General features: G+C 42.0%; 1 long non-coding RNA gene and 1 pseudogene across 1 annotated transcript; both read right to left on the minus strand.

Annotated features, from left to right (window-relative positions):
* Nucleotides 1-21269: 21269 nt before the first annotated feature.
* On the minus strand, nt 21270-52597 carry LOC144377877 (uncharacterized). Its single transcript, XR_013439111.1, has 3 exons — nt 51312-52597; nt 30702-31669; nt 21270-22505 (listed from the first exon to the last, which is right to left on the minus strand). It is a non-coding gene; the product is annotated as an uncharacterized LOC144377877 (long non-coding RNA).
* Nucleotides 34223-40428, minus strand: LOC144366038 (uncharacterized; annotated as a pseudogene).
* Nucleotides 52598-72089: the final 19492 nt, after the last annotated feature.

The following is a 72089-nucleotide window of genomic DNA, read 5'->3' on the forward strand; positions in this document are numbered from 1 at the left end:
ATCCCAGGACACCCACGTGGGAGGCGTCTCCCAACTGGAGGGATGAGTCCCTTCTACCCTAGCTACTATGGTATATGAGTTCCCTTAGACACCCAGTGGGGAGAGGTCTTCGCCAGGAGTAGCGAGTCCCTTATAATCTGGCTGCGGTGGTATACAAGATCTCCCAGACACCTAGGTAGGAGGGGTCTCCCGCCTGGTGGCATGAGTACCCTCTACCCTGGTTGGAGCGGTGTACTAGCTCCTCTGAAACCCAGTTGGGAGACGTCTCCTACCTGGAGGGGCGAGTCCCCTCTACCCTGCCTGTGGAGGTATAGGAGTTCCCCCAGAAACCCAGGAGGGAGGGCTCTCCCGTCTGGAGGGGTGAGTCCACTCCACCCTGCATGTGGAGGTATATGAATTCTCTCAGACATCCGAGAGAAAGGGGTCTCCCGTTACCCTGGCTGCAGCTGTATAGGAGACCCCTCTACAAACCAAGGTGTGAGGGGTCTCTTGCCTGGAGGGGCAAGTCCCCTCTACAAAGGCTGAGGCAGAATACAAGCTAGCCTGGACACCAAGGCAGGAGGAGTCTGTCGCCTGGAGGAGCCAGTCAGCTCTACCCAGGCTGCGAGGGATAAGAGCTCCTACAGGGCTGGGGATGTGGCTCAAGCGGTAAAGCACTCGCCTGGCATGTGCAGGGCACTGGTTCGATCCTCAGCACCACATAAAATAAAGATGTTCTGTCCACCAAAACTGAAAAAAAATATTTTTAAAAAATCTCTCTCTCCTACAAACAACCATGTCCCTTTTCATCCACCCAGACTCAGGTGCTAGCACTTGGCAATCCATTACTTGGCCCAGCTCCTTGCTTGAGCCCCTGGCCACCCTTCTCGAGGACTCAGTACATGTCCCTTGGTTTCAGGCCCCTTTTACCTGCTCCCTCCTGTGACTCCTCTGTGTTCTCCTTATGCTGAGGTACCCTGGCACTGCCCAGACCCTCTGCTCCACCCATTTCTTTCTAGCCTGGGCTCCTCAAATGGGTACTGGCTGCCCACTGACCCCACCCTATCTTTGGCACCACAAGTATCACCTCACAGTGCCCACTTTTGCCCCTCCTTTGGTCCCTCTTTGAGGATCTACTCACCTGGGGAAGAGGAGCGTAATTGGCTGGCCTCTGCAGCCTGAATGCTCCCAGTGGGAAACACAGCGCTGCCACTTGCCTGTGTCCCCTTCACTGCCTGAACCATGATGCTTTGCAGTAAACATGTGACTTGCTCCAACGGAGCCCTGAGAAATCCCCGCCCTTCTCTCCAGTGCCCTCTCGCCTTGCGTGATGCCCCAATCCCAACCCAACCTTCCCTATCCTTGGTCTGTAGCGCTCTAGTCCCAGAGCCTGGCTGCTCGCCTGAACCCCTGACCCCTTTCCTAATGTCCTTTAGTGTAACATGGAGTCTCTTTGTGTTGGGTCTGACTTGGGTGCTTCTTGCTTGTGCCCCCCAGCGGGCTCCACTAGGTACCCCTTGTGCTTTTGTCTGTCTTGTCCTGGTTCAACCCATTCCTCGCCTTCCCCTTGCAAATTCCTCTGGCATTTGTGGGTCTCCTTCTCTTTGGGTCACTCATCTAAGAATGGTCAGGTGGGTCCCTTTGCTGGGCTGCTGCCTTGGGTCCTGTATTTCACCCCTCTGAGCACCCACCAGGACTGCCTGCCATGCCCTGCCGTCACCCTCCTCCTGTCCCTCTTCCCTCGCCAGGCCTCCTATACCAGGTCCCTGGCCCTGGATTCTAATCTGGGCCAGAGCGTCTTATGGGCTACAGAGCCCTGCTTCTTGCCTGGGCCCCTTTCTCTTTCTGGGTGCTTGGTTCTTCTCCCAGAACCCTAATACCTGGCAGTGGCCCTGGGCCTGTACCTGCCTACCCCTGTTGGATTCACTGCCTTCCCACCCAAGTCTTGTCCACTGTCCTGAGCCCCCTGCCGCAGCCCCAGCCCTTGACTCTTCATTCCCTGTCCTGCTTCCTGTTTGAACATCTGATGGCCCTTGTTGCCTTGAGCATGCCTAGCCGTTGGCTGTGGGTCCCTTGCTTGGGCTCCTTCCCTGCTCCCCTTGGTGTTCCTGCACAGCAGTCCACTAGTGCCACCTGCCTGCACAGCCCTGCCCTTCCCTGTTCTCTCCTGGCATGGGCCCTCCTCTAGGTCCCTAATCTGGGCTCCGTGTTGGGGTCCAGACCCTACCCCACCAATACCTGTCCTTCGGCCCTTCCCGCTGTGCCCTGCTTTGGCCCTCCTTTCATTCTAATCCTGCCAAGCCCCATTTCTGATCCCTTTCCCAGGATTCACACCCCATGCCAGGGGAGTGGACCTCACCTATTGGCCCTACTGGCTCCCTAAATAATAACAGCCCTGCCCCTTGCCTGGGTCCTTTGGCTTTCTTCAGCCTGGGTCCTGCTCCCCAACCCTATCTGTGGACCTGGGCCTTGAGCCTTTCTCCCTGTGCACCACCAGCTTCCCTATCTCCTCTCTCTACCCTCCCCAGCCATGCTCTGGTCCAGGTGCCTCCCTGAGGTTCTACTTACCTGGAGCAGAGGAGTGGATTTCACTGGCCTCTGTGCCCTGAAGGTTCCTATGGGAAACAGCCCAGCCTCTCGCCTGGGCCCCTTTGGCTGCCGGAACCCTGACACCTGGCAGTGGATGTGGGTCTGGTATGAACTTTGCTCTGCTCAATCCCCTCCCTTCCCTCCCCTGTCCTCTCCCATTGCATGCTACCCCTACCCAAACCTAGCCCTCCAGAATCCTGACCCATTATGCCCCAGTCTTCGGGCCTGGCTCTTTGTCTGGGCCCCTGACTGCATTGTTTGTCGTGTTAGGTAGTGTCACATGGCTTCCTGTCGCACCTCTTCATGTGGGGTCGGACACAGGGGCCCCTTTCTTATGCCACCTACCTCCTTCCCCTCAATGTCCCTTGTGCCACCCTCCCATCAGCTGTCTCCTCATCCTCGCATCACCCCTTCCTCCCCTTCCCTGCTTTCCCCTTCTGCAGTCCATTGCTTCTTGTGTCTCTCATCATCTTGGGTCAGGTCAGTACCTTGCCTGGATTACTTGCTTGGTTACTGGCTCTCCCCCCTCTCCACACCCACTGTGACCTTGCATCCAGCCCTCCCCTTGCCTTCCTCCTGGCCCTCTTACCTTGCCAGCCACCTTGGCTCAGGCCCTGGATCTGGATTCTTATCTGGGCCAGTGTGTCTTATAGGAAACAGAGCCCTGCCCCTGGTCTGGGCCCTTTTCTCTCCCTGGGCCCTTGATCCTGTCCCCAGAACCCTAAAACCTGGCAGTGGCCCTGGGCTTGGACTCTGCTTGCACCCTGATGGATCCCCTGCCTTCTCTCCCCACCCTTGTCCACTTACCTGAGGCCCCTGCCCCGGCCCTTGGCTCTTGGTTCCCTGGCCTGGCTCCCCAATTGAGCCTCTGGCGGCCCTTCTTGCTCAGTGTTTTCCTGGGTTTTGTGTGGGCCTCTCTCTAGGGCTGCTTCCCTGCTCTCCTTGTATGCACTGTACTATAGTACCCTAGTGCAGCCCGACCATACTGGCCCCACGCTTCCTTGCTCTCCCCTGACCTGGGCCCTCCTTTAGGTCCTTAACCTGGGATTCTTGCTTGTATTCTGGCCCACATTCTACCCACAACAGTCCTCTGGCCCTTCAGGATGTGCCCTCCTTTGGCCCTCCTGTCATCCCAGTCACTGTCATGCCTCTTTTCCTGATCCCTTCCCAGCATACTCACCCAGGCCAGGAGACTGGACCTGGCTTCTTGGCCCCACAGGCTCCATTGTGTTAAACTAGCCCTTCCCCTTGCATAGGCCATTTGGCTTCCCTCAGCCTGGGGCCCTGCTCCTAGACACTGACACCCTGCAGTGGGCCTGGGCCTTGAACCTCCCTCCTTTGTGCCACCAGCTACCTCCCTTGCCTCTCTCCCCTCACTAGCCCTGTCCCTTTTCATGCACCACTAGCCCCAGCCCTTGCACTTGGCTCTCTGTTCCTAAGCCTGGCTCCTTGCTTGAGACCCTGGCTGCCCTGCTCGAGGACCTTGCTCATGCACCTTGATTTAAGGCCCCTTACTTGGGGCCCTGGTATGCCTGTCCTCTGTTTTCCTTGTGCTGTGGTATCCTGGAACTGCCTGGACCCTTCCCTCCACTGCTTCTGCCTAGACTGGGCTCCTTGATTGGGTCCTTGCTCCCCACCAACTCCCTCCCACATGTCCAGAGGAATGGAATTTCCTCACAATCCTCTCCTGTGGCCCTCCTTTGAATCGGTCCCTCTCTGAGGATCTACTCACCCAGGGCAGACTATTGGCCTCTACATCCTGAAATCTCCTTATGGAAACACAGCCCTGCCCCTTGCCTGATTTCCCTTGCTGCCAGAAACCTGAAACCTGGCAGGGAAAGTGTCTTTTGTGCCAGACATGCCCTGTACCATTCCCTCCCTTCCCTCACCTGCCCTTTGGCCTTCAATGCTGCTACAAACCCAACCCAGTCTCCCTGACTCTGAACCTTCAACTGAGCCCCTGACTGCATGCCTGAGTGGTGTGGCATTGTGTGGTTTTGCCTGGTGTCATTCTGTTTTGGGCCCCCTAGCCTACTTCTCTTGGTTTGCCCTGTGATTTTAGCTGACTCGTCCTTCTTGTGTTGCCTCTTTCTTCCCATCCCCTTGTGTTTTAATTGGGTGCACCCGGGAGCCTCCTGCTCTTTGGGTCCCTCATTTTTGGCTGGTCAGGTGAGACCCTTGCCTGGGCTCCTTGCTTGTGTCCTGGCTATGGGCCCTCTCCGCACCCACCGTGACCCTGCACCATGCCCTCCCATTGCCCTCTTCATGGGCACCGTCCCTTGCCAGGACCCTTTGCCAATTCAATGGCCCTAGATTCTCATCTGGGCCAAGGCACCTTATGGGAACAGAATCCTGCCCCTTGCCTGGGCCCTATGCTCTCCTTTGGGCCTTCATCCTAAACACAGAACTAGGAAACCTGGCAGTGGCCCTGGGCCTTGATCCTGCCTGTCGCCTCTCGATCCCCTGCCTTCCCTCCCCGGCCCTGTAAACTGTTCTGAATCCCCAGCCACAGCATTGGCCTTCCACTCTGAATTCCCTGGCCTGGCTGCTCCCTGGAGCCTCCAGTGCCCCTTCTTGCTCCCAGCATCCCTGGGCTTTGACTTTGTGCCCCTTGGTAGGATTGATATTCTGCTTCCCTTGGTTTCCCTTCCTTGCAGAATCCTAGTGCTGCCCACCTACCCAGTCCTGCCCTCTCTGCTCTGCCCTGTCATGGGACCACATCTAGGTCCCTAGTCTGGTCTCCTTGCTGGGGTCCTGGCCCCCAACCCAACCCTGGAGGCTCCCTTTGGAAAACATAGCCCTGCCTCTTGCCTAGACCATTTGGCCTCCCTTAGCTGGGGCACTGCTCCCAATACCTGACACCCTACAGTGGTGCTGGGCCTGACCCGTTCTTTCCCTGTGCCACTGACTCCACTTTCTCCCCTCCCACTGCTCCCCCTCCACGTTTTGTTTCATTCACCTAGGTCCAGGTGCTGGAACTTGGGTCTCCCTTAATGGGCCCAGCTCCTAGCTTGAGACTCTGAGCCATTCTCCCCCTTCTTGAGGACCCTTTCCCTGTCCCTTGATTTCAGTGTCCTGTTGCCTGCACCCTCCTGTGCCTCTCCTCGGATCCCCTCATGCTGTGGTATGCTGGCACTGCCCAGACCCTCTGTACCCCCTGCTTCTCCCTACACTCTGCTGCTGGAATGGGTCTTGCAGCCCACTGCCCCCCACTTCCACACACCAGGTATACCCTCAGTACTCTCTTTGACCCCTTCTTCTTTGGTCCATGTCCTTCTCTGAGGATCTACTCACTTGGGACAAAGGAATGGAATTGGCTTGCCTCTGCACCCCAAATGCTCCCTATGGGAAACACAGCCCTGCCACTATGCTGAGTCCCCTTCACTGCTTGGCAGGTAACATGGACTTCCTCCCGCTCAGCCCTGAGTGATCCCCTTTCTTCCCTCTCCTGCCCTCTGGAATTGCATGCTGTCCCTACTGCAACCAAGCCCTCCCTAACCCTGACCCTTTATGCTCCAGTCTCTGGGCCTGGGTGCTCTTCTGAGGCCCTGATTGCATTCCTCGTGTCCCTTGGCATAGCATGGAGTCACTTCATATTGGGGGCCTCTGACTTGGCCTCGCGAGTGGGCTGCTTTAGGAGTCCATTGGCATCTCCTGGGCCTCACACAGCCCCTTCCTGCCCTTCCCCTCACACTTTTTTCTGGTTCTCGCAGGTCTCTTGCTTTTTGGGTCCCCTACCACACCATTGATCGGGAGGGTCCCTTGCCTGGGTGCCTGGCTTGGGCCCTGCATCTTGCCCCTATGTGCATCCAAACCGACCCCATCCAAGCCGTGCCCTCTCATTGCACTCTATCTGGCCCCCCTTTCTTTTCCTGGCCTTTTTTGCCAGGACCATGGCCCTGGATTCTCATCTGATACAGGGCGCCTTAAGGGAAACAATACCCTGCACCATGCCTGGGCCCCTTTCTCTCCCTGGGTGCTTGTTCTGGCTCCAGGAACCCTGAAATCCAGAGGTAGCCCCAGGCCTGGAGCCTGACAGCCTCTGCTGGATCCCCTGCCTTCCTTCCCAAATTTTATCCACTGTCCTGAGTCACCTGCCCAAGCCCTGTGCCTTGGCTCTCAGGTCCCTGGCCTGGCCCTTCCCTTGAGCCTCTGGTGGCTCTTCTTGCTCACTGCTTTTCTGGGTATTGTCTGAGGGCTCCTTGGGGCCACTTCCCTGCTCCCCTTTGTTTTCCTGTACTGAAGTACCCTAGTGCAGCTCTGCTTTCCTGGCCTGCATTACCCGCTCTCCCCTGGCCTTGTCCCTCTTCTAGGTCCTTTGCCTGGGCTCCTTGCTGGGGTTCTGGCCCCCACCCAACCACACCCATCCTGAGGCCCTTCAGGCTGTGCCCTGCTTTGGTCCTCCTGTCCTTTCTGACTCTGCCAAGCCCGCTTTCCTGAACCCCTTCTCAGGATTCTCACCTGGGCCAGGTGACTTGATTTGGCTTCTTGGCCCAGGGGCTCCCTTTGGAAAACGTAGCCCTGCCCATTGAAAGGAAAATGACCACAACACTCAGAGCGACCAAGAGATCTTTATTGCAACAGTGCATCAAGGAGAAAAGAGTGAAAGAAAAGTGGGGTGGCCCAGCTGGGGAAGGCTTTTATAGCCTTTCTGCTGTGCTGCCTAAATCCAACAGGGTCTCTGGGTTTGCAAGCCACGTTATTGGTTCACAAGGGGGTTATGTGTTCAGCCTTGAGTGGGGGCTTGGGCATTTGGGCTTGAAGCAAACATGTGATAAAGAACCAGACAGAGGTTTTGAGAAGCCAGGTTATCCTGCAGCTAACTTTGTTTGGCATGCCCTGCAGACAACTTATTCAGCTTGTTCTGCACCTAACATTCCTCCCTTTTTGTTTTTCTAAGTGACATGGGGATGGAGTAAAGTCCTCTAACTACTTTCTGCTTAATGGTAGGTGGCATGGGACCTAGAAGGGAAAGTGGAGGAATGTTTGGGGGACAGGTCTGAGAACACCAGGGCAGCCAAAAATAACACCCAGTGGCTATAGACATATATATATTCAGTAGGGTAAAAATCCATAAAAGTTCCTTGAAGCCACAAGTTATGGATGGCAACAAACCAGTCCTGGACATAGGGGATTTTTGGTATCAGCCACTGGTCCTATAGCAGGGACTCTAGGAAGTATTGAAAGCATTGTTTTGACATGGCGTCACCAGCACCTGAAGAGAATCCATCAGAGTGAGCAGAAATAGGATTAGCATTAAAGCAAAGGTCAGTTTTTGGCAGAAGTTCCACACTGGGAGACTAACAGAGAAGAGGCCAAGGGCCATGAGGAGGCTTAAAAGGACATAAAGGCTTAAAAATCCAGGATGGCAGCCTAAGAAGTTCTCTGGGCTCATTGTCTCTCGCTGTCCAATGGCCATTGTTTTTGCATTGTCAGCATCAGGTGGGAGCTTTGCAAGAGGAGTTGGAGTCATCTAGTTTGTGAAGCAGTCGGTAGTTCCTGAAAAGAAGCTAGTTAAAGGTACGGTTAGAAATTGTGTTCATTTGGTTTTGGAGGAACTGTATTATGCATGGGAGGAAAGTGCAGAAGAGTATTATGCCTGTAAGAGGGCCTAAGAAGGGCATGAGCCAAGTGACAAAGGGATTTTGAAAAAGTCCAGAAAAGAAGTTTGGAAAGTAGCTTTAGTCAGTTGGGTTGCAAGGTCAGTGAGTTTGTTAACATTCTATTCTACCAAGCCTGATTCATTTACATAATAGCAGCACTCTTCCCTGAGAAATAGGCAAGTATCTCCCTTTTTGGCTGTCAATAAGTCGAATGCTCGTTAGTTTTGGAGCACCACCTGAGCTAGAGAGGTGACCTGTCTCTGGAGGGAGGAGAGTGACTCTGCTGTAGCATCAAGAGCTGATTGAAGCTTTTTGTGAAGGTCATCTTTAGTCCAAATAGAGTACCCTAAAGCTCCTCTGATTACTCCAGCTGCTGCTACAGTTTCAGCTGTAGCAGGATAGGCAGGAAGGTTACACGCTTGCTGCATGAAAAAGTAGAATGAGAGAATAAGTGTTCAAATTCTGTGGTGCTATATAAAGTAAGCTGAGGGGTTACTTGGACAGCAAAACAGGGAGTGGTTATATTGTCAGGGATATAGGTCATTAAGGTTCCATTACACCAAAGAAAGTCTCCAGGATTTGTGTATTTGTTTGTAGAAGCAATTGTGTAATGTCAGCATCTGTCGTGTTGGATGTGTGGCGAGGGGCTGATGCAGAGCCATCGAGGCAAGGCAGTGAAATTGGTGTTACTGGGTGTGAGTTCCCACAAAGGGATGTTCAAGGCAGGTTGCATTTTACTGCCAGTGGGGGAGAGATAGTATGAGGAGAAGTTGAGAGGGACTCAGGCCAGGAGGGGCCTTTCCAGGGAGGCACAAAGAATACAGTTTTGGGGATTTAGGGTGGGGACTTAAGTGTTTAGAAATGGCAGTGTGGTTTGGATGATTTTGATCCAAGTATGGATCTGAGAACTGGATTTGGAGGGTTCTGAGGAGGAGAGACCTTGGAGTTTCTCTATCTGCTTATTTATGACTTTTTCAAAGTGCTGTATGTCTCAGATAAGGATTGTTGACTCAGATGAGGTTTGTGTTACTATGCTTCTCCCTATCCATAAATATCCAGAGGGTTTGGTCTGGTAGTTAGACCAAAAGATTGCACCTGTGACTCCAAAAGTCCATCTTAGGTGGGCTGGGTCATAGATTTTTAGTGCAAAATGGTATTTTCTCCATTGTCCCTGTGCTCTGGCCTCATTCCAAGTATCCTAAGGTATCAAATGGAACATACTGGTGTCTAGTTTTCTGTCATAATGATGGATTCTACATGACCAGTATGGACAGCCTTTATAAGCGTCTGGCCACCATTTACAATAATCTCGGGTCTGATTAAATAGAAAGCAGAGATAGGGTCCCATTGAGGCTGTTTTGTAGAATCGAAAAATTTCAAGGGAAATGATAATGGGGGCAGTTGAGTTGAGGGGCATGTCAAAAGTGCTAACTTGTTCAGTTTTTAATATGGATCCATCCTTCCATTGATCAACTACCGTGAATCTCCATATGTAGGATCCAGAGGAGATATGGAAAAGAGAGGTGTAGGCTAAGAGGAGATAAGGGAGATGGACCCAGATCTGGAGGTTATTCATTGTTTTTGGGAAACCTGGTGAAGCAAAGTTTCAGTGGGTTGATGGGAGAAGGGCTGCAGGCATATGCCAGTGTGGAAGAGGAGATATCCACAGACTCAGGCTCAGGATCTGATGCAGATTTTAACCTGAGAATGTGAATCCAGGGAGTTAGCTATGTTGGAGACTCCTGAAGCCATGCTGCGGAGGGGATACAGAGGGTAACTTGTAAGGGACCTTCCCATTTTTGTAACAAGGAACAATCTTGTTGATTTGGGAGAGGGAAGAATGCTCAGGCTCCTGGTGTTAGGAGAAAGAAGCATGAGACCTCTGGGGGTCTGGGAGTAGGGTTTCTTGGTTTTTCCAGAGCTGAGAGTGTATAAAGGAAAGAAGAGGGAAAGAGAGACTTTCTGGTAGAGTCCACGGAGAAGCTGAGACACCAGGGGAAGGGCAGGATGGCCATACATGACCTCAAATGGGGAGAGAGGGGGGTTTTCTTGGTAATACTCTAAGTCAGAATAAGGCAAGGGGAAGGAGTTTGGTCCAATCTAGGTGAATCTCAAGTAAGTTTGGTTAAAATTTCTTTTATTGTTCGGTTGGTATGCTCCACCTTTCCAGATGACTGTGGACGATAGGGAATGTGCAGGTGCCATGGGATGTTAAGGGCTTTAGCAACATGCTGTGTAATCTGAGAAATGAAGTCAGGTCCATTGTCAGATTGAAAAGAGGTGGATATTCCAAATCTGGGTATAATCTCAGAGGCAACTGTGGTAACCCGCTTGTTGGCAGTTGGGAAGGCTTCAACCCATCCTGAGAAAGTGTCCACTAGAACTATTAGGTATTTAAGTTTGGGGGCAGGTGGCATGTTGGTAAAATCTAGCTGCCAGTCAGCTGCTGGAGTGTAGCCCTGTGCTTGATGTGTGGGAAAGGTTCCGGGTTTCAAAGGGTTTGAGGATTTGTTCTTTTACAGAGGGAGCAGTTAGAAATTAGCTGTTGCAGAAAGTGAACATCCTCAGGGCTGAGTGTGAGAAGTGAGCTTATAAAAGCTTTGAGGCTTTGGGAGTTAGTGTGAAAGATGGAGTGGAGATATGAATTCATGGATCTGGATGACTCTGGAGATTTGGGTTGGGGGATAATGGGTGCTAGGGTACAATATGGGGCAAGGGCTGCTAGTTGAGCTTCCTGATAAGCCCTTGAATTGCCTCTTGTGACAGGTGAAGAGCCATGTTGGTGTGAGCAACAGTGTGTGATCCTGATTTTAGTGGGAAGGAGTGAGACTCTAAGGAGATCAGTGATGAGCTTAGCATTGGTGACTGCAGAGCCCCTAGTTGTAAGGAGTCCTCTGTCTTTCCATATGGCAGAATGGGAGAGGATTATGTGATAAACGTATTTAGAGTCTGTGTATAAATTTAGAGAATGGTCAGCTGCCAGGTGGAATGCCCTAGTGATGGCTATTAATTCAGCTTGCTGGTTGGTGGTGTGTGGAGGTAGGGATTTTGCCTCTACCGTAGAAAATTTTATAGCAAGTGGATCAGCCAGGGAGATAACAGCATAGCCTGCATAATGATGACCATCTAGTGTAAAGGTGCTACCATGAGTCAACCAAGTTTAAGTGGCATCAGGCAAAGGCCCTTCATAGATATGAGTAGGGCAGGGCATAAGGATTTCTAGTACTTCAAGGCAGTGATGGGAGGGAGGTGTTTCAATTTTGGGAATAAGAGCCACTACGTTTAGGGCTGAGCAAGCCCTCAAAGTAAAAGAAGGATCATGTAGGAATGAGACCAGAAGGGAAAGGATGCAGCAGGAGGAAGGGTCTTTAAGCTTTTGTAAGTGAGAAGATCCTCCAGAGTGTGAGGGGAAATGATAATAGTTTGTGCTCTGAAAGTCAGTTTCTTTGTCTTCTGTAATAAAATGTCTGCTGCAGCTAGAGTACACAGGCATGGGGCCTATCCCCTAACAGTTGGATCTAGTTGTTTGGAAAGGTAAGTGACAGGAGCAAAGGTGGGTCCTTTATTTTGACCTAACACCCCAAGGGCTAAGCCTGTTTTTTCATGAACATAGAGAAGATAGGTTTGTTGGATGTCTGAGAGATGTAGGGCTGGTGCTTGGAGGAGGGCTTGTTGTATAGAGAGAAAATAAGATTTAGGTGACAAGGGAAGGGGCTCCTGTTTGACTCCTTGGCCATTTCATATAGTGGTTTGGCCAGGAGTGAGATGTTGGGTATCCAGGCCCTAAAATATCCTGATAGACGCAGGAAGGATAAAATTTCCTCCTTAGTTATTGAGTTGGGGTAGTCACGAATTAAAGCTTTTCTATCTAGGGTGATTGCCTTGGAATCTTGATAGAGTTGGAATCTTGAGTAGGTGACCAGGGGTTGTAATAATTATACTTTTGGGGGAGACCACCCAGTAACCCTTGTCAGCCAGAATGTTAAGAAGCATGTTGGTGTCAGTTTTGGCAATATTTAGGGTGGGACTGCAGAGGAGTAAGTCATCTAAATATTGGAGGAGAGTTGAAAGAGGGAGGTTGAGGCCCTTTAGATTGGCGGATAATGTCTGACCAAAGATGTGTGGGCTGTCTCTAAAGCCTTGAGGGTGGACAGTTCATGTTAATTGCTGAGATTGTTGAGTATCTGGATCTGTCCAGGTAAAGGCAAAGAGGTCTTGGGAAGGTGAGGCCAAAGGAATGGTTAAAAAAGCATCCTTTAAATGTATAACAGAAAAATAGGAAATTGTGGCCAGAATAAGGGACAGGAGAGTATATGGGTTTGGAACTAGTGGGTGGATAGGTTTGACTGCCTCATTCATAAGACAAAGGTCCTGAACCAAGCGGTAAGTCCCATTAGGTTTTTTTGCCTGCAAGAATGGGAGTGTTATAAGGTGAACGTGTGGGCCTAAGAAAGCCCTTTTTGAGAAGACTGAAAATGAGGGTTGTTGCCCCTTTTGACTGGACCATGGGAGAGGATAACTGAGTCTTATTTGGAATGTGATAGGTATTTTTTAAGTGAACCTCCCCTGGGGGATATTGAGCCAGGGATGGAGTCTCTGTGTCCCAGGGTAATTGGTTTACTTGATCTTGTGGAAGTGGAAGGGCATGATCTGGTATAGACTGTAGGGCAGCCATGGCTATAATTGAGGGGAGGGAGGATGGTGAAAACCATAGAAAGGAAATAATAGCCTAAAATTTAGATAGAAAATTTGTGCCCAAAAGGGGAATGGGACATTGGTACATCAAACGGAAGGAGTGTGAGAATGGGTGGCCTGAAAATAAGCAGGGTAGGAGTGGGGTAGGTTTGGGATACATTGTTTGTCCACCTACCACAACAATAGGGGACTGAGAAGGAAGAAAGGATCTTCAAAACTCCTGTTAAGTCTGAGAATGTTGCTCCAGTGTCTATTAAAAAGAAAATTTTGTGACATCAACCATCACTTGGACCCTGGGTTCCTGCATGGTGATTGGACTTGTTGGGACAGGAGTCTTGAGGCCCAATCAATCTGGGTTCCTGTGACATCAACCATCACTTGGACCCTGGGTTCCTGCATGGTGATTGGACTTGTTGGGACAGGAGTCTTGAGGCCCAATCAATCATCAGTGGCCAGTCCCATGAGGTTATGGGGGCAGCTAGGGCCTGGCCGTGCACCCCTTTGGGTACAAGGACAGCCCGAAGTCCAGTGGCCCATCATGGAACATTTTGGGCAAGGTCTGGTAGGCGACCTTGGATTGGGGCAGACTCTGCTCCAATGTCCTTTTTGTCCACACTTAAAGCAAGCCCCAGGGGGTGCTGGTTTCAGGGGATGGTCTTTCCACATGGGAGATGAGTTTTGAGAGGGCCCACAAAGGGCCTGAGCCAGCATTTGGCACTTTAGGCCTTTAGCCTTTTCATCTCGGTTATGATAGACCTTAAAAGCAGTAGCAAGAATCTTGGTCTGGGGAGTGAGGGGGCCTTGTTCTAATTTTTTAAGTTTGATCTGAATATCAGGAAAACTATGGGCAAAGAAATAAGTGATTAGTAACTGTTGGCCATCAGGGGTTTCTGGATCCAAATTAGTGTATTGCAGGAGAGCCTTAGTTAGGCGGTCCAGAAAAGCTGATGGGTTCTCATGTTTATCTTGGATGATTTCCTGAAGTTTCTCAAAGTTAACTGCTTTTTGGGCTGCCCTTTTTAGGCCTGCCAGAATAAAAGTGGTGAAATAATCTCGGTTTGTGATGCCGTTATTGGTGTTGTAGTCCCAGAGGGGATTTTGGTCTGGGACTGCTTGGGGCCCAATGGGGTGTGCCGGTATTGGAGAGGATCATATAGACATCATGGGAGGTGAGGCTATAGGCCTGTGTTAAATATTGGAATTCTTTGGTATATACAACTGGATTGGTAGTATATGAGCCTAGTTGGTTTTCAATTTGGGAGAGGTCAGCCATAGAAAAGGGGACATGTACTTGGATAATGCCTTCAGCACCTGCTACCTCATGCATGGGGGCAATTATTTGAGGAAGGGCATTGGTTTCGGTTTTTGATCTAGTGAGTGGAGGGGAGAAGTCAGTTTGCTGAGGTGAGGGTGACGGTGGAAAGTCTGGAGCAGAAGGTTGAGGGTGAGAATCTATTGGAGCTGGGCGATAGGGTGGAGGTTCATCAGCAGGGTCAAAAGTAGTGGATGAGTCCAGAGAAGGAGAAAGTTGGGGATCAGTGGTGGGAGGGTTGGTTTGTAGGCTAGAAGAATTTGTATAGGTTTGCAAGAGGTGCAGAGAGCAGGATTGGAAAGGAGCAAGAAGAAAGCCTGGACATAAGCGATCTTTACCCATTTTTTTGAATGCTCACAGTAATTGTAGAGATACCTTAGAATGGAGGGATCCAAGGATCCAAAAGGGGGCCATCTGCTTTGGTTGTCTAAGGGATAAGTGAGCCAGGCTTGGGTGCTATATTTGATCAATTTTCTGGGTTTGATGTCTGGTGTCAAGGAGAGGGTTTTGAGGTTATCCAAGAGGCATTGTAGGGGAGAGTCGACTGGCAGAGAGGACACATTATCCATGTCACAAACATTGTGTTGGGGGGGGGAAGAGGACACAAACATAATATAGGGGAGAAGGAAGGAGACGCAAAGATAGTATAAGAGAGAAGGAGGAAACTGATTTATTGGCAAAAGGGGCGTCCCCGCTAGAGCCAAAAACCAGGAGTGCCTTAGTGGCAGGTTCAAGATGCAGAGATTGGTCGTCACTGATTCCTGACAGTCGAAGCTCTCATTTTAGCCAGAGCTGGAGCCATGGGAGACCTTGGCCAAGGCTTTTCGGGACCCCTCCTGGAGAGGCCAGATACTCCCAGGGCTGGAAAGAGGGGAAAGAGAGAGACAGGGGAAGAGGGAGGAAGAGGAGGTTAAGGTTTTCTCTGGTGGCTGAGTCTTAAAGGTGAGTACTAGGACTTTAGAAGAGCCACCACACCGTGAAGGTATGGGTGGGGTGTTATGTTCAGTTCTCTGTTGTGTGTCCCTGGAGGTTACACAGTTCTTTGAGGGATACCTACAAAGCCTATGCTGGTAAATTACCAGCTGGGAAGGGAAGGGAATAATTTTGAACCCAGGAGTCTATTCTGTCCTATGAAAGCATCCCTGAGGGCCACCGTAGCCTTACAGGCTGTGGTAGAGTGTTTTACTCCCCGCTGGTGGGCAAAGAGGTTTGCCGGACAATCAAAGGTCAAATCCTCCTGACACCACCATTGGGTTTAGGACTCCAGGAAGGGGAAACTCACCAATCAAAGGTCGTGGTGGATGTAGTTCTGGCCATCGAGAAAATGGGCTCAGGTCATCTGGTGAGTGGCACTTCTGAAGGAAGAGGGACCTAAAAGTGGGTTTTAACCCTCTCCCGGGTTTCAGCACCAAATGAAAGAAAAGTGACCACAACACTAGGAGCAACCAAGAGATCTTTATTGCAGCTGTGCAACAAAGAGGAAAGAAAGAAGAAAAGAAGTGGGAGGTGGGCAGCTGGGGAAGGCTTTTATAGCCCTTCTACTATGCTGCCTAAATCTAACAGGGTCTCTGGGTTTGCAAGCTGCCTTGTTGGCACACAAGGCTGGTAAGTGCTCAGCCTTGAGCAGCAGGCTATGTGCTCAGCCTTGAGCAGGGGGCCCAAGCGCTCAGCCTTGAGCAAGGACTTGGGCATTTGGGCTTGAAGCAAACAGGTGATAAAGAATCAGACAAAGGGTTTGAGTGGCCAGGTCATCCTGCAGCTAACTTTGTTAGGCATGCCCTGCAGACAGCTTACTCAGCCTGTCCTGCACCTAACATAAATAAAATATTAAAAATGGCTGGGGTGTGGCTCAGTGGCTGAGCACCCCTGGTTCAATGCCTGGTGCAAAAAATAATAATTAAAAATTAAATTATTATTATATGAGGCTTATTTTTTGAAATGATAATGACATTGGTGTAGAATACTGGGGAGAAAAATAGTGGGAGTAATGAAAGTGTAAGGTGATACTGATATTCTGATGCCAAAGAAGATCTCTACAGGTTAGAAATAAGTGGGTGAGCCAGAGGTAGTTGCCAACAAAGTATTTTATTTGCAAATAAAAGTGTAGTCTTTTGAGGTTCCCCAGTGACAAAAGGAAAATAAATTTAAGAGAAACTAAATATTATGTAACAAAGGAGATTGGAACAAATAAGAAAGAAATGTTGGGAGAGACTCCATGATTTCTCTTACCTAAGTGGTGCCAGGAGAATCTGAAATAGCAGGTAAGAGGCTGGAGAGAATCATCAAGGAGACAAAAGCACACAGCAATTCCCTCCACACAGACAAGGCTGACCCTTACCATGCTGAAGGCGAGGGACAGAGGAGACACATTCCATGAGGACATCATGTTCTGATCTCTGAATTTTGGCCTTATTGGAGAGGCTGTGTCCACTCTGCATAAGGCCAGGACAAGGTCCCTCAGGGCCACTATTTTGTCTCTCAGTTATAAGGAGCAAGAAGAGTCATGGGGCACATTCATATGTCACCTCTGTGGTGCTGATGTGCAGAGGGAACCTAAGAACAAGGGTCTGCATAATTTAAAGGGTCAGACTTTCTAAAGACATCTTCTAACAGCTTTGAACTAGAATACTAAAGAACCTAAGGAGATATGGTTCTACCAGTGATAGCTTAGGGATCTCTCATTGCTGTCCCTCTCTGAAGGCGGGGCCAAGTCTGTTGTTTTCAAGCCCAATGGTGCAATATAAGTCTGTAAAGGAGAGTGGATTTCATCATGTTTTAGAGCAGCTTGTATTTTCAAGATTATGAGAGGAAACATCTTTGTTTGCAGGGGGTGGGGGGGTTGGGGGGACAGTGCTGGGGATTGAACCCAGGGCCTGTGACTGCTAGGCAAGCACTCTACCACTGAGGTATGCTCCCAGCCTTAGAAGAAACTTAAACAGATAGAAAAATCACCATTTTTTTTTAAAAAATATTTAATTTATTTTAATTATTTATTTTCTTTTAAACAGCAACAAATAATATTCATTAAATCTATGCAACCAAAATTCTGGAATTTAAGATCTGGATGGAGAGAAAACTAGAAAAAAGTAATTGAGGATTAATGGGTGTCACAACCAAAATGCTTGTGTCCTCCCCAAATTTATACATTGAAGCCTTGCCCACTAATGTGATGGTAGTAGGAGGTAAATCCTTTGGGACTAATCAAGACTAGGTAAGAACTGGGTGCTGTGGCACATGCCTGTAATTCCATCTTCTGGGCAGAGGTCGGGTAGGGGTAGTGATATTTGTAAGTTCAAGGCCAGTCTCAGCAAGTTAGTGAGACCCTATCTCAAAATATAGGCTGCCCCTGGGTTTAATCCCCAGTCCTTAGGGGAAAAAAAGACTACAGAAGATCATTTCAGTCATTTATAGTTTTGAAGTAATGGGATTAACATTCTTGTTTGAGTCCAAACAGCTTGCCCTGTGATCTTGGGTACATCCTTTGTTATCTCTCAGTACTGGTATCATCCCCTACAAAGAAAGAGAATTTAAATAAAATCCACCTGATTGAATCAGACCCACTCCGGATATACACTTGGGTGTTGATTGACATAAGAATTTGAGACTTTAATTGCTTCTACTGAATCATTTTGGGTAGAAACAAAACCAGATTTTTGTTGTTGTTGTTATTTTTTGGAACTGGGATTGGACCCAGGGGTGCTGAATCAATGAGCAACATCCCAAGCCTTTTTTACTTTTAATTTTGAGAGGTCTTGGTAAATTGATTAGGGCCTATCTAAATTGCTGAGGCTGCCCTTGAATTTGCAGTCCTCCTGCCTCAGCCTCAAGAGTCACTGAGGTTTCAGGCATGTACCATCACACCCAGCTAAATTAATGTTGATTGGATATCTGAAATAAGGTGAGTCTGATCTCAGCTACAGCAGGCATTCTTTTTTTTTCTTTCTTTTTAAAATTTATTTCTTGACACATGACAATAGTGGAGTGCATTACATTCATAATTATCTATTCACAGCACATTTTTTGTAACTTTGTTATACAAAGTATGTTCACACCAAATTATGCCATTATTCATGAGCTCTCATTTTTTTTAAATTTTTTGCGTACAATTCTTGCAGGCATGCTAAAGGACTCTTTGTCCCATGTGTCCAACAGTGATACTGATAAACCCACCCTAATTCCCTCTTATGATTAGGAGCCATCTCATCCCAAAGGCATGAAAAGTTAATTTTGACTGTACTATAAATTACTGTGATTTCTGAACTTGCTTGGAATGCCTGCCCATGCCTTGAACTCACCCATGCCTGGCTTTCCCTGACCAGATAGCAACTCTCTCTGAAACTTTAGTGGTGCCTCATAAATTCTGGCTTTCCCTGGCCAGATAAAGACCTTCTCTGAAACTCCAGTGGTGCCTCATAAATTCTGATGTTGGGATCTAAATTTACTCCCTAATTGCTGGATCACTAACCAATTACCTGTCTTTGTGTAATGCTTGTCAAAATCCTATTATCTGTAAGTTCTCAAGACACCTGCTCTTTTTGCAACTTTCTGTGCTATAAAGCTGCACTACTAGAGAGCTGCAGTGCTCTTCTCTTCCCATGGGTTTCAGGAGAGACAGCCCCGGCTGGTCGTAATTACAAGCTTGCTTTAATTTGATTTAAATTGGAGTCAATGGTCTTGTCTTTGTGTCATAGTTTAACAATACCCCACTACCCTCTTAAGAGAAGTGTTAATCAAAGTTCAAATTGTCTTTAAGTCTAGGACCTGGTTTAGAGTCCGGAGAAGTCAACCACTGCTGCTTCAGACACATAGGGAGTGGGGTCAGTAAGAAGGACAGGAAACAAGTGTGGGGATGACTATGGAAGACCCAAGATTCCCAGGACCCCTCCTAGTCTTCGGCATCCTCAATATGGTTCATCTGTGGCAGAGGGTGGAAGGGCCTGACCTACATGGTGTTGGGAAGTGGGGGCTTCTGGGTGCACAGGGAAGAGACGACAAGAACAGACAACTTCAAAACTGGGTTAGGTCACCTGGAATCTCTCATTGCACCTCTGCCTCAGGGCTTGCCCTTCTCAAGGGCCAAATTTGCCCCAAACAGGGTCAGTAGCTTAGTCCCTCAAGACCATTGGTCTGCACTTGAGCAGTGGAGGAGCAGTGTCCAGTTCTTTCCATTCTTGTGAAGTAGGGACCATGGGTCTGTCCCCAATTTTCTAACCTATTCAGGGCACAGTGTGCAGGGCCATCTGATATAGTTACTTGAGGACCATGAAGGAAGACATGGAAGAGACATGCTTGGGGAGACATATTCCTCTTATTCCAGGCCAGGGTCCAAAGCTTCTCAGAAAGACAAGATCAAAACTAATTCTGGGGCCTCTGGCTGGCCTCATGACTACTCCTGTGGAAGTCCTTACAGGCTTCTCAGCATCTGGACAACTTGTTGCCAGCTCTTTTATCTTGTTGAAATTGACCTATTTTAGTTATTAAAAAAACATACCACAACATCAATCTTCCTTTTCTTTTTATAGTTCTGTTACATTCAAACATTCTAAAATGAGATAGTTCCCTGCCCAGACTTAAGTAATGATAATGAGATGCTGCAGACACCCAACAGTAAAAACAGAAGATAAAAGTTCCAGTTCTAACCCCAGGACTTCTATTCAAATACAATGCAGTGCATTTCATTTCTGTTTGTTAAAATGTAGTACAGGATGTTCTTTTTTTTTCTTCATACCTTTATTTTATTTACTTATTTTTATGTGGTACTGAGGATTGAACACAGGACCTCACGCATGCCAGGTGAGTGCACTACCGCTGAGTCACAACCCCAGCCCCTCAGGATGTTCTTTTAAATATTTTCATCCCAATACTGTAATGATGCATGCTTGTAATCCCAGCTACTCAGGAAACTGAGGCAGGAGGATTTTAAGTTTGAGACCATCCTCAGCAACATTGTGAGACCCTGTCTCAAATTAAAAAGGGCTGGGGATATGTTCAGTGGTAGTTCAATTTCCAGTACTGGAGGAAAAAAGTTTCATCCCAAACACCAGATTTCTTCAATTACATACAACTCCAACTGATAGAAATAGAAAGCAATTTCTGTCTTTTGGTGATGGCATAGAGAAATAAAACTATCCATTAGATTCCTTTAGTAATGAACGAGGTAAAAGAGAGGAAAGAAAAGAACTGGGCTGCGCTGGGTGGTTGGTTTCTATTTGTTTTTCTGAGGATATGACTTCAAGAGTTAAGACACACTTTTGTGCCACTACCATAATTAGTATGGGCCATCTTTAATTTTAGGTGATAAAATGAGATATAATCAATAAACATAAATATGGTCAATTTTTTTCCCTGCAGGTTGATTCTCCTCACAAAAAAAATGACAAATACAAATTGAACATATGTTAGAGCCACAACTGAAGGGGCCCCAGCAAACTTCCAGCTGCCAGCAAACTTCCAGCTGCCAGCAAACTTCCAACTGCCAGCTGATGATTGGCTCACAGTGGCCCCAGCAACTTCTAGCTGCCAACTGATTGGCTCCTCTGCGGTGATGCTCATTGGGCTGTTTCCCTGCCCTTTCAGACCACAGAGCTGCTCATTGGGGGACTTTTTTGGCTCCGCCCATGCAAACCAGCCAATCGGCCTCAAGAGCAGGAGGAGTGGGGGAGGTGGAGAGGCTTGTGGGAAGCAGTGGTGGCAGTTGGGCTCTGAAGGTTTTTCCTGAGGAGCTGTTTTGTTTGGCGTGTGTGGTTATAAAAATAAAGTTTGTTTCTTTTGACAAGTGGCTCCTGAATTGTGCCCAGCCAGACTGCGGCAAACATAGAATTAGGATGATGATTCTGCTGGACATTCCATTTTGGTAGCTGCTTGTTTCCCATAGAAGTAAGAGGAACAGGCACTAGGTTTTCTTAGGAATGTAACAGCATAACCAGCAGACTTCATGGCAGCTTATTTGAGGTACTGATCCTTGGAATACACACAGGAAAGACTGGCTGTTGTTCTCTGACTGCCCATATTTGCACATTTGATGACAATGGAAAATACCCAGACAAGAAAGCAAGAAAGAAACATGTTTCTTCCAAGATCAGCTGCTGTAATTTTGGGTTTTTTTTTTTTTTTTGGTACTAGAAATTGAACCCAGGGGCACTTTGCCATTGAGCCACATCCCCATCCCTTTATATTTTTTAGTTTGAGACAGAGGTTCATTTAGTTACATACGGCCTTGCCAAATTGCTGAGGTTGGCCTTGAACTGGCAATCCTTCTGCTAAGACACAGGATTCCAGACATGTACCACCATGCTTGCCTCAGCTATTGGTTTCTCAGGGACCCTTTCTTCCACAGAACCCCAGGGTGGTGATACTGTGCTGCTGTGTCTTTTGGCATGAGCTTCCATCCTCAGTGGGTCCTGAGAAAGATAGTGGATTGATCCTGGAGCCCTCATGAAAGGAGAGGGTGCTCTCACTGGGTGGCACATGGTGACCCACACACTGGGAGTGGCAGTGAGGTAATGGTCGCTACAGCTGGGGGACTACATGGGAAGAGGTAGTACTTTTCAGAGGCCACTGCTGCCGCTGCTGTAGGAGGAGAAGAAATACACCTTGTCAGTCCTAGAACAGGCTCTAGCTTGATCCCCGAGATTACGATTCCATCCTTCTATTTTTTTTTCCTCTTTCCCATTTTGTTCACCATTGACAATCAGCTTATTAAAGAGTTATTTTCTGCAGCTGGCCCCAGGCCAAACTGGGTGACTGCTACCTGAGTACAATAAGGATCATCCAGATCTCTCCAAATGACTTCTTAAATCTGTCCCAATGATGGTATTACCCAGCACCAATATCCAGTATGGTGATGATCTTGTCCACTGAAGGGTCCAGGTAAAGTCTTGTTGCAGCCCACTTGAGAAGTTTATATGCTCCAGAGTCATTGATTCCATATTGGTCTTCAATAGTATGACTAGCCCAGAGGTGGCTATCTGGATCTGTAGGCTGCTCATTTCTATATGGAATGCTCCTTTTCTCTCCTCCTTTAACTCTTCTTTCACCAAGAAGGAGCAAATGTGGGGCCAATTCCTTTTGTAGTAAGCATGGTTGGGGCAGCATGTCACTGATGGATGTGACTTTCCCCAGCATGATGAGTGGCTGTGTTCCATCAGTTAGAAATCTCTTCTGCACTTAATTCTTGACATCTGACTTTGATGTGTCATCCTTCAAATCTCTCATCATGTACCTGGATGGATAGGGCGTACTGTAGATCTGAGAAGCAGGTCTACTAGGCATCCTTCAGTTTACTTCAGGTTTGGCTTACTTCAGTTTTCTTAAAACACATCTGGACTCTGTAACATACCAATAAAACATTGTAAATTACTTGGCACAAATTTCAAATTACTTCCCATGTTTTTTTCTGGTCATTGGTATATATGAGTTTTCTCCAAGACACATCTGGCATAGAATGGGGGGAAGTCTACATTTCCTCCTAGTTTGGCCTGATGTAGGTGTTGGAACCAGTCAGGGAGCCATCTGGAGAGCTTTTGGAGGCAGTAGTAGCATCAGAAATAGGAACTGGACTCTCCTACTTCCAGCGTTCTGTTACTGAAGGAGGATGGAGGTGTTCCAAGAGAGTGGGACCTCAACTCTGGACAAGTGGGGTCCTTGACAAGCATCACAGAAATGAATTTAAGGACACATCAGTTAGAGGCAGAGACAGATTTATTTAGAAAGGCAGAGACACATTAAGGGTGGATGTGGGAAGAGTGAGAAGTACTCTTGGTCTGGATGTTAATATTTGTAGAAGGGATAGTAGCCCAGGGGGCTCTGCTAGAAGTGGACTCAGAGCAAAGTGATGAACTTTGGGGCCAGTTTTCCTAGTGCTTACATCATGTGATTTTTTTTGCCAGCAAGGACACAGCCAAGGTTACTGGTTGAATTGCCTATTCTGCATTCCAACAGTTCATGGGTAAAATTTTCTGCATTCCTATGATTCATGAGCACTTTTCTTTTGAGACTCAGTATATCTTTTTTTCCTGTAATTTCAAATTCCTATCTCAGTTCAATTCTGATTGTTATCTTTATTATGTAGGTTTTAGGGAAGGGGTCATCTGTGCAAAGAACTGTGATAAAGCCTTGTCTTTTCAATGGAATAAGGATCAGGGTTCTGAGAATCTTTATCTCCAAGTGACCCCCTGCCCCAGAGCCTGGCAGAGCCCTATCCATGTGCTTGAATTTCAAACATTAACTCTGAGGGTACCAACCACCTCAAAGATTTTTTTTCCATAGTGGGTGCTGGTAAATGGGGGCCCTAATGGGACAGTCAGGAAATTAGATTCTCACAGAGCTCATAATCTCTCTGGGAAAACAATATTGGACAAAGGCCTGAAATCCTTATTATTTTGACTTTTCTTAGACCTTGTTAGAAAAGTGAAAAATAAGGTGATAGGTGTGTCTATGTAACTGACAATACAAATTGTGCAAGAGGGAATCTTACGAAAATAGGATCTGCACAGACAAATTCATTGCTACTGAAAAATATCTTCTTGGAAATGTACAGTTATGTAAGAGAGACAGAGACTCTGCCATGTATTTGTGTTATTGTGATCAAAGAGACTGAAAGTAGAAGCTTCCACTAAAATGTTGTCAACCAAAAAGGGAGGCCCAGCAATGTTTAAAAAAAAAAAGGACCACTAGTTAAAAAAGGTGAAGGCAGGATTCAAAGATCAGATGTCATCCCTGAGTCCCATGATAGTCAATGAGCCTCCAAGCACTAAGAATAAAGAAGGGAGCAGGGAGAAAAAGACTGCAGACTCCATTACCCAGGAAGGTGAGCATCCCTCCTGTCTTCTTTTGTTTAAATGTGTTTCCCCAAAAGCCTGTGTTGAAACTTAATCCCTAATACAGGAGTGTTGGGAGGTGAGACCTAATGAAGGAAACAGACCTCTTTGGCAGTGGGCCTTCTGGACATTCTGCCATAGTTTTTTGCTCAGGAAATGCTGTTCCACCAGAAATTCATTTGCCAACTCTGTTCCTCTGATGGGCAGAACCCCAGGTTGTCACTCATTCCCAGTGTGTCTTCCTGACTTGGCTTTGTCACCTGGGAACAATCCAACAATCTTAGCTGGATTCTGGAGGTAGGTGGGGTTAGAGATGTTGTTCACTTTGTGGTCATCATGGGGATATGCACCATGGTGTTCCATTCAGACTCCTGGTGTGCTGTACAGAGTTGTCCCTAGTGTCTTGTGGCAGATGGAGAACTGGAAATGTTTGATGGTTTGTGCATGAGGTTCCATTATACATACCGCTGGTGAATGGATAGGAACTCCAATGGGACTGTGTCTCAAGTCCCTGGTGTGCCTAGAGCACTGGGGTGTACTTCAGAATATAGCTTAGTTTAGGCTTGGGAACATTTGGGTACCTAGAGCCCTGATCCCTGTCAGACATAGACTCAAGAGAAAAAGGGTCACTTGAGGTGGGGATCTGGAAATACAGAGAAAAAAAATACACTGAATCTCAAAAGAGAAGTGCCATGAATCACTAGAAGGCAAAACAATCAACCTGTAAGCAAATAAGCATTTGTCCTTGTCCACAAAGAGTACTAGGATGTGAAGACAAAATGCAAGTGCAGGAAAAGCTGGCACGAGATTATCTAACTTCACCCTGACTTCACCTCTAGCCCACCTCCTAATTACTGTCCCTTTATAAATATGAACACCCCAGACTAAGAAGCTACTGCTTACCCTCAAGACAGCCCACATCCTCCCTTGAATGTGTCTCTTCCTTCCTAAATAAATTTTTGTCTTTTCCTCTAGCTGACATGTCCTTAAGTTCCTTTCTGTGATGTTTGTCAAGGACCCCACTCATCCTGAGCTGAGAACCCCCTCTCTGGGAACACCTTGGATCTTTTCTAGCGACACACTAGGCCTGAAACTGAGTTGCAAAATAGTAACTTCCTTGTTTCTAAACACATTCTCAAAATTTATAGGATACAGGCACAGAACCCTAGGACCTGAACTAAAATGACCTTGAGGGCCTGGCAAAGTTCCTGATTAGTTGAACTTGAGAAAAAAGAACAGGGCCTGTGAACTTAAGAGGTAAGGGGTGCCATTAACAGTTGTAGGATGGACCAGAATTATCTATCAGTTCTACCTGGACCCACCTGCTGGTTGCAAGTTACTCCACCAAGACTCCTGGTAATGACCAATCAGCTCCCTAGTTCCCCTTACTGGGGCTATTGGTTGATCAGGGTTGGATGTTCTTACTATTATCCTTCAATGAAGCTCTTCTTTCAAGAACCAGTGTTAACAGTGTTGACTTCTTTGTGCATTGAGCAGCAAGCCCTTTCTTGGTAGCAGGCTTATGTGAATACTCAAATCATGGCCAAATATACCCCAACTCATGCCTGCATATGACTGATCTGTCTTCAGAAGGTCCTTACCCACCTTGTGCTGCTTGGAATTTCATGCACAAACTTGGTCTCCTCCATTATTATTATTATTATTATTATTATTATTATTATTATTATTATTATTATTATTTGGTGCTGGGGATTGAACCCAGGTATACTTTACCACTGAGCTATATCTCATTTCTTTTATTATTTTGAGACAGGGTATCATGCAACTATTTAGGACCTTGCTAAGTTTCTGAGGCTGGCCTCAAATTTGCAATCTTCTGCCTCAGCCTCTCCAGTTGCTGGGATTGCAGGCATGTGACACCTTGCCTGGCTTTGTCTCTGCCTCTGGAGCTCAGTGATTCCTTCTGAATTCATTTTACAGATAGGCCCTAGTGAATGGGGGCCCTCTAGTGGCCTATGGCCACCTATTTCTCACAGAACTCTCAACTCCGTGGAAGAACAAGTCCCTTCATTTTGTCATATTTTGATTATGTATAAAAAGTGAAAAATATGTGTTTTATCCTTTCTTTATTTTTGGTACCAGAAATTGACCCCAGAGGCACTTTACCACTGAACCACATCCCCATCCCTTTTAAAAATTTTTATTTTGAGACAGGGTCTCACTAAGTTGTTGAGGCTGGCTTTGAATTGGGATCCTCCTGCCTCAGCCTCCCAAGTTCCCAAACATCACAGATTACTGGTATGTGCCACTGCACCCAGCAAAAATATGTTTTAAGTAATAAAAATTTGAGAGAAAGGCTTATGAATATGGGTTCTGTTGAGAGAATTCAATTTCTTTTTTTTTCCCTGAAAATGTACACAAAAGTGTTGTAAGAGACACAGCAGCTGCCATTTGTCTCTTTTATTTAGGTAACTTTCAAGAGGAGTTAGGTAGTAGAAATTTCATCATTTACTTCACTTCACAAGGGAGAAATGGAGACTCAGTAATGTTATATCAAAGCTACAAGATGCTGAAGGCAGTAGGATTTACAGCCTGTGGTTTCTGAAACTAAAAGTTGCTCCAAGATGGTAAATGATCCTCTGAGAACTAAGAATATGTGAGAGTCTGGAGAGAAAATAATGGCAGATGCTATGGTTTGAACATGTTTACCAAAGTTCATGTGTTGAGAACTTAATTGTTAGTGTGACCATGTTGAGAGGTGAGACCTTTAAGAGAAGACTAGGTCATGCAGAGAGCGGCCCTCACTAATGAGTTAATGTTGTTATCATTGCAGTGAGTTCATTGTTTAGAGAGTGGCTTTACTATAAAGGTGAATTCAGCCATCCCTTCCTCTTTCTTGTGTGTTTTATTTCCATGTGATTCCTTCAGCCATGCTCTGACATGGCAAGAAGGCCATCTCTGCATGTGGTCCCCATACTTCCTAGTCCCTAGAACTGTCAGAAATACATTTCTTTGTTAACTATGTAGTCTGTGGTATTCTGTTAAAGCCACATCAAATGAACTAGAACAGTGATCTTAAGTCACGTGGGAAGCTGAACCCCCTCCCTGATTCTTGGCTTCCCTCTATTAGTATCTGGGTTTGAGAGAGATGCTGTTCATCTCATTTAATTTTTTTCATTGTATTTGGTTTGGGAAAGGAAAGGGGTCATGCTGTACTTGGTACATTAGGTAAATCATTAGGAACTGTGAAGCTCTTATGTTTTGAATAAAACATGTCTCCCAAAAGCTCTTGCACTAAGGCAGGAATAGTTAGAGGTGAAATGATTAGACTATGAGAGCTGTAACCTAACCAGTCATTCCACCTTTTAATGGACTAACTGAGTGGGGACTGTAGGCAGATGAGGCCTGGCTATAGGAGGTGGGTCACTGGGGGTATACCTCAAAAGCTGCATCTTCCCTGCTTCTCTTTTGCCTTTCTCATTCTGCTTCCTGTCCTCTAGGAGGTGAACAACTTTTTTTCACTGCTGCCCTTCTGCTATGTTGTTCCACCTCATCTTGGGCCCAAAGTGATGGAGTTTGGAGTTAGCTGCCTGTAGATTGAACCTCTGAAACTATGAGCCCCAAACATACTTTTCCTCCTCTAAGTTGGTTTGTCAGTATTTTGGTTACACAAGGAAAATTTGACTAACCCAGAAGCCAACTGATGTGGTGAGAAGGAAACAGGAGACTGCTGCTGCCTGTTTGCCAGCACTGGGAAATTCTGCTTGACTTGAGACATTTGCTTTAGGAGGGATTTACTCTTAGAGAGAATCTCTGGGTCTAGACCAGGAATGTTTGATACAACTTCCCATAGTGAGGGAAGTGCCTTTTCTATCTGCTTTACTCAAAATGGTAGCCACCAGATATTGAAATTTGAACTGTTATTAGTGCAAGTAAAAAACTAAATTTTGATTTAAAATTGCAAATATAAAAACCATAAATGAAAAGTGGCTACTATTATAGATAAGTGCATGTCTAGACAATGTTCCTTTTGAGAGTTCTGCCTGCATGATGCCAAGACCAAAAATGATTAATTTATTTTGTTTTTTTTAAAACTAAAAGAATTTTCAAATAAGAAATGGAATTATCACCTTTATTATTATTACTTCTATATGTTGAATACCTACTAATTACTATGCCCTTTTATTATCACTATTTTAGTAAAGTACAGGTGACATAAATTCACCATTTTAGTAAATTTAAGTTTACAATTAAGTGTCATTTACCACATTTGCAATGTTGAAAAACCATTACCACTGTCTAGCTCTAGAACATTTTCATTATCCTCAAAAGAAAATCTTGCGCCCTTATGTAATCTCTTTCTGTTCCTCTGTTCCCACAAACCCTCATCTACCTATTCAGAAGATGGTACATAAATTGAATCAGATAACATGTGGCCTTTTGTGTTTGGCTTCTCTCACTTGACAAAATCTTTACAAAGTTCTGAGTCATAACATGTGTTAATATTTTATTCCTTTTGATTGTTGAATAATATTCAATTGTATAGCTATTCCACACTTTGTTTATCCACTCATCAAGTGATGGACATGTGGGTAGTTTACATCTTTTGGCATTTGTGAATAGTGCTGCTGTGGACATTTGTGTACAGGTTTTGTGTGGGCATTTGTTTTCAATCAAATGGGTATAGACCTAGGAGAAGAATTGTTGGGTCATATGTGATGCAGACTGCACCATTTTTGTTTCCATTAGCATGTATAAGAATTCTACTTTCTCCATATCTTCACTAACACTTGTTATTTACTTTTTTTTTTTTTAAACAATGGACATCCTAATGGGTATGATGTGATATCTCATTGTGGCTCTTATTTGCATTTCTTTTATGACTAATAATATTGAAAATCTGTTCATATGGTTATTGGTTCTTAGTATATCTTCTTTGGAGAAATGTCCATTGAAGTTCTTTGCTTATTTTTAAATAAACTGGTGTTTTGTTGTAGATTTCTTTATATGTTTCTGATGGGAGGCACTTAGAAGATATAAAACTTGCAAATACTTGCCATTTTCTTTGGATTGTATTTTATTCTCAGTGTCTTTTAATACACAAAAGATTTCAATTTTGATGAAGTCTGATTTATGGTATACCTAGGAAATTCATCTAATTCAAGTCATGCAAATCTTTGGCTATGTTTCCTTCTAAGATTTTTTAGTGTTAGCACTCACATTCAAGTTTTGTTTCACTCAAAGTTAATTTTGATGCAGAAGGGATCCAGATTCATTCTTTAGTGTATTCAGTTAACTCAGTAAATTAATTGAAGAGATTAAAACAATTGATTCTATATGTGTAGGTTTATTTCGGGGCTCTCTATAGATCTACATATTTAGCTTTATGCATCAAACCACATTGTTTTGATTGCTAGAGTAGAAGTCTTGCACCTTACTGATTAAATTTATTCCTAAGTATTTTGTTCTTTTTGATGCTATTGTATAAGAAATTTCATTAATTTCCTATTCAGGTTGATTATTACTAGTATATAGAAATATTTTTTTTTGCATGTTGATCTTGTATCCTACAAAATTGCTAAACTCACTTATGAGCTCTATTTGATTCTTAGGAATACTTAGGGCTTTCTATATGTAAAGTCATATCACAAATATAGTTTTATTTCTTCTTTCTCTTTCTTTCTTTTTTTTTTAATTTTCCCTAGTTTGGATGGCTTTTCTTTTTTCTTGATTAACTGCTCTGAGTAGAACTTTCAGTACAATGTTGAGTAGAAGTGGCAAAAAATGAACACTTGTCATATTCAGGATCTTTGAGGAGAAGTTTGGAGTATGATGTTAGTTGTGTGTTTTACATAAGAGTCCTCAACCATGTTAAGGAAGTTCCCTTCTATTCCTAGTTAGTTCAGTTCCTTTATCATGGAAGTCTGTTGGAGTTTGTGAAATGCTTTTTCTGCATTGAGATAAACATGTTTTTCTCCCTTTGCTCTGTTATATTTCATAGATTTTCATATGTGGAAAATCAATCAATGATTTGTATTTCTGGGGTAAATTCCCTTGATCATGCTGTACAATCCTTCTAATATGCTGCTAGCTTCATGTTTAGTAGGCTGAGAATTGGCTAGCCATAGGTGCAAGAGACTTCAAATTCCTCTGGCATTTTGTTTTTGTCTTCACTTTAACTTTAACTACTTTTCCACAAGGAGGGTCTGCGTCTTGTGGCTCTTTCTGTATAATCTAGTGTTATACTGGACTATTTGTATGAGTGAAAGTTGTGGAGTGCATTCTACACCTTCCAATTAAGTCTGAGTGTCAGTGTGCCCATGTAGTGGCTGGGACTTGCTCAGGTGTCCCTCTGATGGTACAGCTTTTTGCCTCCTTGCCTTTCTTTCTTGGTTGCAACATCCCCAAATCTGTCCTTGAAGGTTAGAGGGAGAAAAATGGAAGAAATATCCTTCCCCCAGTTAGCCTAAGAATCTGGCAAACTCTCCCCCTGCTGGACTGTAGTTCTCTTCCCCACCCCCCACCCACCTGGTGGTGAAGACTGGGTGTATTTCTTCTTTTTATTTTGTTGGTTGTTCAAAACATTACATAGTTCTTGATATATCATAATTCACACTTTGATTCAGTGGGTTTTGAACTCTCATTTTTACCCTGTATACAGATTGCAGAATCACATCAGTTACACTTCCATTGATTTACATATTGCCATACTAGTGTCTGTTGTGTGTCACAACAGTTACTAACCCACTGCAGAGCTGATATTTCTCAGATCATCACTATGTGAATATAGTTGGATTCCTGGAACCAAGTGGAATTCAATCTAGTTTGCAATGGAAGTATGGTGGAATCCCATAAGACTGTGGGCCCCAGCAGGTTCTCACACTTTCAATCTGTTACATACTCAACATATGGCAATTCATCAAAATTACCATTTAAGTTTTCCCACCAGTTTAAGGCTCCAGTAGTTTCAGTTCCAAACAAACAGATTTCAGCTATTTCTGCGTATGCCTTTATCAACAGATTACAGTGTTGTGACCTCAGTTCTCAGAAACATAGAAATGATTGGGGACACATGGATGCCAGTGATGGGAACATGAGTATAAGGGAATAATTCTATAAAATGGGCCCACTGTGTTGACCCCCACATGCTTTTTTTTCCAAGAAGCAATTTACTTGAAGCTCTGCCTGGCTTAAGTGGACAGTTATGTCACATTCCTCAGCAAACTATCTGTTATCTGCAGGAGAAATGCAGGCCTGAAATAATGTCACAATTTACCCACAGACCTTCCTGGCTTTAAGAATTTATGGTTAAATATCCAAGTTAGAACTGTCAGCATGGGCCAAGGTGACCTAGAGTTGTCATGGCAGTGGGGACTTGAAAGTCTGATGTCAATCTGTTGTCAGTCAAAAGTCAAGAGGTGGACTTTGGCGGGACTCTCTGGAAATTTCTGTGGAATCACAAATAAAACTTAAGTGCAGGAGAGGCACACTGTCCCCCTTTCCCTTGAGGGTGTCCTCTTTCCTAGTCCTAATAAACTCATTGCCTGTTACTCTGAGCAACATGTCTAAAATCTTTATAATTTGATCACAAGAGTCAGTGCTTCCAAGTGCTGGTGTCTTTTTTTTATTAGTTGTTCAAAACATTACAAAGCTCTTGACATATCCAGTGGGGGTGTCTTCATGTGGCTTCAGTTTTTTAGAAGGTCCCATTCCTGTAACAGAAAGAAACTATTATTGATTTTCAGTTTGACCAACTTTTTCTGTTGTAAGGAGGAGTGATGACTTCCAAGATGTTTACATATCAGGGCTGAAACTCTAAGTCCCAATAAGTTTTGAATCAAGAAATTCTGAATGCCAACAAAATAACAAAAATCCTTTTAACTGCTCAGTTTAAATGCTGATTTAAGGAAACAAATTCCAGATGATTGGACCAGTGTTAATAGGAGGCTAACAGGTGTCTGTTTAGCATTATGCAGAAATGCAGAATCCAGGAAGGACAGCCAACACTTTTCACAGAATCTTTTATACTTTGCTTTAATTTTGACTAAAAATTATTTGCACTTTTATGCATCTACCTAAATTTGTCCTCAACCAAAGTGGTACAATTTTACTTCACTTAACTCAATTAAATGTATTTCTGAAAAAATTTTGTATTGCTTCTGAGGCCTCATCTGGAAGGAATAAAATAGCCTACCAAGCAAGATTTTTCAGGAGTAAAGCATCACTCAGAGAAATTTTTCCTCTTATTTTTCCCCTTATGGAGCTATTTGTAAAAAAAAAATAAAATAAAAAACATGAGGCATTTTAAATCTTTAATAATCTCAATAATAGTAAGAAGAGCTATTACATTTTATTATTGCAGATTTTTTTTTCTAGCACTTGAAAATTTGTTTGCAATTTCACAATCAGAGAGAATATCTTTGGTGTGTTCAGCTGGTCATTTGTCCTGGAAAGATTGAGGAGATGAAATATAGTGTGGAAGGTCATTACAACTTCTGCTGTGATTATTTTATTTTCATCTGAATTTTTTAAATCAGGAAATTTGTTACATTATCCATTTCTACAGGACAAATTGAGGAAATCATATACCTCTTAGCTTAGCTATTAGTGTATGCTGGAGTATACATCTGACTAGCCATTGTTTTTGATTCTAAATAACCAACTGCATATTGAAGAGCTTCAAAGGATTTTCCCTTCATTCAACAAAAACCCAAAGTTTTAAAAATTAATAAAAAATTTGCACTTGAATTTGAGATCCAAATATACACAAATAAAAATAGATAATAGGGTAGATGTAAAGTTAAGTGTTCTTACCAAAATATGTAAAATAGATTATAACAATCATTGCAAGAATTTAAAATACTGAGTTTAGTAGTCTCATTCATGAGGCTAACAGTAAATTAACAGTAAGTTGAACTGTTGAAATGGTTGCAGACTTGCAAACTCAACCATAAATTAAACTTGATATGCAGAAAAGTTGAGCTTCACGTGTTCCTGCACAGGAGAGCTGCACTTGCAAGAACAGTCTCTCTGAAGAAAGCCAAATCTGATCTTATCCAAGGTTCCTAAAGTTCAGTATCCAGGATTGGTGGATTTTTAGAAGCAGGAGCGTTTATAAACAGACCGATTTTCAACTGTGTTAATGTGGTCACTAGAATAGGGTATTGACTGATGTCCTTTCAGGAACATGGTTTCTGAAGTGAGGTCCTTTCTGATTGTTGAGTAGAAGCATGAAACTGATGATGGTCTTTCAGAAGCTAGAGGTTGGCATTAACTTCCTAACTTTCAGAAGGAGGTCCACTGGAATAAGTCTGGCCCTGGTTTTAGAGCATGTGTGCTGTTTGGACATCTAATTATTATTAATTACTTGTTTACAACTTGGGACTTTGGCCAAAACAATATTCTTATCCTTTCTTTAAGATGTAAAGCAAGTATTTTCAACTCTCAGTTCTCGTTCATCTTTCCTTAGCCAAACATACAGAAGACACCATAGTTGCTCAGATCACTTGGTAGAGGTGATTTCAGCTTGTGTTGCTACTTAGGTGATTTAAATGACAATTACAGAGGCAGAAAAATAGCTCTAACTGCTGATTTTTTACTAATTGGAAAAAAATTTCTGAATACATTTAGGGTGTCCTGATAGTGCAGGATTCAAGATGTAATCATTAAATATAGGACATCTGTTTGGCAGCCTTATCTGTGGGCCAGATTAGCTTTCTTGTCACTCAACACCCTCTCCTATTTGCCTGGGATAACCCTGTTTATTCTAATAAAGGATCATTTGTCTCCTATTCTTCATCCATGCAGCACTTGCTTGAATTTGTATTTTCATTCATTTATCACTTGAATCACAATAGTCTAATTTTCTAGGCATCAGTCTATCTAGGTTTCTTTAACCTCCTCCTAAATTGATCCTCTATATATTGTTGCTGAACAAATTTCCTTGCTTGATAGTAATATAATTTTATTTATTTATTTTTACTACTGGGATTGAACCCAGAAGGGCTTTACCACTGAGCCACATCTTCATCTCTTTTTAAAAATTTGAGACACGGTCTTGCTAAGTTGCTTAGAGCCTAGCTAAATTACTGAGGCTGGCTTTGAACCTGTGATCCTCCTGTCTCTGCCTCCAGAGTCACTGGGATTCCAGGCATGCCCCACACATTTGGCTGAATATTAATTTTAGGATAAAACACAAGTTCCTTACCATGGCAAATGAGGCCTTTTGTTATGTGGCCTCTGCCTTCTCCTCAGGCTTTAATATCTTTTATTCTTCTGCTCACTAGCTCTACACACGTTTCCTAATGTGCCATATTACTCACCTGTACTCTTGCACATGTAGTTTACTTATTTGAAATGCTTATCTCACTTTGCAAGAGTTTTTATCATTCCAAAATTTGGCTCAGACCTCATTGCCTCTGCAAAGCTTTCTTTGATATCTCCAGGCCCCCTACAGCTGTTTTTTCATCTGGTGCAAAACTTTACAACATTCTTGCACTGCAACATATTGTCATAATTAAACTGTTCTGTCTGATAAAACAAGCAGTTATATACAGTGACACATTTCCCTATTCCTTTGATAGTCCCTCAACTCCTTTCTCTTCCCCTATTCCATGGCTTCTTGAAGGAAGGTCTGTGCCTTTCTTCTTAAAATTTGCAATGTGTAATACACTACACATCTCGAAGCAGGGATTAAAAAAAAATACTGGGTTTTGGGGTGTAGCTCAGTAGTATATAGTGCTTGCCTAGTATGCAGGAGGCCCTAGGTTTGATCACTAGCATTTGGAGGGAAAAACACCAAGTTTATAAAATAATTTATAAAATAATATGACAGTCTATTTGGGCTGCTATAACAAAATATCCAAGACTGGGTAACTTTAAACAATAGAAACTTCTCACAGTTGAGGCTGGGAAGTCCAGGATTAAGGTGCTAGTCAGTTTATGATGAGGGTCATCTGGTTCAAAGATGGCATCTGCTGCAGTCTGGCTGGGCACAAAATCACAAGCCACTCACAGCCTTGTAGATTCAAACAGCAACTCTTTATTCCCGAACTCACACCGGCACCCTACAAGCACGTTCTGGGGAAATCCACACCTCCACTGGGCTCTGTATGCCAAAAAACTCTCTGAATCCCAAGAGAACTCAAGGGCAACTCAAGGAATGGAAGTGCCTGCAGCAGCAGGATACGCCCTATTCCCAGCAGGGTACACCTTAAACCTGGAACCGCCCTAAACCCAAGGAGCGGGATACTCCCTAATCCCAACAGGACACACCCTAAACCTGGATCTGCCCTGGTCCTTGAGCAAGGTCACCTTACATGCAATGTCACTGCAAATGACCTGGGTCATGCCATGTATCATTCTTACTTGGCAATGGCTCTCAGCAGGCATCCTCTGATTAAAGGACAGAGGAAGTTACACCAGGGTTATATTTTTTTGGTATCGTTGATTAAACCCAGGGGTGCTTAACCACTGAGCTATGTACTCAACCCTTTAAAAAAAAAAACAACTTTATTTTAAGATAGGTCTTTCCAAAGTTGCTTAGGGCCTGGCTAAGTTGCTGAAGCTGGCTTTGAACTGGTGATCCTCCTGCTTTCAGCCTCCCAAGCTGCTGAGATTACAAGTGTGGGCCACCTCACCAGGTCTGGGACTATCTTATTAGGGCATAAATTCCATTCACAAGGACTCCACTCTCATGACTTAATCACCTCCCCAAAGGCCCTACTTCTTAATATAACCTCAGAGGTTAGAATTTCAACATAAGAATATTTTGAGAAAGAGCATTCACACCACAGAAACATTTTTCGAGCTTTTGAGTTGCTTAGAGCCTTGCTAAATTACTGAGGCTGGCTAAATTTTATTTTATTTTTTAATGAAAAAACCTCATAGTAGCTTTAAAATTGAAATAGTTGCCTATTTTGTATTTAATACCCCTAGGTGACAGCTCACAAGATATTAGTGGGTATATCTTCATAATAAATAATTTCAAAGCAATAATTTTTTTTCTTAAAAGAAAAATTAGGTGGAAATTTTCAATTCACAGTAATTACTAAATCAGAGACCAGATTTTTCTTTCTCTTTTAATTAAATCTTTTAGAATTTTTTTTTAAGATATACATGGACACAATATCTTTATTTTGTTTATTTATATTTATGTGGTGCTGAGGATCGAACCCATGGTCTCTCATGTGAGAGGCAAGCGCTCAACCACTGAGCCACAATCCCAGCCCCTGAAATCTTTTTTTATTTTAAATGAAATCCATGTGCAAAGTTTGACATTAAGACAAGAAAAGGATAAATCCCAGAGAGTGAGAGGTAGTTTATAGCTTATTTTAATCTTTTATTTTGGTCCTTTTCATTAAAAATGTATAATTTCTTTGATTCATTCACTTATATGCTACTAAAATATTATAAAAATTATCACCAGTGTAGAGTTTGGTGTTTTTATGAGAAAACCAGAGAAATCCCTACCCACTTGATGTTTATGATGATCACATGTGATAGCTAGACTACACTGCTGTAGGAAAGAGGAAAATCAAACACCTTTTATTTTACAAATGCCCAAAGTTAGTGTTTCCACTTATGAATTCCCAAGTTATTTTAAAAAGTGACAGGTATGAATGTTTTCCTTTTAGCTATTACATAATCAAGATTTGTCCATGAGATTTGATAGCTAATGGACACTAAATGATTATGGGCTTTTTCAATATCCATTACATTTATTACATCACCCTTGAAGTATGTATTCTCTGATGAGCTTTGGTTTAAGGCTTTTACACATGCAAATCTACTTTCTAGGGTTCTTCCTCCATATGGATTTTATACTGATTAGTAAGGGGATGACCTGTGGTTGAAACATTTCTCACATGTGTTGCACTCATAGGGTTTCTCCCCTGTATGAATTCTCTGGTGTGCAATACGTGAGGAGCTTTGTCTAAATGTTTTCCCACAAGTATTACATTTAAAGGGTTTCTCTCCTGTATGAATCCTTCGATGTTGAATAAGGGCTGAACTTTGGCCAAATGATATCCCACATTCCCCACATTGATAAGGTTTCTCTCCAGTATGGATTTTCTGATGATTACTAAGGAATGAGTTACACCTGAATGTTTTCTCACACTCATTGAATTTGTAGGTCTTTCTCCAGTGTGCATTCTCTGATGCTGAATGAGAGCTGAACTCTGCCTGAAGGCTTTCCCACACACTTTACATTTACATTGTATCTCTCGGTGTGAATTCTCTCATGAATGATAAGAGTTGAATGGGAACTTAAGGCCTTGCCACATTCATTACAATTATAAAACTTCTCACCAATATGAATTATTGGATGTCTATTGAGTCGTGAAATAGATGTGAAGCCTTTTCCACATTCATTACATCGATAGGGCTTTTTGCCAGTGTGAATTCATTCATGTTGAATAAGTGATGCACTCTGACTGAAGGCTCTCCCACATTCACCACATTTGAAATGTTTCTCTCTGGTGCGAATTCTCTGATGACAACGAAGGGATGAACTAGATTTAAAGGTGTTGCCACATTCGTTACACAAATAGGACTTCTTTCTGGGATGAACTCTTTGACCAGGAAAGGATGTGTTGCAACCAGATGCTTTCCTACCTGGATTATATTTATAAGGGTTTTCTCCAGCATGGATTTTTCTGATGTATAAAATGCCCTGACCTTCAGATGAAGGACTTACCACATTCCTTACATCTATAAGATTTCTCCACAGTGTGGGTTCTTAGATGCTTATACAGGGATGTACTGAGAGTGAAGGCTTTCCCACATTATTTACATATCAAAGAATTCAGCTTGTTGGATTAAGTGTGAAGAACCAATATATATTGATGCTATTAATGAAGGTCCTGGTATCTTGCAAAAAAATATAAGAAGAGAAAAAATAGGAGAGTTAGGCAGTATAGGAAAAAAATCAATGGAGTAGAAGTACAAGGTATGAAAGAAATGAATAAAATGAACCCATTTAAAGAGAGAGAGACAGAAGATATCAAAAGGGGAACACGAGTTAGAAAGTACAGTCTAGGATCAGAATCCAAAGAACTTCGCATGAAGAACTCCTAAAGTATCATCTCAACGTTCCTTTTCTTTGTGTAAGTATTCCTAATCTGGAAAGTTTTCTTTCTTTTGTTTTATGCCCAAATTCCTTTGTACCCTTCAGATTGAGTTCAAAAGCTAAGTCTATGAGTCCTTGCTTGACTCTGAACTTTCATATTCTGTTCCCCTTATCCTAGCACTTACCAGAGTGTTTATACACATACATACCCATATATATATATATACACACACGCAAATACATACACATACACTAGATACACATTGTATGTATATACATACATATTGTATTATGTATCTTTCTATATTTCTCTTCTTATAGATCACTTTATTTTCTAAGTGTTCTTCATAAGCAGATCAGCACATCCTATCTTCCTATAGATCCTCTTGATAGCAACCCAATTATACACAAAACTTGTTTTACTAATCTTTCTTAATTATTTACATATTCCTAGTTTCTAGAATGTTAGATATTTGTACATGCTAATTTCATACATTATACATTCACATACACATATTTTAAGCCCCTTTTAGAAACTTCTTTTCAGGACAGCACATGGGTGGTCAGGGAGGTTTTAGGGCCAGTTTGCACAGCATTACTGAGTTAATTTACAGAGGGGCCATAAGGAAGGCGTGAAACCAAGGGTTGTGAGCTGGAAAGGCAGCTCATGCATCAAGCCAGAAAAGCTATGCAGGGAGGGTTGAAAAAAGTCCAAGATCAATAGCAGGCAATAATATAAAAATGTAAAGCAGGAATAACATGAAAAATGGCAAAGACCTGAATTTAATAAATATTTCAATTAGATAAGAGTACAATTCAGTAAATATTAAATTTTGTCATAAGAATGGTTGTATTTGTAGTTTGTCATTTTTCCCTAAACTAGACATTATTGTTTGAAGGGATTATTGCTGCTTATTCTCTTTTTTTGGAAGTGGGGGTTCCAGGGATTGAACTCAGGAGCACTTGACCACTGAGCCCCAGCCCCAGTCCTATTTTTTGTATTTATTTAGAGAAAGGGTCTCACTGAGTTGCTCAGCACCTTGCTTTTGCTGAGGCTGGCTTTTAACTTGTGATCCTCCTGCCTCAGCCTCCCAAGCCACTGGGATTATAGGCATGTGCTACCACACCTGGATGATTCTTGCTTCTTACTGTGTTTGAGATTCCTATTTGACATTTTCTTTCTCATCTTTCTTACATTCACACATTTTTTTCTGCTTAGTGAACATTATATATTTTGCTTTTCTCTTTCTTAGATTTCTTCATGAACAACTCTTCTTCTCTTCCTGCTTTAAAAATAGTATTTCTAAAGGTATTGAATTCTCATATAGCACATCCCCCTTGACTGGTTTTATATTCACCCACACCCATAATTTTGGTGCTTATTATAAGGGAAAGAGAATTTTTAAATTCTCTGCTCAATATCTTCCTAGTTCCTATTGACCTAAGATATACTAAATTAAACAATCAGATTTGAATTCCTTATATGGGCCTAAAGTATTGGGAACACTTTCTCCTGTGTTTATTGGCATTGTTTATAGGTTTGTACATGTGCTGGGAAGAAAGCAGTAAGATTTTGCACTCTGGATTCTAGCTCATAAGGTAACAACAAAAACTGCCTTATGACTTAGTAGGCACTGAAGGGAGACAATGAAATAGTCAGTTATATAGATTATTCTGGAGAGCTGGGAAATGGTCAGAGCTGAAGATATGCATGTAGGAGATATCAGCATACAGATTTTATTTAAAGACAAAGAATGGAGAGAAATTACTTGATTACTACAACATTTACAAGTTAAGAAAAAAAATTAGGACAGTATGATGTTCCAGAAGCCAAAGAGAATAAAAAGTATTCCAGGAAAAAGTGAATAATCAATTGTGGCAAATACCTTGAGGACTAAAAACCCTGACTATGGGCAAGATGGAGGCAGTGTAGAGCTTAGTACAGTCTTTTAGTGAAATAGTAAGGAACAAGGTCCTACTGGAGTATACCGAGGAAACAATGGCAAGTGTGAGAAAGCAAAAACATCAAATGGAAAATGTTTTTGAAAGTTTGGTTTAGAGGAGAATAAGGAAAATGAGACATGGACATTTTTGTTTGTAATGAAAGTAATTATTGCTACAAGGGTCCATATCAATTGTGGTAAACTCATCCTAGCACTAAAGTGCCAATGCCTTAGTCTCATATTTTCCACTGAAACAGATATGAGTCTTCGTTTAGGACATCCTAACTTCCTCATGATCCGCTCAGAATTTGCTACAGCTCTACAAATATGTCTCCTAAGGTGCAGTTCAACTTCTGTTCCAAGAATCAAGCACAGGCCTGAGCTACCTCATGAATAAGGTTAAAACTTAGGCCAGAAGTTTTGAGCTCAGAATGATCTTGCTAATGACCACCGCCATGATGAGTTCCTGTCACTAGGTCTAGATTATCCTCCCAGGGCTCTTCCTATACTGAGAGTGTCTCTTCAATCTTCTCTTCATCCCCACACCTCCTATGTAAAGGACAACCCTGAATTTTCTCTTTCTAGCCTGCCACTGACACTGAACTGTTTCTTAACTGTAGTTAAACATGTTAATAATTTTGAGAAAGTTCAGGTAAATTTCAGATAGCCACAGAATATTTTTGCTTAGTATATACTCCCTTTCCTCAGGGTATGGGCATCTTTCTGCCTTGCTGCCACCCAAAGCACACTTCTGTCTGTAAGTCTTTAATAAATTGCACTTGGTGCAATCCTGTGTCAGTCTGGCTTGTTCTTTCATCTTTCAGCACCTTCTATCTTCATAGCTGGTTCTTGAACATTGGGTTTTACCAACAATTCCTTTTCAAAGCTTTTTTCCCTATGTTTCTCAGTTCAAAATGACATCATAACCATTTCAATGACTTTTTCTATAAATGTTTGGTTTCAACTTGAAATCTTCTTTCCCCTGCATTTCAAGTCTAGGCAGTCAACAAGTTCTCTTAAATCCCATTAGGTGAAAGGCCTCCAAAAGCCATTACTGTTGATCAGAATTTTCTTACTCTACAGTGACTATTGCTACTGACCTTCAATTTGTTCCTTTGACCCCAGTATCTCACCTTTCTAGTATTATTTCCCACTGGATTTACCTTCTTAATACAGAAAGCTCATCTTGCCATTTCAAAAAGTATTCATTGCTCCTTACTTTATTCATTTATCAAATAGTTAAAAGGTACCTAGTATATGTTAGGCTATAACGTAGGTACTGGTAATCTACAGTATACTACAGATCCTGTAGTGAAAAGAAATAGTTAATTTCTTCAAGGAGTTTATATTTTGGCATAGAAATAAAGAAATGAATAGACAATTACAACAAAATGTGATCATTTCTACAACAAACACGCAAGGTAGAAATGGGTGCAAACATGAGCTTAGACCACCATCAAAACTATCCTTAGATGGTGGTGGGTGCAGGTAGACAAGGGATGCAGATACTGTTTAGAGTTTTCTGATATCTAAGATGAGACTTTAAAGGACCAGTCATAGGATAGATGGGGGTGAAGTTATCATTAGTCTTTGAACCTATGTCAACTTTCCAGATTTATTTCCTTTAACCTTCAGCCTGTGTATGTCTTTTCCAATCAGATGTGTCTCCTGGATGCAGCATATTGTTGGATTTGTTTTTTTAATCCATGATATCAGCCTATGTCGCTTTATTGGAGAGTTTAAGCCATTAACATTCAGAGTTACTATTGATATATGGTTTGTACTTCCATCCATGTTTGATTATTTATCCTTTTTTTAAAAAAAAAATTAGTTTGTTTCTCCATGATTATTTTTCCCCTCGCCCTCTGTCTTTACCAAGGCACTTCCCTCTGATGGTTTTGGTTATTGTTTTTCATTTCTTCCTCGTGTAGTGTTTTGCTCAAAATGCTTTGCAATGCTGGTTTTCTGGCTGCAAATTCTTTTAACTTTTGTTTATCATGAAAGATTTTTATTTCGTTGTCATATCTGAAGCTTAATTTTGCTGGATACAGAATTCTTGGTTGGCATCCATTGTCTTTCAGTGTTTGAAATACATTGTTCCATGACCTTCTTGCTTTCAGTGTCTGTGATGAAAAATCCGTTGTTAACCTTATTGGTTTACCCCTGAATGTAATCTGTCTCCTTTCTCTTGTAGCTTTTAATATTTTCTCTTTGTTCTGTATATTGGATATCTTCATAACAATGTGTCTTGGCGTTGGTCTACTGTGATTTTGTGTGCTCGGTGTCCTGTATGCATCTTCAATTTGTATATCTGTTTCCTTTTTTATTTCTGGAAAGTTTTCTGTAATTATTTCATTCAGCAGGTTACTCATTCCCTTGGTTTGAATCTCTGTACCTTTTTCTATCCCGATGACTCGTAAGTTTGGTTTTTTTATGTTATCCCATAACTCTTGGATGTTTTTCTCGTGATTTTTTACCAGCCTTTCTGAGTTGGCTAGACTCTTTTCAAGATGAAATATTTTGTCTTCATTATCTGACGTTCTGGCTTCTACTTGCTCCACTCTGTTAGTGATACTCTCAATTGAGTTTTTAATTTGGTTTATAGTTTCCTTCATTTCTAAGATTATGGTTTGATTCTTTTTTATAATCTCTATCTCCTAATAAAGGTGCCTAACTTCTTCTTTTATCTGTTTGTGTAATACATTCTCAATGTGTTCTTTCACTGCTTGAATTTGCTGTCTCGTATCCTCTTTAAGGTTCCATTCCATCTGTCTAAGGTGTTCCTTGAGTTCTTTATATGACCATTTTTCTGATGACTCTAGGTCCTCCTGAATATTTAGGCTGTCCTGCATTGTTTGTACTCCTTTTCTTCCTTGCTTTTTGAAGCTGCTCATGTTACTTCTTGTTCTGTTTGACTGCTGAGTTACTGTTTACTCCTATAAATTTATTTGATGCTTGGGAGGAAAGGTATTAGAAGGGAAGGGAAAAAGTCACTAAAGAGAATGAGAGTAAGCAGGTAGAATTCAAGGAAGGGGGGATAAGATAATTAAAAAGAAATGAAAAGACAAAAGAAGAAAAAAAATAGGAAATAAAAAAAGAAAAAAACTTTTTTTAAATAATAAAAAAATTAAAATTAAAATTGGAAGAAAAAAAATTAAAAAAAATTGTAAAAAAAATTAAAAAAAACAAGGAAGAAAAATGAAAATGAAAGAAAACCCGAAATCAAAATTAAAAAAAAAAAAAAAAACTAATAAATGCAGTCTTAGAGTTTGATTAACTTCTCTTCCAGTAGGTGGCGCTGTGACCACCAGGCCAAGTTTCTCCTATCAATACGCGGAAACCAATCACTGCGCAGCAGCTCCTCCTCCCAGACTGGGCGAGTCTCCAATCCTGGGTGCATAGGGCATCCTCTTGTGTCTAGTCACCTCCCCACTTTTCCTCTAGCCAGGCCCCTCTCACAGGTGCCGCTCACCACAATACTGGGTACACGCCAGGTCTGCTGCTCCCGGGAGCCCTGTTGTGATGAATGACTGGGCACACTCTTCCAGTTTGCCAATCCCTCAGACCCTAAGTTTGTAGAGCTTGGGGCTGAGAATCCTCAGCGAATTTTACTGCCCCTCCGGTAGCCACACCCCCGGTAGCCGGTGCAAGAGACCTCAGCTGTCAGCACTGGTGGGAGCCGTAGTCCCGCGCCACCTCTAATTCCCTCGGTCTGGCTACCGTGCTCACAGGAGAGCTGGGAGAGGCCCTTACAGGAGAGCTGGGATTGGCCCTTAAGGTTTCCCCGATGTGTGGAGAGGGAAGGCTAGCGAATTACACACCTGTAGCCGCAGGTTTCAATGAAGTTATCTCCTCCGCCGCAGTCTAATGACGTCAGTTGTCTACCATGGTGGTATCTCTTGCAAATGGCGACAGTTCATTTCCCTTTGCCGGGTGACCAATGCAACGGGTGGGTCCTTACTGTCTCTCCCAAGCCCCGTTTCAAACCTGTGGCCACTACCTATGAAGGATCGGTTGGCATTTACCTCTGTAGGATCAGAAGGGCTGACCAGTTGTTTCAGCCGGATGGATTAGTGCTGAGTCACAGCTGTTTGTCTGCGGGAAGCAGGCGAACGGGAGCTTGAATTCAGCCGATCCGGGTTCAGTGTGTGTTCTGAGAGGCCCAGACTGCTCGTCCCAGATCCACATCAGCTCAGCATTGCCTAGTGATCCTGAGCAAACAGAATTAGGCTGTTTACAACTCCCTATGCCTGCACAGCTGAAGAGGTCAGAGACTTGATCTCTCCGCGCCTGCCGCCATGTTCTCAAATGCTCCCTGCTTCCTCCAGATATCTTTGGAATTGGTTTGCTTCTTTCTATGTCCATCAGAACTAACCTAGTCTTAGTCATTTCTGCATTTACTATAAAGCTGGAAGTCCACTCTGGCCAGCCACTATTTTAGAAAACAGGGAAGTGGGAATGAATGAAAGAGGCAATTCTGCATAAGAGAGCTAAAAATGCAAAGAAAGAGACAGATTATAAATAAATATGTACTATTATGCAGTGATAAGCATGCTGAGGGGAAGAAACCTGTGGGATATGAGGAAATGAGTCATCAGGAAAAAGAATGGGTATCAGACAGGAAAAGTAAGTGCAAAATCCCAGAGGTGAGAGCCAGGGTGATTAGAGTTATTGCATAAAGGGAAGAGAAGAAGTAGATGAACATCAAGAGGCTAGACCATTATAGGTCTCTAAAGGCCACAATGAAGATTCTTGATTGGACTCCATGGGATGGAAGCCTCTAAAGGTTTTGAGCATGCAGCAATATGACATAATTTACTTTTTAAAAAGATCCCTTTGATAGCTACAAAGGAAAGATAAGTTGATGGCAGCAGGGGGAGGTACAGGGCCCATGTATGGGTCTTTGTTGGAGGGCAGGGGGACAGCAACAGCACTAATTCATACATATTAAACAGGGCTGCAGAGCACTGTGACTCCACTGAAACTATATAAGAAGTTGCTTTTTAAAACCACTGCATAGCACTTTGGTAGGGCTGCTGCTAATCTGTTGAGCAGCTTGTGCAAATCAGGAAAAGACGCTTTTCCTTCAGGCAGATGCTGCCCAGGCAAACCTCACTAGAGCATAGCAGGTAACGCTTGAGGTGATCACCATGTATTTCAGTCCATCTTAGATGACTTCTTGCTTTTAGAGGACAAAAGAAGAGGAAACAATGGGAAGAAAATATTATCACTGCATGGAATCTAATATTTTTACATTTGGGTAGGAACCAAAGTTAGGAGCTGTACAAACAAGTTTAACTCCATTATTCTTAATACAACTATTCTAGAAAAGCACAACCTCAAAAGATTATGCTTTTGGTTCATATTCTAAGCAAGAGACCCAAATCAGAGATGCAGACCCTTTGAGCCATATCCTCCTGTCTTTTAACTTAAACTTAGAAAGCCAGGGATGACACATTTGTTTTCTCATAAGTTTTTTTTTTTTTTTTTTTTTTGGCAAGGGGAAGGGGTTGTTCCTATTTATTAACAGTTCTGAATTGAAAAGTAACTTTGTAAAAGTGCATTCTGAGGCTACCGGAGGTTCTAGGGAATCCTGCTCTCAGAGCATGAGCTTTTCTGTAACTGATTTTTCAAGGGATAGGATTTTGGTTCTGGCTGAAAGTTAATTATAACAGTAAGTACTTCCAAGAACATCCAGGTCCTTCAGCTGTGCTCTTGGGGAGTGAGCTTCTTTTGGGAAGGGCTGTTCAGAGGACTCTGATCTTTCCCACCAGAGTCAGGTCTCATATAATAGCCAGACTGATGCCTCCTAACTCTAAAGTTTCTCTGCTCTCTTTTTATGTTGGGGTGGTTTCTGGCAATTTCCAAAGAATTAATTTCTCCAAAATGAGGGTTAAAAGATAGACAACTGGGGTTTCCATCTCAAAAATTTCACCTTAACTGAGAAGAGAACTCCCCCAGCGTGGGCACTGTTGTACCAAGGCAGTCTGTCCCATGCTCTTCCCTGGGCTGGAACATGGGAGGCTGTCTCTGATCATCTGACTTGACCGTAACCTCCTATGTATCTCCTCTCTATGTTCTCAGGCTCCCTAAGTCAGTTGGAAGCTGCTTCTGTGGAGGGTGAACCTGTGCAGCTCCAGGAAACTCACAACTCTTCAGCCCTTCCCAGGCTTTCCAATTCTCAGACCAAATCCTGTTACAGGGCCAGGGGTCAGCAGGATCTGTTTCCACTGCTGTCTTCTGCAGTTTTTTCTACTCTTCTTGCTTGAACTGACCTTTCTCCAGACCTTCCCTGGGAACACTTCCTATGCCTCCACAAGCTCAAATCCCCAACCTTTCTTGGATGACAGCCACCTCTTCTGTTTCTATCCTCTGATAATTTAACCTCAGATTTGGTCACAAAGTCCTTTCTCGATTAACCATCTCTCAAATGTTGGTTTCCTAGGATTCTGTTTTCTGCTCTGTTCCTTTACCTGGTCAGCTTATCAAGGTGGCAATTACTCTTTTGAACTGAGGGTTCCCTGCCCTCTACTTGGAGTGCCAACCAGTCTGTCTCCCTTACATAACTGCCCATCTGTAACCTCTACCCATGTATGTTACATCTTAAATAAAAACCACACTGAATTCCTCAGATTCCCTTATCAAGCTGACTCCTCCTCTGCCCCCTGATCCTCACTAGCAGGTGCCTCTAGTCCAGGCCCACTGGCTTCCTGACTGGATTCCCATGAATTCTGTGAGGCTTTCAACCTCTAGTTTTGCCTCACTTCAATAATGCCTCCTAAGTGACCATTCTTATTAACTTCCAGTCAAGATACCTTCGTGAACATATTCTCTTTGTGAAAATTAAAACATTACAGGGAAACAAAGTCCCCTTTTATTAGATTCATTCCAAGAGTAACTGCTGTTACCAGTTTAAGTGTGTCCTTGTAATTTTTGTGTTTTCTGAACCTTGCTCACAGTGCTTATTTGCATATTTCACAAACATATTCTTTAAATATAAATAGTAACATATGGTGATATTTTATAACTTGATGTGCCTTGCAGCTCCATCCACATAAGGGTGTTCTTTCTTTCTAAACTGTGACAACGTTTGCCAGAGTAGGGACACATTATTTTTTCTTTAGCCATTCCTTTATTAAGGAACATTTGTTTCTAATTCAGACCAATTTTTCTAAAATATCAGGGATAAAAAAGTTCTTCTGCCTAAATTCCTCAAATATTTCTGGTCATCCATGGAACAGTTCAAATCTCTTAGAACTGTACCAAAGCACTTACAGTGTGGCCCTTAGACAGCCTCCCATCTCATTTTCTTCCTTATCTCTTTCATACCTGCAGTTTCAGCTAAAATGAATTATTTATATTCCCTTAAATTACACTGTTTGTTGAATGAATACATAAAATGCAGCCCTTTTCAGAAATAACAGGAAAGAATCAAAAGAGCTCTAGAGAGATTCATTTTGTGAAGTGATTATGCACAAAAAAGCAGAAGCAGGTGTCTAGGAACCCGGGCTTTCCCTTCCTCATCAACTTCTTGAGGCCTGAGAACTCTAAAGGAAGTTTCCCAACTAACACACTCCAAGCTGCACCTTCTTGTGAACCAGACTGATACCTGCAGCAATTCCTCTCTGTGCTTATTTGTATATTTCACAAACAGGTAATATTCTTTAAACATAAATAGTGCCACCCACTCACCAAGAGAGGTACTTCCAGAACTTTCTTTCTCTACCTTCCAGGGATCTTCTCCCTCCTGTAAAAGGGAGATCACCTTTGGTTTGATAAATGGGAGTCCTCCTAATAGAAAATAATTAAAATTTAAAAAACATAGAAGGAAGGTGATGGTTACCAAGACCACTTCCTCCATTCCTATACACAGGGTAATTCCATGCCTGTAAGGGGAACATGTTCTCAATGTGTATTTACAAAGATATGATTTGTATAATCATAAGGCAAACCTCAACTTTTTTGATGGCCAACAGCTTTTATTCAGGGAAGCAGGTGCTGAAGTCTAATTTCTGAACTGTGTCCAGAGGGGATTTCCTTACCCAGTGAGGCCAGGTTACTAAAGTTCTCCAGCATCACCTCCCGGTACAAGTTTCTCTGGGAAGGATCCAGCTTTTTCCACTCATCCCGAGCAAAGAGCACAGCCACATCCTTGTAAGAACAAGCTACTCCAGCTCACCTAGGACCAGCCCTCACATTCATGTAGATGAAGGAAATGGAGGAGGACAGGCTTCCATGAAATCCTGTTGATACTATTTATGGCATGGAGCTCCTAAAATCCACAGAATCTTCAAAAGTGATGAGTGACAAGTGACTTTCTGTATGCTAAGAATTGACGAAGGCTAGGGGCTAATAGTGAAGTTGGCCAATGATTTAATATATAGTGCCCGTGTTAATGGAACCTCCAGAAAAACTCAAAAAGAAAGGATTTGGAGAATTCTTTGAGGGTGGCATACCATACCTCATTTGATGTACCTCTTTATTTGTATCCTTTCTGATAACTTATTTTTTATTGTTTTGGTGATAATTTTTATAATAAGCTGGTACATGTTTCATTAATTTTGTGAACTGCTCTACCAACTTAATAAAGGAGGGGGTTGCCAGGGAACACTAATTAATATCTGGTTGGTCATAACTGGCCTAACCTGCTGTCTGAATTGGGGAAAGTCTTTCAGAGCTGTGACCCCCAGGAAGACAGTGTCAAATTAAATTAAATTAAATTAGGCTGGAGTGGTGGCTTAGTGGTAAAACACTTGCCTCACATGTATGAGGCACTGGGTTCAATTCTCAGCACCACATAAAAATAAATATATAAAATAAAGGTATTGTTTCCATATACAACTAAAATATTAAAAAAAATTAAACTGAGTTAAAGGACACCCAGCAGAGTCTGCTTCTGTAGCATTACTTGCTCTGTGGGTGAGGAATCTCCCTGTCCTGCCACTCCTAACAATGTTTCGAGAGTATAGTGGGAAAAACTGACTTTTACTATTCATGTTTTTTTTTTAATTCTCTGAAATTTATACCATGAGCATGCAATATATGACAAGAAAAACAATTTATTGGTTTATGGAAGGAATATTAGAAATGATCTTTGCCCACAAAGAATTTACAATCCATATCGTACACAAAGAAAATGCATTAAATGATTTGAACAATAAAAGACAGCTGTGTAAAGGTTGTGGGTATAGTTCATCGGTAGGGTGTCTTGACATGCAAGAGCCCTGGATTAGATCTCTAATTCTGCAATACAACAAAACTGGCAGGACAGGTAAGAGCATATGCCATCTTCTATTTCAATCTTCATTTCAGAGACAAGGAAAATCAAGTGCAACCAAGAACTGAAATCACATGCTTTTACTAGAGGTAGCAGCAAGACCATAATTTAAGTATTCCAGTTGTGAATCCAGCACTCATTCTGGTCTTAAAGTTCTTGTCACTGAGTTTTATGTACCATATCACCCTGTACTAACCCATGGGCAGCAGATGAAGATAGGGAGATGCAGTAAGGGGATTCACCTACACACAGGGATGCAGAAAGTTTTTGGCAGAAGAACAATTTGGCCCTGTCCAAAAAATGGGAAAGGCTTAAAGAAAACAGAGCAGCTGAAACATACAATGGTGGGTCCTGGCCATAGCCTCAGAAAATGAAACTCCACCATGTTTGCGGATCCCTGGAATAGGTAGCTGGGTCTGTCCATACACTGAATGACATACCAGAGAAGTGGCTGGTCCAAGCATGGATTGAAGGTCAGATGAACCTGAGAATGAACTTGGGTTACTTGATTTCTTTGAGCCTCAGTTTTCTCTTATGTCTATAAAATGGGGATGTTTTAGTCAGCTTTCAGTTACTCTAGCAAACACCTAAGGTGGTTTATTTTGGTTCACAGTCTTGGAAGTTTCAGTCCATGATTAGTCCTGATGTTTTTGGGCCTGTGGTGAACATGAAGGAGAGGAAGCCCATTCATCCTATATCTGGGAAGAAAAAGAAACAAAGAGGAAGAGGCCAGGGTCCCAGTATTCCCTTCAAGGGCTTCAAGTCAGGTCACACTTCCAGTGACCTAACTTCCTCCTACTAGAGCCCACTTCCTAAAAGTTCTTCTGCCTCCTAATAGTACCACAGGTTAAGGGCCACATCTTAAACATATGGGTATTTAGAGACCATATTATATAGGAGATAATTGATCCAAATTATATAGGGGATAACTGCCATGCTGTTTGAGAATGAGAAATAAAAAATGCAAAACCCTCAGAACATTCCCCAGCATGTTGGACACTCAAGAAATACCAACTGTTAGTTAGTGTTAGATGAAGGTAAGTGGGAAGGACTAGTATTTTCTGGGTCCTAGAAAAACTGTACAATTAAAAAAAATATGATGCTGGGGATAAAGCTAGGCAATTACTCCATGTCCAGTTTTTACTAATTTCTATCCATGAAATTAATACTATTATTAATATAGTATCATTCGGCTACCACAATAAGCATACACTGAGCAATTATTATGTGCTCAGCCTTGATCCAAACACTTTTTATGTACTAACTCATGTCATCCTCTCATCTATCCAAGGAAGTAGGCATAGCTGTTATTTTGATTTTATAGGTGAGGCACTAAGAGGTGCAGTTATTTGCCCAAGGCCCACAAACAGTAACAAAGGAATTGAGTTAAAATGTGGCTGTCTGTCTTGAGGACCCCACTCCTCAACCATAGCATGTGCTGGTTCTCTATCACCAACATCTCACAAGATCCTCATGGAAACCTCCTGCAGCTTCCTGAGGAGTATATTCTTTGCCTTCAGAGAAAGAGACCTCATCACTGTGTGCCCTGCAACATAGCTATTTTTTGTTCACAGGTTATGTCACCTGCATGGGGTACCTCCTTTAGTTTCCTAACATGGAGGAGAGAATGGCAAGTCAAAATCAGTTGACCTGAGAGTAAAAACTGGTACATGCAAACACTTGCTCAGAGGTAGGGGGGAAAAAGCATTTTGCCAAGGGGAGGAAGGAAGACAAGAATGAGTGAAGGAGGGCCAGAAAGGAATTTTATCAGGTTTGCATGTTTGTTCTATCCCTAGTGTTGCATACTTGTGGCATCTAATCCTATCAAATTAGTAATCACACAATGGATTGAGATTAATGAATAAAAACGTGTTAAACAAGAAAAAAGTGTACACTGAACATGTATAAGTAAGGGCAGTATTCCTTACAGAATCCACCACCTGTGAGGGTGGACTAGCTACCCCAAGATCAAAGGACTTGTGCTCCAAATTCTGGTGAAAGTTATATTGTAAGCGGGAGGGGGAAAATCCACCCACTAAGAACAGAGATGGCAATGAACTCACCTGGGACCTTGCTCCCCTTTGCTCAGGAGCCATGTCCTTTTTGGGCTCTTCTCCCCAGGGTGGGTGCAGTTTCCAGAAGGCAGATGTAAGAGAAGAAAAGGAACCACAAGAAAGCCCCCTCTGCTTTCCACCCCTCAGAATCAGGAGCTCTGAAATTCTTTGAGACCCCCATGTGCCCAGAGAGGAAAGTCAGGAGCTGGGAGTGGAAAAAATCAGAGAAAAGGGCTGAGGCCATCCTGGATCAGGGCCCCACTCTTTGTGACTCTGTAGCTTTCCAGAAGCAAGACTTAGAAAGACATGGGGCTTCATCAGCAGCAGGGACTCACTGAGTCTCACCAAGTGCCAGGCACCAACAGGCTTACACTGTTCAATCCCACATAGTCAGCAGGCATTGCTAGCACTCCGTTTCACAGATCAGAAAACTGAGGACAGACTGCACCAGTTCACACAGCCTGTGAGAATGGCGCCAGGAATCAGGTCCTTGAGCATCTGCTCTAACATCACTGTGCACCTTGCAATTTTCCTCCAAAACTTCCTCTGTCTCCTGTCAATGAATCAATTCTCAGATTTTAGAGAAAGCTGTTTCAGAAAAGGAAAACAGTGGTTTTCCTATGGAGGGAAGGGGGGTCAAGCGCAGAAACCAAAAACTTGGGTACCAACCAGTCTTAATTGTGCCATAGGGGCACCCTGCACCCATCTCTTCGGTGAGACAGATCACGACGTCTGCCACCGCACAGTACTGAAGCCATAGGGACGAAGCTCATTTTCTCAGGCATTCCAAAGAGGCCGGCAGGAAACCAAACGCTGGCAGGGCAAGGGCAGGGAATGCGCAGTGGACAGACCTGGGTTAGCAGGAGGTGGGCCTGCCGCAAATGCGGGCCAAGAGCACCACCTGACACGCCTGAGGCGACGTCGTGGACGGCTAGCGGGGACAGGCGCTGGGGTGTTGCCCGAACCACAAAGGCTTCTCCGCGCACCTCGTGGGCCTGTTCCCCACGCCTGGTCGCCACATCTTCCGGAGGCTCGGGTCTGTCTCCCGCCGCCCTCTGCCGCTCACCTCCCCAGGCTCTGGGCTTCTGGGGCGATGCCTCGCCCGGCGGTGCTCCTCAGGCAGGAAGGTCCGGAACCGCCCCGCCCGCCAGTAGCCTGGTGTTAGGACCCTGCTGGCAGGCTACTTCAGCCCCTGGCGTCACACATCCACCAGCAAACTCCAGGCTGCAAAGCTCCAGGGGTCTAGGGCTGGTGGAACAGGGTTGGCTGCTAAGGCCTCTGGGAAATGAAGTCCACTCGACACTCGAGAGTTCTGGGAAGTGTAGTTCTCCGCATTTTTTGAGGCGAGGCGAGGGCTGAATCTATCTGGTTCCCAGACCTCAGTTGAGTGCTCCCTCTAGTGTGCTGGGGTTCGCTGACTCCCTCCAAGAGCGAGGTCGAATCTTGGATTCCAAGAAGTGAATACTTCATGGAGGGCAGCATCTCCTATTCTTCATGTGTGTGAATGATGGTGTGGCCATCAGACACTGGCCAAGAACCAACCCACTGCAGTTATTCATCGAAAGGATACCTAACGCCTGCTAGGAGCCAAGGCTTATTGTGAGCCATTTGAAATAACGTGGGTGAACAAACCGAACATCATTGGTTTGGAGTAACTTTTAGCCGGTAGGGAGCAAACAGTGTCTGTTTTCTGATACTACAACCAAATTCTTAATGCTGGATACTTTATAAAGCAAAGATAATTATTTAATTCATGGATTTGGAAGCTGGAGGACCAAGATTTTATTGGCACTATCTGTTTTACCTTTGGTAAAGGGCACCTTGACTTCATCATAGCATGGTAGAGAAATGGGAAGGAAAACAGTCATAAGCAGAGAGAGGAGCACATGGGTGGCTTTGCTTTATAATAATCCACTCTTGGGAGAATAAACTCACTCCTCAAGAGCATTAATTGCTTCCGAAAGCAGCGCCTCCAATGATGTAATTATCTCATACTAGACCCAAATTCTTAGAGATTTCATCAAATCAACACCACCACTGTTGACTAAACTCTAGCACATAAACCACAGGAGGACAAACCACATCCAAACTCTGGTACCCCACATGGACTGGCCAGATATGCTGAAGTGACCACTTCTCTTCCAGAAATATGATTCTGTAGAACTTGTGTCTTTTTTTGCTCTAAACACACAAATTAGAACTCTTCACAGGAAACCTGCTTTGTAAGTGCCCTGGACCCCATAAAGGCTTTGCTCCATGGGTATTTTATCATAGCAAGAGGAAACAGAATAAGACAGTTAACAAACATACCTAAGCATTTTAAAAGAAAGAAAGCTTAGATGAGAGTTTGGACCTTAAATCTAAGATCAGATAGAAATGACTTTTGGGCTATGCTCCTCCTGACCAAGCATTCAGAAATATCTTCTGGTCCAACAGCCATCATCCCGCCTGATGTCACACCATTATATTGTGTTACTCATTTTAAAAATACATATAAGGAGTAAAGCGTGTCAGCTAGTCTGTATTAGACATTGCCTTTCAATGACAGTAGTTTTTTTAAGAAGTGCACACAACTCTTCCAGCAGCTGTTTTCTCTGATGTTTCAGGTGACAGCTCAGATACAAGGAAGAAAGATTCACACTGACTTTGAAGCCCTAAGCCCCTACCACATCCAATGTCTCTTAACATGGCCTAAGAATACAGTGGTTCAATTTCTAGTGTCCTTGCCTGGCACTCACCAGTCCAGGTACAATTTACCAACCAGGAGTCATTTTTATCATAAACAATGTAATGCAGCTGATGAATCTTTTTTAGCAAGTTACCAAGACAATCAGAACCATAAAGAAATTTTCTTCTTGGTAGGTTACCATGGGAATGGAACTAGTAAACTAATCCAAGATCAAATTCTTTTACAAAGAAGAAGAAAGGATTTTGTTAACTCATTATTATCCACTCCCTTGATCATTGATTAACTTATTTCTTAAACTTTTATTTGGAAATAATTGTTGATGCACATGCAGTAGTAAAAAATAATCAGAGAAATTTTCTGTATACTTTACCAGGTTCACCAATGGCAACATCTTAAAAAATTATAGTACAAAATAACATATTAATAAATTTTTTAATATAGAAAAGAAGAAAATTTATCCTGTACTTAGGATTTGTGTTGTAAAATGAGCTCTTAATCCTTCCATTTATTCCTTTAAGAATTAGGTAATTTCCCAGTGTGCTTGCACATTCCAGTAATCCCAGTGTTTTGGGATGCTGAGGCAAAAATGATAGTGAGTTCAAAGCCAGCCTCAGAAACTTAGCAAGGCCTGAGTAACTCAGAGAGACCCTCTCTCTAAATAAAATATATTAAAAAGGGCTGGGGATGTGGGTCAGTGGTTAAGCACTCATGGGTTCAATCTCTGGTACCAAAAAAAAATTAGGTAATTTTTTCAGTCTAAATAATTCATAAGAGACAGGCACAGTTAGTTGTGCACACATGTAGTCCCAGCTGCTTGGAAGGCAGAAGCAGGAGGAATCCCTCTAGCCTAGAAGTTCAAGGTCAGCTCAGGTAACACAGGAAGACTCGTGTTTATAATTAATAAGTTAAAAATAATACTTTTATAGTATCCATAATATCTTATAGGCAATTTTCTATTAAATACAGTATCACAGTTTTAATACTATAGTGTTAATTGACAGAAATAACATATAAAACCAGAGTATAGTACCTCTTCATATTTTTACAAGTATCTCTTTTAGGCTTCTCAAACTTAGCATGTTTAAAATTAGATTTTTAGCAAGTGTCTCTTTTGGGCATTTCAAATTTATCATATTTAAACTTGGATATTTTGCCTTCTGTCCTAAGTCAGTTTTGATCACATTTAAATAAAAAAATAACACCTGCATTTTATTTCTTAGAGAAATTTTAAGTCCACAGTAAAATTGAACAGGAATTAGAGACAGTCCCCAGATCCACCTGTACCCACCCCCAACATGCATACATACCCTCCCCAATTAATATCCTGCACCAGAGGGATGCATTTATTACAAATGAATAACCTACATTGACATGTCAATATCATCCAAAGTCCTGTTTAAATTAAGGTTAATTTTTGGTGTTGTTTCCTTCTTCCTTCCTTCCTTCCTTTCTTTCTTTCTTTCTTTCTTTCTTTCTTTCTTTCTTTCTTTCTTTCTTTCTTTCTTTCTTTCTTTCTTCCTTCCTTCATTCCTTCCTTCCTTCCTTCCTTTTTTCCTTCCTTCCTCTCTTCCTTCCTTTCTCCCTTTCACCCTTTCTCCTTTTTTCCCTTTCTTTATGCATTTTGGGTTAAAACTAGGGCTCTGACCATGCTGAACACATGCTTTACCACTGAGCTATTTCCCTAGTCCCCATTATTATTATTATTATTATTATTATTATTATTAGAGGGAGCTGTCTCAATTAATGAAAATTCCTCCTTACAGAAAAAATTAAAATTTTCCTTAATATCTCTCTTTTATTATACTCCACATTGATCCATTAGTAAAGTTAGAACTTTTCCAAATCTCAAAGCCTGACCTGTCATAAAAGAATAGTTATGGTTCTTTCTCTTAATCTGCAACACCAGTGTTTTTTTCTAGATGGCAGCACAGATCATTGGTCAAATTCTAGGATTCAGTTCACAAGGAGCCCACTTGCTTGGGGTGAATTAGTACCACTAGTCATGTATAAAAACAAAACACATTCATTAACAATGCTTGTTAAATTGCTAATGCAGATGACTTGAATAGGCATGTTAGGGTGCTTCTTACCTATGATGCTCAGGAAAGAAATTTGTCAGGGAAAAGCTATGGGGGAGGAAACAATAATCAAATATGCCCAAAGAGTTCTCTAGGGATCCAAATTTGAGCCAATATACCCTTCCATCATATTTTTCTGCCCATTTTTATTGAGTTGCTTATTAAAAATTATATTTATGAGTTATTTAAAATCCTTTTTCAGGTGTATGGCTTGGATCTGAAATATCCCAAAGGCCCGTGTGCTGAAGATTTAGTCCTCAGACTGTTAGCACTATTGGGAAGTAGTGGAACACTTAGGGTTAGTGGGAGGAAGTTAGGTCATTGGTGTCTTGCCCTTGAAGGAGACACTGTGAAGCCAATATATTCTTCTTTCTTTCTCTTTGCTTCCTGGATATTAGGAGGTGAGCAGTTTAGTTCCACTACATGCTCCCTGCTATGATTTTTGCCTAATCACAAGCCCAAAACCAATATTGGAACCAACCATGGACTGAAACCTCTGAAACTGTGAGCCAAAACAAATCTTTCCTTATAGGTTGATTTTCTCAGGTATTTTGTCACAATAATTGAAGGCTAAGCAAGATCTCCCCTCACACACTTATACATACAATGGCTATGTACTCCTGGTCTGTTTCTTGCCTTTTCATTTCTTAATGATATCTTTTTTTCTCTCACAAATCTTTGTAGCAGATTTATTCATAATTGCCAAATCTTGAATGGCTAAATAAACTGTGGCACATCCATAAAATGGAGTATTATTATTTCTTTAAAAAAACTTTTTTAGTTGTCAGAGGACCTTTATTTAATTAATTTATTTATTTGTAGTGCTGAGGATCGAAACCAGGGCCTCACACATGCTAGGCAAGTGCTCTACCACTGAGCCCCAACCCCAGTATTATTATTTCATAACTTGAACACAAATCTACTTGGTAGCTTTATTTATAATAGCCAACAATTGGAAACAACTCAAACATCCATTAACAACAGAATGGATTTTGAATATGAGGTCTATAATGCAATACTACTCAGCAATATAAAAAAACTATTTACATATGCAACAAATGAGATGGATTAGCCTTCAGAGCTACAGTTAGTTAAAAAAAAGCCAAAGCCTCACTCTCAAAAAATTACACACCAGGAGACCGGGAGTGTAGTGGTAGAGTGCTTGCCTACCTTAAGTGAGGCAATGGGTTTGAGCCTGAGAACCACATAATAAATAAATGAATAAAATAAAGTTATAAAAATATACATTTTAAAAAAAATAAATGTCAGGGTTTTATTTATGGAATCTTACAAAATGCTTGCTGTGGTTTGTGCATGTAGAAGAGTTAGAAAGGACCGGTAGGATTATAGACAAAAAGAATGCTTTTGTTGTGTTGGATACATTCAGTAACTTGATTATAATTGTTTCACAGCTATATGTGCATGCTTTAACAACATACATTTTATATTTTACATATGTGCAGTGGATTGCATGTTAATCATACCTCAATAAAGCCATAAACAACAATGTGTTTCCTCATAAAAATCCCTATCAACCGTTCTTCTTTTTAAAAAATATTTATTTTTTTTTAGTTTTAGGTGGACACAGTATCTTTATTTTACTTTTATGTGATGCTGAGGATCGAACCCAGTGCCTCATGCATGCTAGGCGAGCACTCTACTACTGATACACAACTCCAGACCCCCCATCAACCATTCTTTATGGAAATTGGATCTGCCAATTATTTTGGCTGTCCCATACCCATTTCTCAGTTTAGGAGAGTAATATATGCTTCAATGTCAGCAAAAACCAGAGAACAATGTTGGTACCCATTTCAGTCAGTAAGAGTGCTAATAAGAGCAGAGAAACCTGTCTTTCTGTTAGTTCTGTGGGCTTCATCTGTGCTGCGATGACCATAGAGTCAATAGCTTGGTAGTGGGTGCAGAAATCTGCCAAGTTCCATCCCCGCAGGAGGAGTGAGGGTCCAGGGGTTCCTGAAGAAGGAGTGGCAATGGTGAAAGAAGAAGAGTCGGGATGACAGGTTGTAAGTTACAGCAGCCTCCAGAAGAAATCTCTGCTGCCCCTGGAAGAACCTTTATTTGCCTCAGGGTCCCCTCTGAGGCAAATAAAAAGTGTGCCCAAAGTTTTCCATTCTCACCATAAGTTTCTATGTAAGGCAAAGGAAGGTCTATTGGTTGGGGGAATGTATTTTTATATCTTTTTTCACAGGTGTTTTCTTCAGGTAGTTAATGGACAGCTTCAAAGCCTGAAACTTTTTTTTTTATTGGTTGTTCAAAACCTTACAAAGCTCTTGACATATCATATTTCAAACATTAGTTTCAAGTGAGTTATGAACTCCCATTTTTACCCCAAATACAGATTGCAGAATCACATCGGTTACACATTCACATTTTTACATAATGCCATACTAGTGACTGTTGTATTCTGCTACCTTTCCTATCCTCTACTATCCCCCTCCCCCCATCTTCTCTTTCTATCCCATCTACTGTAATTTATTTCTCTCCTTATTTTTTCTTCCAATTCCCCTCACAACCTCTTTTATGTAGTTTTTTTTTTATAACAATAAGGGTCTCTTTCCATTTCCATGCAATTCCCCTTTTCTCTCTCTTTCCCTTCCATCTCGTGCCTCTGTTTAATGTCAATCTTTTCTTCCTGCTCTTCCTCCCTGCTCTATTCTTAGTTGCTCTCATTATATCAAAGAAGACATTTGGTATTTGTTTTTTAGGGATTGGCTAGCTTCACTAAGCATAATCTGCTCTAGTGCCATCCATTTCCCTGCAAATTCCATGATTTTGTCATTTTTTAGTGCTGTGTAATACTCCATAGTGTATAAATGCCACATTTTTTTGATCCATTCATCCATTGAAGGGCATCTGGGTTGGTTCCACAGTCTAGCTATTGTGAATTGTGCTGCTGTGAACATCGATGTGGCAGTATCCCTGTAGTACGCTCTTTTAAGGTCTTCAGGGAATAGACCAAGAAGAGCAATAACTGGGTCAAATGGTGGTTCCATTCCTAGCTTTCCCAGGAATCTCCATACTGCTTTCCAAATTGGCCGAACCAATTTGCAGTCCCACCAGCAATGTACAAGAGTACCTTTTTCCCCACATCCTCGCCAGCACTTGTTATTGTTTGACTTCATAATGGTTGCCAATCTTACTGGAGTGAGATGGTATCTTAGGGTGGTTTTGATTTGCATTTCTCTGACTGCTAGAGATGGTGAGCATTTTTTCATGTACTTGTTGATTGATTGTATGTCCTCCTCTGAGAAGTGTCTGTTCAGGTCCTTGGCCCATTTGTTGATTGGGTTATTTGTTGTCTTATTGTCTAATTTTTTGAATTCTTTGTAAACTCTGGATATTAAGGCTCTATCTGAAGTGTGAGGGGTAAAAATTTGTTCCCATGATGTAGGCTCCCGATTTACTTCTCTTATTGTTTCTCTTGCTGTGAAAAAACTTTTTAGTTTAAGTAAGTCCCATTTGTTGATTCTTGCTATTAACTCTTGTGCTATGGGTGTCCTGTTAAGGAATTTGGAGCCCGATCCCACAATATGTAGATCGTAGCAAACTTTTTCTTCTATCATACGCAGAGTCTCTGATTTGATATCAAGGTCCTTGATCCATTTTGAGCTAATTTTTGTGCATGGTGAGAGGAGGGGATTCAGTTTCATTTTGTTGCATATGGATTTCCAGTTTTCCCAACACCATTTGTTGAAGATGCTATCCTTCCTCCATTGCATGCTTTTAGCCCCTTTATCGAATATAAGATAGTTGTAACTTTGTGGATTAGTCTCTGTATCCTCTATTCTGTACCATTAGTCCACCCGCCTGTTTTGGTACCAGTACCATGCTGTTTTTGTTACTATTGCTCTGTAGTATAGTTTGAAATCTGGTATTGCTATACCACCTGATTCACACTTCCTGCTTAGAATTGCTTTTGCTATTCTGGGTCTTTTATTTTTCCATATGAATTTCATGATTGCTTTATCTATTTCTACAAGCAATGCCATTGGAATTTTGATTGGCATTGCATTAAACCTATAGAGGACTTTTGGTAATATCGCCATTTTGATGATGTTAGTTCTGCCTATCCATGAACAGGGTATATCTTTCCATCTTCTAAGATCTTCTTCTACTTCTCTTTTTAGGGTTCTGCAGTTTTCATTGTATAAATCTTTCACCTCTTTTGTTAGGTTGATTCCCAAGTATTTTATTTTTTTTGAGGATATTGTGAATGGAGTGGTTTTCCTTATTTCCATTTCAGAGGTTTTGTTGCTGATATACAGAAATGCCTTTGATTTGTGCGTGTTGATTTTATATCCTGCCACTTTGCTGAATTCATTTATTAGTTCTAGTAGTTTTTTTGTAGACCCTTTTGGGTCTTCTAAGTATAGAATCATGTCATCTGCAAATAGTGATAATTTAAGTCCTTCCTTTCCAATTTTTACGCCTTTAATTTCTTTCATTTGTCTAATTGCTCTGGCCAGTGTTTCGAGAACTATATTGAATAGAAGTGGTGATAGAAGGCATCCCTGTCTTGTTCCTGATTTTAAGGGGAATGCCTTCAATTTTTCTCTGTTCAGAATGATGCTAGCCTGGGGCTTAGCGTAGATAGCTTTTACAATATCAAGGTAAGTTCCTGTTATCCCTAGTTTTTCTAATGTTTTGAACATAAAGGGATGCTGTACTTTGTCGAATGCTTTTTCTGCATCTATCGAGATGATCATATGGTTCTTATCTTTAAGTCTATTGATATGGTGAATAACATTTATTGATTTCCGTATATTGAACCATCCCTGCATCCCAGGGATGAATCCTACTTGATCATGGTGCACAATTTTTTTGATGTGTCTTTGTATCTGATTCGCCAGAATTTTATTGAGGATTTTTGCATCTAGGTTCATCAGAGATATTGGTCTGTAGTTTTCTTTCTTTGATGTGTCTTTGTCAGGTTTCGAAATCAATGTGATGTTGGCCTCATAGAATGAATTTGGAAGGACTCCCTCTTTTTCTATTTCCTGGAATAACTTGAAAAGTATTGGTATTAATTCTTCTTTAAAGGTTTTGTAAAACTCCGCTGTATACCCATCCGGTCCTGGGCTTTTCTTGGTTGGTAGTCTTTTGATTACCTCTTCAATTTCATCCATTGATATTGGTCTGTTCAAATCGTGTGTGTCCTCCTGATTCTGAGCAAATCATATGTCTTAAGAAATTTATCGATGTCTTCACTATCTTCTATTTTATTGGAATATAGGTTTTCAAAATAATTTCTAATTGTCTTCTGTATTTCTGTGGCGTCTGTTGTGATATTGCCTTTTTCATCCCTTATGTTAGTAATTTGAGTTCTCTCTCTTCTTCTCTTTGTTAGCATGGCTTAAGGTTTGTCAATCTTGTTTATTTTTTCAAAGAACCAACTTTTAGTTTTGTTAATTTTTTCAATAGTTTCTTTTGTTTCAATTTCATTGATTTCCACTCTGATTTTAATTATTTCTTGCTTTCTGCTGCATTTGCTATTGTTTTGCTCTTCCTTTTCTAAGGCTTTGAGATGAAGTGTGAGCTAATTTATTTGTTGGTTTTTCCTTTTTTTGAGGAATGACCTCCAGGCGATGAATTTCCCTCTTAAAACTGCTTTCATTGTGTCCCATAGATTCCGATAGGTTGTGTCTGCATTTTCATTTATCTCTAAGAATTTTTTGATTTCCTCCTTTATGTCTTCTGTAACCCTTTGATCATTCAGTAACATATTGTTCATTTTCCATGTGATATTGGATTTTCCCTTCCTTCTTTTATCATTAATTTCCAGTTTCAATCCATTATGATCAGATAAAATGCATGGTATAATCTCCACCCATTTATATTTATTGAGGGTTTCCCTATGGCATAATATATGGTCTATTTTTGAGAAGTATCCATGTGCTGCTGAGAAAAAAGTATATCCATTCGATGATGGTTGGTATATTCTATATATGTCAGTTAAGTCTAGGTTATTGATTGTGGTATTGAGGTCTATAGTTTCCTTATTCAACTTTTGTTTGGAGGATCTGTCCAATGGTGAGATAGGTGTGTTGAAGTCACCCATAATTATTGTGTTTTGGTCTATTTGATTCTTGAACTTGAGGAGAATTTGTTTTATAAACTTCGAAACACCATTATTTGGTGCATAAATATTGATAATTGTTATGTCTTGTTGTTTAATGGTTCCTTTTAACAGTATATAATGTCCTTCCTTATCCCTTTGGATTAACTTAGTCTTGATGTCGATTTTATTTGATATGAGGATGGCCACCCCTGCTTGCTTACGAGGACAGTGTGCATGATATATTTTTTTTCCAACCTTTCACCTTCAGCCTGTGTATGTCTTTTCCAGTCAGGTGAGTCTCCTGGAGGCAGCATATTGTTGGATTTGTTTTTTTTGATCCATGTTACCAGCCTATGTCGCTTTATTGGAGTGTTTAAACCATTAATGTTTAGAGTTACTATTGATATATGGTTTGTACTTCCAGCAATGTTTGATTATTTATCTCGTTTTTTTTTAATTGCGTTTGTTTCACTATGATTAGTTTTCCCCCCTCTGTCTGTCTTTACTGAGGTACTTCCCACTGTTGGCTTTGGTTATTGTTTTCCATTTCTTCCTCGTGAAGTGTTTTGCTCAAGATGCTTTGCAACGCTGGTTTTCTGGCTGCAAATTCTTTTAGATTTTGTTTATCATGAAAGATTTTTATTTTGTTGTCGTATCTGAAGCTTAATTTTGCTGGGTACAGAATTCTTGGTTGGCATCCATTGTCTTTCAGTGTTTGAAATACGTTGTTCCAGGATCTTCTCACTTTCAGCGTCTGAGTTGAGAAGTCCATTGTTAACCTTATTGGTTTACCCCTGAATGTAATCTTTCTCTTTTCTCTTGTAGCTTTTAATATTTTCTCTTTGTTCTGTATATTGGATATCTTCATAACAATGTGTCTTGGCATTGGTCTACTGTGATTTTGTATGCTCCGTGTCCTGTATGCATCTACAATTTGTATATCTGTTTCCTTTTTTATTTCTGGAAAGTTTTCTGTAATTATTTCATCTAGTAGATTACTCATTCCCCTTGTTTGAATCTCTATCTCTTCCTCTATCCCAATGACTCTTAAATTTGTTTTTTTTATATTATCACATATCTCTTGTATGTTTCTCTCATGATTTTTAACCAGCCTATCTGAGTTGGCTAGACTCTTTTCCAGATGATATATTTTGTCTTCATTATCTGACATTCTGGCTTCTACTTGCTCCACTCTATTAATGATACTCTCATTTGAGTTTTTAATTTGGTTTATAATATCCTTCATTTCTAAGATTATGGTTTGATTCTTTTTTATAATCTCTATCTCCTGATAAAGGTGCTTAACTTCTTCTTTTATCTGTTTGTGTAATTCATTCTCAATGTGTTCTTTCGCTGCTTGAATTTGCTGTCTTGTATCCTCTTTAAGGTTCTGTTCCATCTGTCTCAGGTGTTCCATGAGTTCTTTATATGACCATTTTTCTGGTGACTCTATATCCTCCTGAATATTTAGGCTGCCCTGCATTGTTTGCACTCCTTTTCTTCCTTGCTTTTTCATGCTGTTCATATTGTTTCTTGTTCTGTTTGACTGCTGAGTTACTGTTTACTCCTGTAAATATATTTGATGCTTGGGAGGAAAGGTATTAGAAGAGATGGGAAGAAGTCACTAAAGAGAATGAGAGTAAGCAGGTAGAATTCAAGGAAGGGGGGGAATAAGAAAATTGAAAAGAAATGTAAAGACAGGAGAAAAGAAGGATAGAAAAAAATAGAAGATTAAAAGGAATTTAAAGAAAAATAATAATAGTAGAAATGGAAAGTGAAATTAAAAAATAGAATAAAATAAAATAAGATGGATTAAAAAAACATTTAAAAAGACAGCAAAAAAAAAATTTATAAATGCAGTTCTAGAATTCGATTAACTGTTCTTCCAGTAGATGGAGCTATGCCCACCGGGCCAAGTTTCTCCTCTCAGTAGGCAGGAGTCAATCACTGTGCAGCGGTTCTTCCTCCCGGATTGGGTGGGTCTCCATTCCTCCTGTTCGCCGTGTGGGCGGGGCCTTTTGCAGAGCTGGTCAGGGGTTGTTTGCAGCACCGGGTTGGCAGGTGGAGGGTGGTCGTCTGCAGCTCCAAACTGCCAGAGGAGGTTCACAGAGTCGGGCCGGCTGGGCCGGGCAGGCAGCACCTGCTCCCCCACTCACTGCAAGGGTGTAGGCAGCGGCCACTTGGCGGTAGCCAGTGGCGGTTCACAGCCGGGCTGCGGGGGCCCAGGCAGGCAGCGCCGGCTCCCAAGTTCACTGCACCATGTGAGCAGCGGCCGGCTGCGGTTCACAGAGCCAGCGGGGGGGGGGGGGGCCCAGGCAGGCAGCAACCGCTCCCAAGTTCGCTGCTACGTGTGGGCGGTAGCCAGCGGCGGTTCACAGAGCTGGGCTGCGGGGGCCCAGGCAGACAGTGCCTGCTCCTTAGCTCACTGCAAAGTGTGGGCAGTGGCCGGTGGCGGATCACGGAGCCAGGCGGTGTGGGCCCTCGCTCCTAAACTCGCTGCAACGAGTGGGTGGTAGCCAGCGGTGGTTCACAGAGCCGGGCTGCGGGGGCCCAGGCAGGCAGTGCCCGCTCCTTAGCTCGCTGCAAAGTGTGGACAGTGGCCGGTGGCCGATCACGGAGCCGGGCGGTGTGGGCCCAGGCAGGCAGCGCCCGCTCCTAATCTCGCTGCAACGTGTGGGCGGCGGCCAGCTGCAGTTGACAGAGCCAGCTCGTGGGGGCCCAGTCAGGCAGCAACCGCTCCCAAGTTCACTGCACCGTTTGAGCAGCGGCCGGCTGTGGTTCACAGAGCCTGCGGGGGGGGTGGGGCAGACAGGCAGCAACTGCTCCCACGTTCGCTGCAACGTGTGGGCGGTAGTCAGCGGCGGTTCACAGAGCCGGGCTGTGAGGGCCCAGGCAGGCAGCGTCCGCTCCTTAGCTCGCTGCAAAGTGTGGGCAGTGGCCAGTGGCGGATCACGGAGCCGGGGGGATGTGGGCCCAGGCAGGCAGCGCCCACTCTTAAACTCGCTGCAGCGTGTGGCCTGCGGCCGGCTGTGGTTCACAGAGCCCGCCCGCGGGGATCCAGGCGGTCAGAGTCCGCTCCTATGTTCACTGCAACGTGTAGGCAGCGGCCATTTGGCAGCCCCGGCGGGACTGTGCCCCTGCTCTGGGTTGCCGAGATTCAGTATTCTGTGACAAGCTGACACCTCCAATTAAACTTACTAGTTCCCGGAAGGTCTCCTTTCAGTGGAATTTTGCTTGAAGTTTCTCAGCAGGACGCATGTGAGTGTATTAATGAGTCTCTCTGATCCCCTTACCACGGAGGCATTGTATGTGCTGCCTCTTCGCTGGCAGCCATGTTGGCTCCTGAAACTTTTTTGATTTACATAATTTTCAAGAGTTACAGTCTTTTCTGACATATATTGATTACCTAAGATATTGAGTACATTGTTCAAAATATTTTTCTGTAACCTTAGTCAATCATTTTCACCCCAATTACTAGGTACTAGGTGACACAACTAGACTACATGACTACTGACCTATTATTCACTTCTAATTTTAAAGCATACCTATAATTATTTCATCAACCTTTAACTTTAAAACATACTTATGATTATTGGTATGCTTTCTTACTTCTAAACTAAAATCCCAGTAAAACAGTAAAAGTAGTGAAAGTCTATTATTTAAAAGCCTACTACTCTGAAGTGACTCTAAAATATATCTATGTTAATTTTACATTATTCTATTTTAATTTCCAAAATAATTTCCTTTTTTATGACCTATTCAATTGTTTTCTAAAGAACTACCTTGATCCTTGGTCAAAGCACACCAATTCTTGTCTTTGTAATCTTTAACTAAAGGGCAGGCTTTACACCTCAACCCATTTATCATTTATATTAACTATGTGTTTTCCATTCTCATCATAAGTTTCCATGTAAGGCAAAGGAGGGTCTATTAGTTGGGGGTATGTATTTTTATTAGCCTCTTGTCCTCGAGGGGGATACCATAAGCTACATACAGTGGTCCTTGTACTGTTGGCACAGCAATTGTTTTTCTGTAGCTAGGCTGTTGTACAGGTTGTGGCTTTAGGATGGGGTTGGGGAGGGGCTAGTGTAAATTGTTAACTATGGGATAAATATTTCTTGTTGTTCAGGCTTGAGGAATAACACCATTTTTTTGTATCTGAGAAATATTGAAACACACCTCATGGATGTCTCCATTGTATCTTTAGTCTCATTTTGGAAATTTTCCTGCAATCTCAGGCAATACATACTTTTATTATTGATTGCCATAGGTCCTGTTATCCATATCATGAGTATCATATGTGATATCAAATGTGAGGTGCTAAGCAACTTAGTGAGACCCTGTCTCTAAATAATATACAAAATAGGGCTGGTGATGTGGCTCAGAGTGCTCCTGAGTTCTTTCTCTGGATAAAAAAAAAAAGAAAAGAAAAGTCAACAATCTTTCATGCTTAGCATGTACAAGGCTCTGGGTTCAATCCCAGCACCTTCCAAATCAAATGAATACTCTGGATGTCTCTTCCTGGTTAGAATAGTATAACTGAAAGTGAATTTATCCTGAAGTGATGGCTTCAGGACACTGGATATGATGGATATCAGCACTGACGGACAAGGGTCCCAAAGAAAAGAAAAACAAATGAGGCGAATCCTATATCTACCTCAGCTTGCTGACTTTGAAGATTTTCCAGCCTCTGGCTCAGGGAATGGGAACCCTGTGGACCCTATGACTGGAGAAGATAGAGCTGAGGTACCAGGGAAGGATACCAAGAATTTTGAGGTTTATAGTAGAAGGTAGGTGAGAAGAGAGATCTATTCAGAAAGCTCAAGAGATCTGAAGAAATCCCACTCAAGCATTTATTCAGTTTATACATGCATTTGGAGATTCAGCCTTAAGCTCAGGAAAGACCCAAGGGAGAGAATAGCTGTCTGGCATGGATAGAGGGCGAGGAATGATGACTGTGCCCATCATCTAGACTAGAAATTGACATGATACATGGAGCACTGATAAATTCACAGAGGGTCTTCCTTCAGAAGTGAGAAATGATCCAGTCCAACTTAATTAATCTTTTTTTTTAAGAGAGAGTGTGTGCATGCACGAGAGAGAGAGAGAGAGAGAGAGAGAGAGAGAGAGAGAGAGAGAAAGAAAGAGAGAGAGAGAGAAAGAGAGAGAGAGAGAAAATTTTTTTTAATATTTATTTTTTAGTTTTCGGTGGACACCACATCTTTTTATTTTATTTTTATGTGGTACTGAGGATTGAACCCAGAACACTGCACATGCCAGGCGAGCACGCTGCCGCTTGAGCCACATCCCCAGCCCAACAACTTAATAAATCTTAAGAGCAAGACCTAGAAGATGGGAAGCTTGTTAAGATTTGGGTCTAGAATGTCCCCTCAAAGACTCATGTGTTGAAAGCATGGTTCTCAATACCACAAAGTTCAGAGCTGGGGGTTTTAGACAATGATTGGACCACGAGGGCTCTAACCCATTTGGTGGATTAATCCATTGATAGCTAAATGGACTACTGGGCAGTAGAGACCAAATTGGAGAAAGTAGGTCACTGGGGACCATGCTAGAAACTTAAAAAAAAACACCAGAGCAACAAAATATCATTATATATTATGTAACATGTGTAATATATAACATGTTATATATAATAGTAATAAAAAAGAATAGTTTACATGGGATCATCAATGGCTTTGACAGAGCTGAGGAGACAAAACAGTGAATTTGAAGACAGAAAAGTAGAAATGACTTAAACACAAAAAGCAGGAAAAATATCTAGGACAAAGCATCTAAGAGCTTCGAGACAATATCAACTATGCAAGATGTATAATTGGAATGATGAAAGAAAAGAAAGGAGCAGAGGAAATAGTTGAAGAAGTGGTGACTGAGACATGTCCAAAATTACACACCTGATCCAAGAAGCCCAGAGAAAACTGAGCAAGAAAAATAGCAACAAATTCACACTTAGGAAAGGATAGTCAAACTAGTAACAACCATACAAAGACAAAACATTAATTGCAACAAGAGGGGAGAAAAAGACATATTATGAGCAACATGGTGTCATAGTTAAAGCTTCATCCCAGGGTTTTGTAAACTGACTTCCAGACCACTCACGTTTAATAGAATCAAGCCTTTATTGAAGCACACCGGTGGTGGCTGACAAGAACATAAAGCTGTTCCCCTGATCAACCCCAAACAATTGCAAGGGTGCTCCTAATAAGCCTGAAAACTGCAAAATGGATGTTCAGGGGGTCTAGAAAATGCAAGCAAGTCAGGTTACAGAAGCAAGACAGTGCAGCCAAGCCGAGGGAAGCCTAACCAATCACAGTTAGCCCAGTCACCCCAATTACAGAAACATAGCCCCGTTACCCTAGTTACAGAAACAATACCCTTTAGGTAGTTCCCTGTTCTTAAAGATTTCTATAGCAAAAGGAAAAGGACATCTTGCCTCAGTCATGACTCTTCTACTTGGCATGGTTGTTTTACAGGATGAAGTCATAAAACAAAATGGAGTCACATTTGCTCCAATTAACACACTGGTTGAACAGGAAGCCACAGACCTTGTTATGTCCCTCAGAGAGACACCCATTTGACAATCTAGGGTTCAAAGCCTTTATGAGACTCTAGAAACAAGAAGTTACAGTGCTGCAAGGAAGCACAGAGCCAAGAACATCCACATGGAAACAAGTAAGAAAAACTATTGCATTTCACCAGAAATAGACCTCCTGTCAGGCCAGCACAGCTCAGAACAACTGGGAAAAAGAAAAATAAAAACAAAAAATAAACTAAAACCAAAAAGACACCCAACTGGAGGCTGCTCCCTTGGGAGGGAAATAGATGAGTAGAACATACATTCAACATTTTGAAGAGGCTGCCTAGGTAGGGCATAGCTGGAGGAAGCAGGTCATTGCAGAAATGGACTTTGATTATATCTTGTCCCTGACTTCTATTCCTCTCTACTTTCTGGCTGTTATGTGGTGAATAGCTTTTATGTGCCACATTGTTCCAATTTGATATCATGCCCAATGCACACACAGAAAAAGAGAATCAGATTACATGCGTTTTGACATCTGAACATATGAGCCATAATTTAATTAAATTTTACCTCTTTTTGTTGTTATACAGGATATATATATATATATATATATATATATATATATATATATATATATGTGTATACAAATGTATTAGGAAAACCTATAATGGCTACATAGATGTTCCAGGAATTGTTTTCTTCCAAATATTTGTCTCTTCTTTCTATAAAATTAGTGTTTTTGAAATCTCAAATAAATTATCTAACTTATGAGGAAATAAAATTTGTCATAAGTGCCATACAGAACATCAAACATAATACATTTTCAAAGTTAAAAACATAAATACATATACTGAGAAATCATTTATACTGTGTACTCTTTCAAGTCTTTTTCTGTGTGTGTGGTTATCCTCACAAATACTATCATCTTAACTGTTATACTCTCCTTTTTCAAGACAAGGCAGCCAACTCAGAAATACAAAGGTGGTCAATGACAGTGAGGGATTTAAGCCACAAGGTTGATGAATGTAAGTCTGAACATTTTGTTTTTACCTGCATATATTCTCAATTTATCTCTCTAATCAATCAAGGACTCACTATATCACTGAATTTATGTCTAATTCTTTCTGTTTCAGCATAGAGCCGCATGATAATAATATGCTACTATTTTCTGTAATTTACTATCTTGGTTTATTAATATGGAAGCAATTATCATATGAAAACTATTTTATATCAGTTAATTTACATTGGCTAACAAACAACAATATCTAAATCAGGTTAATTAAGTAAAAAATCTTTTTTGAAGTTTTATCTAAGATATTTTCAGAGGATTAAATTATAGTAATAGTAATCAGAAATTTCAAAAAAGGGAAATCGAGGCAAGACCACCTTCAGAAACTCATTGACCTTATTTAAAATTGCAAAATAAAAACCTCACTTTCCCTATCTCCCTTTCTCTTCTATTTTAAGTTTTCAAGCTATCATAGATGTTTGCATCTAGCTCAATCCTGAAAGCCAGGTACTGAAGTATGGTTCCCAATTTTCCGATCTCAGCTACTTGCCCACAGATGGTGTGCAAAGGTGCAGAATATTACTTGTAAAAGAAATAAACTACTGTACAAATGACAGTAAAAGCAACTGCTGGCAACAGAGGAGGTAAGGGTATAATAGTTTTGCTTCTCATTTTGAGTTTACTTTACTCTCCTCAAGTTTATATCACCTTTACTGTGGGCTGGAAACAAGGCCTATCATCTTCACCCTGCATCCAGATATTGTGCTTTTCTTTACACAAATTATTTGATTGTGGTAAATTTCAAAGACACATTTTAATGTTTGTTATGTTGCAGTTTCCATGCTAAGTGAGCAAAAACCTGAATATTTAAGAAGTATTATTGCTGATAGTTCACAGTTATATACTAATAGAGAGGGTGTCATACAGGGAAACATAATATATAATGCAAATTTATACTTTCATATAACTTTGAAAATTGTCACTATTCCAACTCTTCTCTCTCACATCCATTTAGTACACTGATCTTTCTTCTATTTTTATCATGATGTACTTTCTTTTTTAATGTGTTTTCATGTAGTTTGCCAATATTTTATTATGAAATTTTGCATATATGTTCATCAAGGAAATTTATCTGAAGTTTTCTTCCCTTGATGTATCTTTTTCTGGTTTTGGTATTAGGGTGGATTTAGCTTTACAGAATAAATTTGGTAGTGATCCTTCCTTTTCTATTTCATGGAATAATTTGAAGAGAATTGGAATTAGTTTCTTTTAAAAGATCTGGTAGAACTCAGTTGAGAATCTATCTAGGCTAGGAATTTTTTTGTTGCAAGGCTTTTAATAGGTGCTTCACTTTTATTATTGGATGTTAATCTGTGTATATTTCCTATATTCTAATGGTTCAATTTATGTAGGTCATATATCTCTAGGAATTTGTCAGTATCATCCAGCTTTTCTAGCTTATTAAAGTATCAATTTTATAGTTTCTTATGAACCACGGACTTCAGTAGTGTCTACAGTAATAGTTCCTTTTTATGTTAATTTTAGTCTTCTCTTTATTTTGGTTAGATTGGCTAAGGCGTTAATCAACATTGTGTTTCTTTACAAGGAACAAACTGTTCAATTTATCTTTAATATTGTTTTTTAGTCTCAATTTCATTGGTTTGAGCTCTGATTTTAATTATTTATTGTCTTTTATTGATTTTACTGTTGGTTTGTTCTTTTTCTATGGTCTTGAGTTGTAATGTGAAGTTATATATTTGGCATATTTCTGTTTTTTTAATATTTGAGCTTGATACTATAAATTTTCCTCATTGCACTTATTATATTCCAGAGATGTAAAATTTTGTATCACTAGTCTATTTTGTTTTTAAGAATGGTTTTATTCCCTGTTTTCTTTTGTTATCCATTTGTCATTCAAAAATAGATTGGTGAGAGAAGGCGGGGCGCTGAGAAGTGGCCAGCAACACAGAGAGAAACAGTGCTGCGGACTCTGTGGAGTCCTGCCGGCTGTGCCCTCACTGAGCTCCGGGCTGAGTTCAGGGTTTGAGACGGGGAAGGAATCGGTCCAGTTGTGTCCCCCAAACTGGACAGTCAACCATGGAAGCCAGTGGCCACCATCTTGAAAAGCATATGTCACCATCACCAGTTTCCAACAGATCACAGCAATAGAACAGGTATGTGTTATTCAGCCCATCTCCCATACAGCGGGGAATTCACATAAAATCTCTCCCCGGCTTTCCGGGGGAGGGATTATCAGAGTGAACAGGAATAGAGACATGGGGAAAGGTAAAGGAATCTGACCTCCAACTCCCCCTCCCATCAGTGGCAAAAACAAAACCTGTCTTGCCAGCTCTGGGGGAGTGGCAAGAGGAAGGAATCAACACAATAAGGTGC

This window comes from Ictidomys tridecemlineatus, chromosome 1 (genome assembly GCF_052094955.1).
Source record: "Ictidomys tridecemlineatus isolate mIctTri1 chromosome 1, mIctTri1.hap1, whole genome shotgun sequence".
Classification (NCBI taxonomy): domain Eukaryota; kingdom Metazoa; phylum Chordata; class Mammalia; order Rodentia; family Sciuridae; genus Ictidomys; species Ictidomys tridecemlineatus.